Source organism: Fundulus heteroclitus, chromosome 20 (genome assembly GCF_011125445.2).
Source record: "Fundulus heteroclitus isolate FHET01 chromosome 20, MU-UCD_Fhet_4.1, whole genome shotgun sequence".
NCBI lineage: Eukaryota > Metazoa > Chordata > Actinopteri > Cyprinodontiformes > Fundulidae > Fundulus > Fundulus heteroclitus.
The window spans coordinates 47,412,189-47,484,277 of NC_046380.1; the positions used below are offsets into that span (position 1 = coordinate 47,412,189).

Sequence of the window (72,089 nt, forward strand, 5' to 3'; positions counted from 1 at the left end):
TCATCACTCTTCGCTGGATCATTATCTATAATGGTATTCCCAGCCAGTTCTCGAGCATTAGTGGGTTTTTGTGTGAATTTTCTGACCTTATGATCTTTGTCTAAGGATTATTTTATTCCTTGTTTTAGACCTTTTTATTGATTGCAAGTTTCCTTCAGATTGGTTGCAAAGGAAGTTTTGCGTGCTACAGCTTTGTGATGTCCTCAGTCTCCTTTACCCGCCTGCCTGCTCTCCAGCGTGCTGCTCACTCCAAGGAAACAACCTTACTGGAAGTCACCCTCGTTCTCTCGGACCCTGGACAATTACATTTCCACCAATACTGAATCCTAACTCCCTCCCTCCTCATGCCCCCCCCCTCCCCCGCTCTTGCTGCACCAGCTCCCATGCAGACTTGTTAACTCATCTCTCTCCTCTGTAGACGTACCCAAAAGCGGATTCCGTAAATGCCAAGCTGACCTTGGTGGATTCCACTGCTTTACCGAATCCTTTCATATGTTGTAAATAAACCTTCACTTTGCCCCTCGCTTTTCAAGGGATGAGAGTTTAACTGTCACATGCAAATTTAGGTCTCAGTTTGGCCAAAGTTTAAAAACAGGCTTACATTATATAGCAAAAAATATTCGCTCACTCATACAAGTAATGGAAATCAGGTGTCCTAATCACTTTCATGGCCACATGTGTATAAAATTAAGCACCAGGTAAGCAGACTGTTTCTACAAATATTTGTGAAAGAACAGGTTGGATGGTTATATGATAGGATGCCATCTGTATACCCCCACCCCCCACTCTCCTTTTAATATACAATGTACTTCATTATACAATAATTAAACTGCACCAATCTACACATAAAAGCTACCTAGCTAGTGATTTGTGTAAGACAATGTTGAATTTTAGTATTGTACACTAAATTCTTTAAAACTTCATCTCATGGATTTCTGTTTTTTAAGGGTCAAAAGGAGTTAGGAGTGTAAATAAACCTCAGACAGTTAGTTATGTGATATTTACAGTTTTCTTGTCCAATGTATGTTTCAAGATATATTTAGGAGTTTAAATTTTATTAAATTAATATTTCACATGAATTTTATCTGTTTACATATAAATGTCTTTCACATACTTAATTTATTAAGGTAAGTTTATTTATATGGCACTTTTCAGTAACAAGACAATTCAAGAAGCCATGTGTCACGTAGGCCCTGTCTGACCCCAGATAACACACACATATCTGATATATGGACAAAAATGCACACACAGGGACTGACAGGGTCTCAGCAGGGACATCCCTGTCAGTCTGTCAACTCTTGGGGTTTCCAAACAAGTCAAGGAAGACTTTCTGTGAGATAAACACACGACAACTCATCACTTTTGGCTATTTGTCTTTTGGGATGTCAGTCTTTCGCTGAAATGTCATGTTCCTAAAAATAAAAAATAAAAACCAAGACTGTATCCTCGTAATGCTATGGGAATAATATTTGTTTTTAAAATAAACCTTATTACCATTGATTTTAGGAAAGCAATGATTTTTAGAAAACAGTTTTAAGAAAACAATGTGTACTGAATTGTTAGACTATATCTGAAGATTACAGGCACAATAGTAATTAGGATTAAGCAGTACAGAAAAGAACAACACTGCACACTTTGGAACCCACCACTCACCCCTATGTTCACACACCCTCTCTTTAAGTGATATACTTTCACATACATATAGACAGGTTTAAATCCAGCGGCCTATCTACTCACTAACAAAAGGAAGCACAAATAAACACTGCAATCTCATTACTGATGCTGTTCTTGGTTAAGAACCTTTCACGGTTCATGCTCCTTCTTGCACTTTTAGGAAAAAAATCTGATAAATTCACACAAGTTCAATGACTGGCCATTTATTTTAATTAACTCAACACCATGTTCTTGTTTTTTTTTTAAGGAGATCAGCAATTCATTAGATTTTTTTCTTTTGATGCCAAACAGCAGAGACATGAATTTTACATGGAGGGAAGAATAATTACAGGTAATAATTATATTTTAAAAGGGGCATGATGATGCTTAAAGCTCATGAAAGGATACACAATATGGCATTCACTATATATATATATATATATATATATATATATATATATATATATATATATATATATATATATATAAAACTATATATAAAACTTATTTTTTATTAATTTTTAACAACATTTAGTGACAGTTTTCCATAGTTACGTTTTCTATTTCGTACAGGTAAATATTGTCCCTATAATAAATTGACAAAAGCCATTAGCTTTTGTCAATTTATAGCAATATTATAGCAATAATACTCTCGAGTTATGACAAAATATTCAGTGCAATAGTAAAAACAAGGTAAAGACAAAAAACATAAAAAGAAGTTGTTTTTTTTATCAAGGCCTGAGTAGCCAGAGTAAAATCCATATTGTGAGAAAAGCTCTTTTAGGTAGAGGATTATTGATGAAGGTTCTGTTAATACAATAATGCAGCATCGGCATTCAATGAGATTTTTTGTACTTCATTGTTTTTTACTGTGCTTTTAATATTAGCATCATATCTAATGAGTTGGGCTAATGGTTCAATATTGGCGAACAGGAGGGGTGAGAGGGAGCACCCCTCCTACATGTCTACACCCTGTTCTAATGGAAATCTGTAGCCCATTTGAGCTAACTTTAAAGCTGCCCTTTCCATCAGTTGGCTCAATTTTATGTTTTTTTTTTAATCTGCCAGATCTTGGTTATCACTGCAATATTGGTGTTCTTATATAATAATTTGTAACATTTTGTGAAGGACTCTGCTATTTTGTCATGTTTTGTCACAATAGTCTCTTGAAATTTTATTTTATAAACCACAGTAGAGGACTGCGTTTTCTCAGTCTAAATGTTAATCCAAAAAAGGGTAAAAAATAAAACAGCTGGACTTCTATTCTAAAACTGAAGAAGCTTTCTCATTAGAGCTTAGATTTGCATGTAGATTCACCTGGAAATGATCTCACCTCATAATGGAGAGTCGTTAGGCTCATTGTTTGCTGTTTTGCTGGGAGATGCTAACAAACGTTAGCCAGTTCCTCGTGTTAACCCCTGATGTGCATGCACAGTATATACTTCCGTTAATATTGTAAATAAACAAAACATGCTTTATTTACTAACAAACTGAGCAAAAACAAAGCATAAAACACCAGAATAACAACTAATACAACAGCAGGACGTTATAATCTCTCATAAGGCATTTTATGTAACCAGAGTGAGCTACTGACGTATAAATGAAAAGAAAAGTCAAATAACGTGGCTTAACACCTTTAAAGTAAACTTCAAAATGTACTGTTCAAGCTCCTGCAATCCCTAAGAAAAAATTAATATCTAAAATAAAACAGCATATTTGCTCCTATAGTTCCAGGCTATACATTCATCGTCACACAATAGTGAAAATAGTTCCTAATATTATTGTCTTAATATATAACTATTTGTTACCAGGTCAAAAAAAATACAAATAAGTTGAGTAACCTACTTACTGTGTTTTTGTCAGGTATCTGGGGTTGTGCCATCTGTCCCTTTCCCTGCTCTCAGGTTCATTTGGTGGGCAGAGGTGAGCTGCTACTACAGTCCACATTTGAAAATCATCAGGCTTGTTTTGAGGAGCTTAAGAAGAGCTGGCTGCTGGTCATTAATCGTCTGAATGTCAACCTTATTGGTACCTCTAACCATCCAAGTTCTTGTGTTTCCCTGGCTTTTTCAAGTTCTAATCCTGGCTGTTTTTTCCTTGATAAAGTTAATCTTCCCTTGCCTGACTTCCCTGGTTCAATTTCTCATTTGATTAACTCCTGGATCTTCACCCCACAGCTGGCAGCATTTATCCTCCTCAGTCTTCCTCTTTTCAAAGAGCCTGTCCACCCTCCAAAGAACCACACTACAACACACCAGCTCAAACAGCGACCACTGGTCCTACTAACCTCCTCTGGATTCAGAATGCTTCTTTCTCACAGTAAGCCACCAATCGCACTATCTCACCTTCTCTGGAAACCATAACTTGCAACTCACCTTTCTTTCCTCCTTCCAGTAACCATTACCCGGATCCGTGGTTACCATCGGACCACCTTCCAGAATTCTACATTTTCAATAAAACTATTTATTTCATATCAGTTTCTTAGGTTTTCACCATGTGGGTCAAGAAAATATTTCAGACTATGGCTACGTTCACACTGCAGGGAAATGCAACCCAAATTCGATCTTTTTGCACAAATGCAAAGACACAAAAAAGCCCCGATTTGTGTCACTTTCATATGTGTTGTGCAATTATACACTGTTTTAAAGTTATTTAATGTTTGTTAAATAACCCTCTGTCTGTTAAGCATTGTCTGGTGATGATCAGCTCTTAAGCTGATATCAAGACAATGGTTGAAAGGGATGAATTCGAGCACTAGCGATCTTTTAACAGCAAAACCTGCACACACATAGAATAAAGGAGTGACAGCTTCTTTTCAAGTTCAAGAATTTAATAACGGAAATAAAATAAACATCCAGAGAACATCACTATAGAATGCTGTTTATCTGAAATAACACAATATTTCAATCAGTAAACCCTCTCTACTAGGCTAGTGAAACTTAAACTATTAAAGGGGAAGTCCGGTCAACAAGGAAAAATCAGGGTATCATTAGCTATAACTAAAACTAATACGTTTGTGGTTATTTAATGAACTTATCTTTAATCAATAAGAAAATAAAAACATAAATTGTCGTCTGAATCACTGTGTATGGGGGCTGACATTACTGCCCATATTTGGGCAGTAAGGGGCGTTTGACATCACATCCGGGGGCGTGGAAAAGCGGAAGCGGCGACAGTATTTCTCTCCGCTTTCCATGCAAAGTCAATAGGAGCCGTTCTATATAGCTGCGATCATCAATCATTTTTTCGGATTTCCAGAGGACTTCACCGCTGACATTCCCAAGAGCTTTTGCTGAAGCAACAATGCCCACGTGCATGGCCATCGGATGTTCCAACACAACTGGTAAAAGTGGAAAAAACATTGCTTATTTCAACTTCCCGATTCATGAGCCACCGGGCTCGGTGCTGGATTGCCAACTTGAAGAGAGCGGATTTGCCATCTAACTTCTGGCCAGAGAGAAAACACGTCATATGCAGTGACCATTTTGAAGAAGAATGTTTTGAACATGACATGAGAGCGAGGATTTTCGGTAAGTTATTTTTTATTTTAGAATTTTTATTTAGAATTTGCGGGGATGGTCACCGAGCAGAGGGGCGGAGGGATACCACATGTGATGTGGTATCCCTCCGCCCCAGCATGTGCTGGAACGCTCTTATATTTTAATATTTATACAATAATGACCACCTGCCCTTTTTACTAGAGGGCAAATATATAACTTAAGTCACTTCAGTGATCTCTCCTCCGCTGTGTGTGTGTGCGCTCCGCTGCAGCGCCGGCAAAGCTGCGGCGGAGCGCGCGCACACACACACACGCACACACACACACACGCGTGTATACATATATACTGTAGGACCCGACTGAGTTTGCACTGGAATTAGGTACGCTGGATTCCGTCAAAAGTCCGGTTTCTGTCAAGAAACTCTTCTAAAAAAATCCATATTGCTATCAGATGATGATAGCTCCACGGAACTCTCATCACTGTCATTAAGTACTTCATCACTCTCTGCTTCGTACAGAGCACCAGTCGTCACCATGTTGGAAAATAGTGCGCCGTGACAAACAGAGCGTTGAAACTTGCTCAACTGCGGGTCCGCCGAGTGACGTCAAAAAATGGGAGGTGACAGTAATATTCTTGACCAAGATGGATTCCTCCACATAAACATGATTAAATGAAAATTATTCATAATTAAAAAAACGTATAATTGTTTGCACAGTATGTAGTAGTTTTATATTTAAAGTACTTTCAGCAGTTTGAATTCTGATTTTGACCGGACTTCTCCTTTAAGCAAAATGAAGATAGAGAAGCTAAGCTAAGGAACTATTTACATGCAAAGGTAAGCAAAAAACAAAACAAAAGTGGTTGATCATAATCAGAATGAGTCAGTGACTCCTTGTTCACTGGAGATCTGATTCAAAAAGCATGGAATGGAGTTAAAAACATTTGGCACTTGTTTCAATCCATTCACAGTGTGAATCCTGAGTTAAACAAAACATTATTTGATGAAATAATATTTTGTTTAATTAAAGACCCAAATTTCAACTTAAAGAATGTGAATTGATGTTAAATTAGCTTAACTAATGTAAACAACATTTGATATGTTTTAATCCATTCACAATGCAAAGCCCAAGTCAACCAGTACATTATTTTGAGTAAATAACATTCTGAGGACCGGTTTGTCCTGTAAAGTAATTTAATTCAGAATCGCTCTCCTTTGTTTATGCAATTCTACCTCCGGACGCTAGGGGTCACTGTGGCGATCAGTCGCTAACCTGGTTAAAGTCTGAAGTTATCAAAATTGCCTTTAAAACCGACATTAATATTCGATATTAATGCAGGAATAAGGCTCATAGATCATAAACCGGATGTTAGCAAAAGCTAATAGCATTTTGGCTAGCGGGCATTCGGCGCTAACAAATAAAGGCTTTAGCTTTATTTTTAGTCATGAGTGGACTGGATAACATAAACATTAATGTCCCATCAATGTCTGAAACCCTTTTGGAGATAACCTTGTTATAACCCTAAAACACACTCAAATGATATTAGCAATACCATGAACGGAAGGGTAGCGTGAGCTACCTCCGTTAGCCCTTTGTTCTAAAGGCACCATTTGCACAACGATTTACAAAACATTTCAAATAAACCCTCTTAACTTCTCTCTCAGCTGTCTGCCCAAACCTGTAAGTCCATGTGAGTTGGTCCACTTTGGTCATACAAAGGAAGGCAGTAAAACCAGGAAAGTTGCTGATTGTTCTTGGCGGGCTAGCGTTTAGCTCTCCAGCTATGAGCAAACCAACAGCCTGTTGGGGCAGCTTGGCGAAGCGTGGTGGGGATAGCTTGGAGGCCTCGACTGGTGTCCATTTAATAGTCTGATCACTCAGTTTGTCTGGTGAGGGAAGGCATCCATCGTCTCGCGTCTGCTTTCCTGCAACAGCTGACAAAAATGAACAAAGCTGTTTTGGCATCCCTTACTTTGCGGCTGGTTTGCGCAGAAGTCAGAGTGAAACTTAGCTCTGTCCCAGCAGTTCCTCCGATACCAGGGAGGTCCTCCATTGAAGCACGCAGAGGAGTTTAGCAGACCCTGGGTCAAGCATGGCTGGTCCAAGCACCTTCCTTTAGATGCTGGCTTGTGTATCGGTCAGGCCCGTGCAGGGCCCATGGCCCGAAGTGGTTTTCTGGTCTGCTCCAGGACGAGGTGGTCTGAGCAGCTTGGAGTCTGAAGAAGTCAGAAGAGTCTGGGAGAAGAGAGGTGGGAGCTGCAGGAGAGGGTCTGAAGAGGGGGTGGTCAGAAGCACCGTGCTGAGAGAGGAGGTCCTTTGTGCCTGTGAGGGTCTCATGTTTGCAGCAGGAGTGGAATTATTTTTGTTACCTCCTCCATACTACATGGCCAGAATTCAGTCTGACATCAAATATTATTATCATGGCGTTATTATGGCACAACAATATGTGATATTAATTTGAATACCTTATGGATATTTTTCAAAGTGTCGGCAGTCTGAACGTTCATGTCACATTTTATCCATCTTTTACTTCACTGTCCTGGCTCCCACTACACAACCACACAGAGTAGAAGCAGTTAGTTCTCCACAAAAGCAGAAAGACCTCTCCAAACCAGCCTCTCGGACTGAATTTCAACCCTAGCCCTTGAGTGATGATTGAAAAGAGCCGCCTATTAATATGCTAAACCTGGTGACAAGCGAGAGAGAAACAACCTGAAGAGTTATACTGACACTCTTCACACACTGTGAATTAGGGATGTAGTTTTTACCAAACAAGAAATGAGGATTCTTAGAAGAGGGGAAAGATGTAATGTTCTGTTTTGGTTTAGATTTATTATTTGGTTAAGTTAAGTTTTATTAAATTAAGTGTTGTTTTCCTGCCTCTTGGTTTATTTGTGTTCTAGGTTCTTGAGTCCTGTTTAGCCTGTTCATTATTTTGTTATCTGTTTTCTGTATTAGTTCTGCGATTTGTTTTAATTATTGTCCTTGGACTTTGTTTTTTTCCCCTGCTCCTGTCAGTTCTGCCTTGCTTCCACCTTTGGTTAATTAGTTTTCATTCCGCTCACCTGTTTATCTGTTTATTTAAGCCTCACTCCCTCCTCAGCTAGTTGTCGGGTCGTCACATTCACATGCCCATGCTCTGTTCCTCCTCGTCCTCACTCTGCCTCGGTAAGAGCCCCGTCACCTTGATTCTGTTTTTGGTTAACCTGTTTCTGTTTATCCTGCCCAGTTTGTTCGCCTGTTCCCGTCAGTTGTTTTTGGATGTCTGCCTTTTTTCGGATCCTTTTTCTGTTCATCGTTCCCTCAATAAATCCCGTTAAATGAATTACTGTTTCGGCTGAATATCGGGTTCTGCCCCACACCAATCATTACAGAACGACCCGACCGGTTTTCATGAACCCGTCTCCGACTCAGTTTTTCTTTTTGGAGCAACTGTGCCCTACTCACCGACTCACGGCATGCACTCACCGGATTTCTTCCTGGAGGCGGAGGAGGAATCCATGCCAGGATTCTCTTTCGAGGGAAACAGGTTGGTGATCTGTTGGGACCGACCCCGGTGTCGGTCCCAGACGTCACCTCCCTGGCAGCGACACTCCCCCGCAGCGGTGCCATCCAGACCTGGATTTTTTTGGAGGTCATCGCGGAGGTGGACCCGCCTCTTCTCAAGTCCCATGAGGGGGTCCAGGAGGACCTGCCTCCGCTCAAGCCCCCGGAGGCGACCCAGGAGGATCCGTCGTCGACTTGCGATGCGGAGATCCAAGAGGGTCCGTCGCCGTGTTGCGACGCGGGAACCCAGGAGGGTCCGTCGCCTTCTTGCGACGCGGAGACCCAGGAGGGTCCGTCGCCGTCTTGCGACGCGGAGACCCAGGAGGGTCCGTCGCCAACAGGGCGACGCAGAAACCCAGGAGGGTCCGTCGCCGACTTGCGACGCAGAGACCCAGGAGGGTCCGTCACTGACTTGCGACACGGAGACCCAGGAGGGTCCGTCTCTGAGCCCTAATCCGATGGGATTAGTTTTACCTAAAGACCACATGCGATTTGTAATAATTGCAAAGATTGTTTGTGTTGTTAATCCCATGCGAATCGGCCATGTCAGTAATTTGTAAGGTAAAACTTATCTACTATGTTTTGCTGAACTTTGAGGTCCTGCGTGATATTACTAATTCAATGTGAAAAGGATCTCAGTGATTAGGACTAAAATGGGCATGATCCGACAGTTTTGGTTTCCTGGGCACATTTTTATTTGCTTTTGTTGAGTAATTGGAGTGTTTAGAAAACGTTTTGTGTCTCGGGCCACCAAAACCATATTGGCCCCTAATGCACAGCATCAAAAAGAACAGGCTGAAGAGACAGAGTAATATCAGATCCATGATGGATTCAACATTGTAATGCCAATTCAGACGTGACGAAACTGCATTAATTCAGGACATGATGGACTGCGTTTCCCATGATGCAATGTGGTCAAAAAGGCCACCAACTACCATCATGCAACATGGCCCAATAAATGGCCGCTGCCCTATTAGGGAACTTACTAGGGAAAATGTATTTATTGCGGTCACGCACGACAATCACCCTTCTTCTTGGCATTCAGCCAGTCAGAGAAGTCATGCAGCTGCTACTCCAAACTTCCCCCCACGCCACGTGCTCGAGTTTCTTGCTGGACTGAGATTTTTCAAAGCAATCCTTATCCCCTGCTTTGTGGACACAGGAGGTCGACTTAAAAGGTACTTTTTAAATTCTCTCTGATCAAAGACTGGTAGCCGCCTTATCTCCCAGTGATCGACAGAGGACTACGCTTTTGCTGGGCCGAGCAAAGCGACTGTAAGCCCGGAGGAAGAGATAAAGGAGCTCCTTCATCCCGTCCCCGCTGCTGCCCGCTCCTGCCTACAACCGTGCACCTGCGGTCGTCGAGAGCTCCAGGACACTCACGGACTCCGGAGTCAGGATTTCACTCCTGAATCACCTCAAAGTAACGGGGTTCTCCCCTTTTTTTTTCACCCACAGGGTGTTTCAGAAGTTCCTGGGCATGTGTAGGAACTTTAGGTTAATGCTTGTTACTCCAAGGCGGAGTTTGTTTTTAACTGTTGAATATTTTTCTTTGTATCTGCATGCATTTGTGAAAGCGACTTAGGCTGTGTTTGATTTTGTGGCCCGCTGCGGGTCCTGCTGTAACTCTTTTTCAAATTCTTCCATCTTTCCCCCCTCTCTCTCTTCTCCTTATCAGTTGAGGCGATCGCTTTGTGTGAGACTTAGTTTGCGTTTTTTCTTTAAACTCATCGGTTAGCTGCGCCCTCTCGAAGCGAGATATTACCCCATCAGCGTAAGCGTGGTTACGTCATTAGGACCTCCCCTCACGCATCACGCAAATTTGTAGATCATACATCATCATAGTCGCCATCTTGGGAGGGTGTCGGGTGACTGAACTGTAGGTAGCTTAGCTGAACTAGCTTTTTTAAGACATCAAAGCGTCCAGTGGGACTCTCAAAGCTGTTCTGTCTGCCAATGCTGCTACGTCAAATGCCGATGTTTTGAAGGTGGTGTTAAACAACCGTGAGCTGGACTTAGATTTGCTAACCGCTCATTTTAATCCATTGTTTATTTTTGTTTTGTTCTTTTATTTCCACATACATATTTTGCATGTTTAGTTTTAGTAGTGAGTAAGATTTCCAAGGTTGTTGAATCAGAGAATTACTGTAACAGGGAATTGCTTTTGGTTCAATAAAAACAACAACTGCGGAATAGAAATTGTTTTGTGTTCAATTCAATTCACAGTTGCATGGTTATTCAGAATTCAGAGCTACCTCCTTTTGGAGTCAACATCTGATATTAATACAGAGACATCATCATTGGATTGGTGATAAGGAATAAAGATTTAAACTGTGATTGCAGTTATATTGGGGTTCTCACAGTCTGCCGGATAAACCTCGTCGGTTAAAATCTGACCAGATCATTTATTCCAGCATAAATGAGTTCATAACAGCTAATTAATTAATGCATTAGTAGTATAAATCATTACAAGCTTCTGGCTAACATCACCACCATTTAAACTATATTTTGTTATAGCGGAATTTTGAGTTGAATGACTTATTACTTAAATTATAATACCAAATTATAATTATTATTAATAATAATAATAATAAGCATATTCAAACAGCTACTGGCATAACAATAAATTGGCGTCCTTGGGTGGTCGGTGTCTTATTGGCGTTCTTTTAGACTAAATTGAATAACCAGCAACTTATGAATTTAATGAACACAATCCATATTCCAACATTTTGACGGCTCACCTTGCCAAAAGGGCTATTCAGTCATATTTGATTAAGGAAGTATTCCTACTAAAAATATACGTGTTTGTGGTGGTTTGAGGTTGTTAACCTGAGGTTTGAATATTGATTCCTGAACTGGAAGTCAGCTATTTTGAAATAGACAGCACAATCCAGCGTCTGCTACTGATCAATCATTGTCTGGGTCGTGTTCTGCTTTGAAAAGAGAGACCTTGCCTCCATTTGGTGGACGTTGTGTGTAATTGCAGCATAATTGTTTTGATGAGGGACACAATTCCCCATCTGCTGGACATTGTGTGTAATCACAGCTCGGTCTTCCCAAGGTGAAGTGCACCCTGCCTCCATCTGGTGGCCAGGATAGGTAGTTGCAGTCACGGTTTAAAAGACAGCTGAGATCCCTCAGTGTCCCGGAGGGACCATTTTGAAAGCCAGTTTCTTAAAAACTTGCCTTACAGTTACGCCCTTTTGATACTTGTAATTTAATTTAATTTATTTTTCTTTTGAACTTATCATCATATCTTATTTTTATTCCTTTTGGGATTTTTTTGTATTTTTTTTCTTTTCTTTTCCTCCCTCTTCCCCCTTCTGCTCATCATAAGTGGTCAAAATTAAGCTGTGATTTTGAAACTAAGGTTGCAATTTAGCGGTTTTTACTGTCATTCTTTGCCACCTCTGAAGCTCCAAAACACTTTGCTATTTTCCACACATGTGTAGAGCACCTGTTCTTAAATAACTTACATCACAAACAAAGCCACAGCTTATCACTCAATTACAGGCCAAAAGGTTAGTGGTCCATGTCACTCACAGTTAATATTCTAAAAGTTAAACAAGCATATTAACCGTTCCTAAACATAAGTTGTAAGTTGCAGGGTTGATTTTTTCCCCTGTGCAGCCTAATTAAACGCACGTATTTGAACACACTTCCTGCAGTAAAGTGTCAGTCATAGTGCGTGTTGCTGTTAACAGTTAAAGTGAAACCACTTAACAGTTGTTGTTAGCAGTTGTTGTTTAGCGCTGAGCTAAACTAAAGTGTTGTGTTGTTGTTGTTTAGTGCTAAGCTAAAATACAGTGTTGTTATTTGTTGTTGTTGTTGTGTAGTGCTGAGCTACAGCTGTTGTGTTGCTATCCATAGCTGACAAAGAATGGATAGTAAAGGTTCTTCAGTCAAAGGAGCTGAAGGCCCAGAACCCTCCATGGGAATGGAGGCCCAGGGTGTCATTAGCTCACTGCTTAAAATGACACCGGAGGACCAAGACCGCTTGAATCGGTTTGGTATAGAGGACTGTGAAAGGAAAATTCAGGAATTGGTGGAGGAGGTCCAAAGTAAGCCAAAGGGTAGATTGGTGGCAGATGCCCTATGTGAATTATCTGCGTTATACCACTGAAGGTTAATGCTAGAAACTGATCTGCGTAACAGAGAGACTGAAAGCCGTGTTTTAGCTGAGAAAAGAGTCAGGGAGCTAGAACAGAGAAGTGTTCAGGGCAGCTGTCATCTCAAGGAGGAGCGAGAGGAGGATCTCACTAGCTTGCAGACAGAAGGATCTGAATGTGAGAACCCCAAAGGAAAACATGGGGACCACACCTGGAGGACATTGGATGAACTGGGCCCTCAGGCTTCTTCTGAACAAAGGGTAAGCAAAGGTCAGGGCAGGTATAGCTGTGTGGTTCGGGAAAAAGTGCCTATACAACTTAAGGCGGGAAACAGGACTGATCCACATGATGTAAATCATGGAACAACACCTGCTTCCCACCTGACCCCTGACACTGTCCGCTATGATCTTTTTCCCCCACCAGGGCGACGGGAGCACAGTTCCTGGGACACAGGTGAACCCCACTCCTCTGAACTGCGTCCACGGACAAGAGTTTATGACAGGGAGGGTCCCCTGGCGTCCCATGAACGGCAGCCGACGCCAGGTAGGTGGTCAGAACTGGAGCCCCCTTTCCATCATGGTTATCGCAGGCAGGAGTCCTCAAGAGAGGACTCAGATGGACCAGCCATGATCCCTGAACAGGGACTGCAGATGCGTCAACTTGAGTCCCTGGCCCGAGATATAGAGCGCTTTGATCCTAGCAATACAGAATCCACCATTGATGACTATCTCAGAGAGGTAGAGCGCAGTCTGCTAGACTTATATAACCCCTCTGCTCGAGAAAAGTTGAGGCTTATCTGGAAAACCACGTCCAGAAGTGTCCATGTTTTCATAGAAAGCCTCCCTCCAGCTACACGTGACCGTTATTCAGCTCTTTGTCAGGCTTTAAGAGAAGAATATTCTGTGTTCACAGACCCAGCTTCTGCGACTCTTGAAGCTTTTGCAATTCAGCAAAAGAGAACTGAAGCACCCAAGGAGTACTACCGCCGTTTGCGGGCTGCTTACTTTCAGGGACAAAATGCTCCCGGCTTAGAGGAAGACCACACTTTCAAATCTTTGTTCCTCCACAACCTTCATGAACGCGTGCGTTATGAGGTTACCATGCATTGTAGAACCAAGAGACTTACCATGCAGGAAATTAGGAAATACGCGCAGGTTGCATGGGAAACACGTGTCCGGTCCAACAAAGGAGCCGACAGTGATAACAGGGTTCCGCAGATTCAGACCGAACCAGAAAAGAGTTTAGGTCTGGAGGGACATGAGATGCCTCCCGTCAAACCTAAAACTAGGTTTGGGTCCAAGAAGCAACATGGTTTTGAGCTGCAGCAGAAGAGAGCTTCTCAGGATAGGAGAGGTCAGCATGACAGCATGGAAGGTGAGAGGTTTCAAAAGCGGCACAGGCCGGATCCAGCCCGATACGGTAAGCAAACCGACAGGTCGGAAAAGCCGAAAAGCACACATGACAACAAAGGCTGGAAACTGGGCATAGAGGAGTCAATGAGAAAGGAGATGGAAGAGAATTTTCGCAGGTTGCTAGCCGAAACAGTGCGTTAGATCACGCCGCAGCCGTCCCAGCCACCATCCAATCCTGCCGACCCTCCTGGGAAACCAGGCCCAAAACCCCTGTCAGCATGACCAAGCGTGGACCAGGCTTCCCCTTCTAACATTGTTTATCTGATTAAGTGGGGGAACCAACCGAAAAATCACCAACAACCTTCTAAAATCCCATCATCAGGTGATCAGAAAAACCCTTTTCTAAGGTTTTTAGGTGAGCTAAACCACCGTGAAAATGCGCACCACTTATACTGCTCGACAGTTATCAGAGGATGTGTAACGGCAAATGCTCTTTTAGACACAGGTTCCGAGATCAGTCTGATGTGCTCAGATTTATTTGATGAGGTGACCAGAGCTATGGTGTCTCTTGGGAAACCGTTCCAGGTGGAGACCTGTAACGTGGGCATTACCAGCTACACTCAGAATCAGTCATGCATCACCAAACGGGCATGGTTTGACATCACTTTCCGTGACATGACCCTGGTGCACCCCATCTACATCTGTACTTTGGACACAGAACCTTTTCTTGTGGGTCAGGATCTGTTGAACAGGTTAGCTCCACTCATCGACTGCCATCATGGTCATCTTTGGGCCCAAGTGGGGACTCCAAAGCCCCTCACTTCTGGAAGTGGACTGGCCGTCCCTATCAATCAGGTGACATGCTCCGAGGAGCCCAAAGAACTTTTAGCACCATTTCTGCCTTCAACAGAGCCGATTTCCAAATCCTCTGACACACCACCGCTTCTCAGCGATCAGAGAACTTCTCTCTGCAGCCATACATCTTTCCGCTGCTCACTAAAACACTCTGGAGTTGAACCCTATAACCCCAGAGTGGCCGAAGGTGTGCACCTGGAAAGCACATTCATGCCAGACGTGCCGCTGGCTCTTTGGTCAGAGAAATCTGTGATCAGCAGAGATCTGTACAGCTCTCTGTGCCATGAAAAGCCCCATTTGGCTGAAACAAAACACAGCCACTACTTGCTCTCAGCAGACTGGCCTCGCCGGCTTCTGAAAGCAACGGGGGTGTGCATACTTTATGCACAGATTGGCACAAGACAGCTCTCTCATCCTTTCAGCATTGTGGAGAATTTACATTCTCCAGTGTTGGTGCGGATCTTCTGGTACGGCTAGGTGCACAGCTGGACACTTGTAACCAGGTCCTGTGGGCTCAGGCTCACGCAACCCCAAGTTCCTTCCTGGGCACCCCTGAAGCCATGCGATCAGGGCAGACCATCCCACAGGCTTGCCAGGTGTCTAGCGAAACAAACATGCTAATGCCACCACAGACTGCAGGTGTACCTATCAGATTAGTCATCCTGAAAGAACAACAAATACAGAGCATTTTTTCTTTCAACCACTTTCTTACTTCCAGGAATCCAACCTGGTCATCCGGGGCACACCCCTGCTTGAGCTGAACAACCGCTCAGCTTACCTCTTGGTGGAGAATCCAACCCACATGCCGATCCAAGTGGTGGCGAAGAAACCTCTTGGGGTGTTCATTGAAAGCTCTTTCCACGACCTTGAGCTGAGCATTCCCGTCATTGGAGACCTGCCCTTATCCTTGACCGGCAGACAGGACTCTCCAGACACCGTGTTTAATTTTCCTTCCAACATGATCCAAATCAGGCGACATGAAGCTCTGCCTGCTGGATCCATTTGTAGTGCAACACTTGAAGCTGAAGGAAACCTATTGTTGTATGCGATAGCAACCAACCCAACAGAACCAGCACCAAATCAACCAGAGAACCGGGACTCACCCACTGAGCAATAACCTGGTTTGAAAACAGAAATTATGCAGCAGCTGGGAAAAGCTGATGCACTGACCACTGAAACGCAGGAAACAGCACTTAAAGAGTTGCTCCATGAGTTTCAGCCCATTCAGCCCAAAGATTCAAATGAACTTGGGATCACATTGACACACATCCATGACTCACCAGTAGGAGGACACAGAAGCTGCAAAGCTAATCTGAAAACTGTCCAACAGGTGGCGTCCCGGCCTTCAACGGCCCAAGACACCCAGGAGTATGTACAAGGCTGCTTAACCTGCTGCCAGTTACAACCCACATGACCACTAGACCGAGCCCTGATTCAGCAAAGGGGGGTTACATTTCCGTGGTCACATTTGCAGACTGACCGGAACGGTCCAGTCCCCAAATCGTGAAGAGGTAACAGATATCTTTTGACAATAACAGGCAGTTTCACAGAATGGGTCAAATGTTTGCCGGCACCGAATGACACCGCTGTCACCACAGCAGTCCTGTTGCTAAATCACGTTTTCAGCCGGTGGGGCCTTCCCTTCCCTTCCATCGACTCGGACAAAGGAACGCATTACACATCAAACATTATGACTGCGCTTTTCGACATGTTGGGCGTGGAAGTTAAATTCCACATCCCCTATTACCCACAGTCATCGGGACAGGTGGAGCGAAAGTACCGCACCGTGGTCAGCATGTTGAAAGGACATGCCAGCAGCCATGGCAAGGGCTGGGGCATAAAGCTTCCCCTGGTCCTAATGTTAATCCGCTCTACCTCACCATGCTCCACAGGGGTGACACTTTTTCAGATGACGACAGGGAGACAAATGACACTTCCCCTGTATCTCATCTACCAGCCTGAAGACGTCAGTGTGACAACCGTCTACACGGCACACCAGTGCGTCGCTGATTTAAAAGACCGTCTCCGAACGACTTTCACCTGGCCTCGAAAGAACCTAGAAGCCAGCGTGCAAAGTCCAGAGTACAAATGGGTTCATGCGAACCAAATTAAACTGTCCACCAAACTCTTCTCACAGGGAACAGAGCCTAACTCCGCCCCCGTCGAAGAGAACGATGCATAGCATTAAATAGGACAGGTGCATATTCAACCAGGACATGTAAACATGCACTAATAAAACAAATGTCCATACATAACTTCACGTTTATAATTCCACACTCAGCAATAACACCATGCATTGCTTTGGAAACGCTCACAGAAGTGGTAAAGAATGACATGATGTATACTCAGGTGGTTAGAGACTTAATGCAGGACCTCACTCGAGAGGTTAGTTCATCCATAAATAGCCTTGCTGAAGGATGGATTCGTCCGTACCTGGTTCCAGTACATTTGGTTGAAAAGGTTCTCAAATCTGCCTCTAGTGAAACACTGCAACCACCACAAACACACCTGGCTTATAGCCTAGTGCAATTCCAATATTTGTAAATCCTGACAACTTGGAGATATGATTTATGCTAAACTTTCCCATCATTGAAAGAGCTAACGTGTATAGGCTTAAATGAGTATTGAATGTCGGTTTTTGGCAAGGTGAGACCCACGTACACCTACAAACCCCCTCAGCTTTTACTTGCAGGCACCCAGCTGATTAAATTCAGTCTCAATCCATCAGAGTTGAGCTCGGTCCCTCTGCTTTGCTTCCCCAGAGCTCCAGAGTCGACCGACACTCACATTATGACCATTATTGTGGTTCTCCTTGTATTTGGATGGGCCATCACTACTGCGATGGTGTATGCAGCATACAAGCAGATCAAACAGTTGCAAACCAGGATTGACACCCTCACCTTCGTCGCCCCCAGGTTCGTAACATCGCTCCTCAAAGGCCACAAGCTGATTAGACTACGGACCGCTGTCTCTTTCCTTTCCCTTTTCCCTCTCTCCTTTCCTTGGTTCAAAGTTCAAACCTGATGACCAATGAATGTATCGACACTGGTGATTGTGAAGTTTGTATTTCTTTTTTTTATTTTATTGTTTGCCTTAATAGCCAATAGAAATTACTATCTATAGCTTAGTCCTGCCCAGGCAGGACTAAGCTACTCCTAAACTGCGTGCGTGTGCATTCGCGCACAGCATCTGGATTCAGCGCGCACAGCAAAGCTATGCTGCACAGTAAATAAAATCCAAGCTGAACTGTAAACAAAATAATAAACCAAGTTTTTTTTAACCATTTTGCAACTCTGGTGAGATGGTGTACCACGGCCCGGCTCAGTGAGCGCCAGGTGCTGATCGGAGCGCACCACTGATGGATGGGTTGGGCAGACGCCTTTATGGTTGGGCGGGTTGCGCTGTGCGTCTTTGTTCTGAGCGTCGTTTCAGAAAAAAACGGCTGATCTACCTTTAGTAGAAAGCTGCTACTCTGAGTAGTTTTTCCTCCCTTTGTCATACTCAGCATGTCCGTTTTCAGAACAGATGATATCAGTCAGGTCACTAAACACAGCGCCCGACCGACCATTGAACGTGAGCATGAAAAAAATCACGATCACTGGAACGCAAATAACGTGATTCACCATGGCAATGACAGGAAATAAGCTTGGAAGTATGCATGTCCTGCAAGTAGAATTAGAAATCTTTAAAGAAGGCATATGGACAATATTAAACCATAAGAAACAATGCCGTTGCTGCTGAAAACCGCAAGAGAGAATTGTTGAAAAAGTCAATGCATGCGCGATATCAAAGTTATGTGATGGAGAATTAATGCTGTTTTCACCACACTTCACTGTTCAACACAAAAGGGGGAGTGTGTGTGTGTGTGTGTGGGGGGGAGGGTGCATTAAAAGGACATGGCAGCAAAAAATTTAAAAATAAATAAATAAAAAAGCCAGTCCACAAGCATCCTCATTCACAACATGTTTACTTAGGTTATCATGTTATGATACGGGTTCACATTATTTATTGACTTTATCTAAAAATATATATATATTTTAAATTCAAATGAAAATATAAAATAATACAATGCAACAATGACTTAAATTGTATTATTGTGTATACTTAGTCATCAAATCAGTGTCAGTTAACTCTGTCAACTAGGTTGCCTGTAGTGATTTTTAAGGTCCAGTAGGTGTCAGTATTCAGTGACACAGTATCGGCACAGTATCAATACAGTTTGACGTGACAAAACGCTTCATGACGCCTCATCAACCCATCACTACTCAGACTGGTTGGGGTCCGACAGGGGGCAAAACTGTCCAGGGAGAACAGGGCAGAGATCCAGAGTCCAACGGTTCAGGTCTTCGATCAGGCAGACAGAATCAGACATGGGGCAGGCAGGCTCGGTAACAAGGTAGAAACAGGTCAGGCAAAAACAGGCTTGGCAAACAGAGAAGCTAGAAAGTTCTCACCAACTGGTTAGAGACGATCTGGCACTGGAGGCTGATTTGGATGGGGTATATATGGAGGCGAACCAGGTGGAACCAGTGAAGGTTAATTGCAGCGAGAGAGGAGTAGAGCAGGTGTGCTGAATTGTGGATCAGCTCCAGTGCCAAGATCGTTACAGTTTTCTCATGTCACTGATGCTTAGGTTAAGTACTAAGCATTTCTAGCTGTTAAAAAAAGTGATGGAGTTGATGGATACATCTAGCTTTAGCATTAGCTTGCATGCAAATCCCATAATTTAGTCTCTAATGGCTTTTGTTGTTTATTAGAGTGTAAGTTTAGCCCTATTTCACATTGTTAATGTTAAAGCCAGCTCTTTCTCTGCTCTTTGGTTATTTTTTCTTTGTTCTGTTTTAAGATTGAACACAATTCAAACTTTAATCAGGTTCCTGTAAGAGTGATTGCTGTTGTTGTTTTCAACTGTGTTTGGTTGGCAAAAAGTTGATGGATTCAGATGTGTGCAGTTTAAGTCACAGATCTATTACAGTGACAGGGAAACATTATGAACAACAACAAGCTCATGAACAATGTTTTTTTTCTTATCCCATTATTATTTCTCACTTAATGCACAATAACACTTATGATCTGTACTAAAACACTACTTCCTGTGTAGCTGTGCCAGCATCTTTACATTAAATCTCTGAAAGACATAACTAAAACATGGTTTTGAATTGCAAATCTAAACCCAGAGTACAAGTCAATATACAATTAAGTAAAAAAAACAGCCAATACTCTGAAATCCTTTTATTTGGCTGCACCCATATTTTCACTGCTACATGAAAATGACAAAATAATGCCGGGCATTCACTGCACAATATTTTCAATTGTGGTACTCATGTACAGCTCAAACTGTACGACAAAACCGCAGGGTTTAAAAGTTCACTGCTCACGATATCTGTTCTTACGCTCTGATGACCTGACTGCTCACACAGTGCGATCAAAAACCACACGTCGGACTCAGCCCCGTAGAGAGATGGCGCTACTCGGACTTGTCCACCCGGAAGGCAAATGTCAACAGTAGAAGATTAAAAGACCGAAGTGTCGATGCTCACTGTTAAATATGAGGCTTACTAGAACAAAACGCTCTGCCTTCGAGTTGCTCCTCCGTAGTTTGACTCCATGTCACACATACGGCCATCATGCTTCTCTCTGCGCCTATGTTTTTGTTTGAGAAGACGAAGAAGAATCTTCTTGTTTGCTGTGATGATCCTGGCACTGCGGTTGGGTTTTCCTTCACTCAGTACACCTACCTCAGCTCCACCTCACCTGCAATCAACCTTCACCAGCTTCACCTGGTTCCACCTCCTTATAAACCACCGCCAAACAAACCACCAGCGCCAGATCGTCTCCTGCCAACAAACCTGAGTACCTTCCAGCATTGCCTGATTGCCTGTTTCCGTTTCCCGACCTTGACCAGTTTTTGGATGACCTGTTTTTCGCCTGTACCTGGATTACCGAGCCCGTCTGACCCCTTTGTACCTACGAGCCCGGACGTTAACGAACCCTGGATTGGACCTGGACCTGCCTTTGGATTTCCCCTTTTTTGAAACGCTGTGTGGACCAGGTGTGTACTAGTGATTATCCTGGACCTTCTCTGGATCACACCAGGAGAGTTCCAGCGGCCCATCAGCCCGGCTGCCGCCCCACGGCTTACGCCCCGCAGACCCAGTCGGCAGCCGGCCTCCAGCTCTCAACAGGTTAGTGATTCAGCTTCACTCCCTGTCGACCATTCTCCTCTTTATGTAATGATTCTAGCTCAGTCTTTCGCCTGATCACCTCCTCCCCACTGATCACCGTCACCTGCAACTAATTCCCTGCTCTAATTACTCCTGTCAGGCCATCCCTATTTAAGCACTCCTCTTTCAGTCTGTCTTTGCCAGTTCGTTCTGATCTCCAAGACCATCCACTCCCTCGATTACCAGACGTCCAGCTTCCCTCACGCTCTCCAGCCTTTGTACTCCTCGCCAGCCAGCCTGCTACCTCACGCCATCCCAGCTTAGTGGATCTTGCCACCCACTCACCTCTCAACTTTGTGTTCCAGTCTTCCCTCCTGTCTCGATCCACCAGCACGTCCTGGCTTTCACCCTGACGCACCACAGCCACAGTCCTTCTTCACGTCCTGGTCCCTGCTCCGACGCATCACCTGTCCCACTTCGTCAAGCACACCATGGACCCAGCTCCGGAGCTCATCAGGCCCGGTCTGTCAGCGCTCCAGCGTTTCGTTCTGCCCGCTTCAGCTCCACCATCTCAAGTCAGCTCCGGCCCGGTCCTGTCACTGTTCCATCCAACCTTCTTTGTGGCAATAAAACCTCCTTAATCCACGGCTCTGTGTACAGTTGAATTCGGGCTCTTGACCCCAGGCATTACACTTTATGCTGATCACTAACCCGTTGTCTCTATCACAGGAGGTTACCAGCTTGTGAGTGAGCTGCGCGTCACCAGCAGCACACTCAGCTGCTAAATATAGAGCCTGTTAAACTTTCCACTGACCTGTTCTGAGTTGATTCTTGGGTCCGTTTCCCGTTCCTTACAGTTTGCGCAGTATAAGAAATTCACTTTTTTTTTTAGAAACGTTAGTAATATTAATTCATGATTTGAAGGCTATGTTATATCCAAGGAAAATGTTATATATTTCATATTGATTAAATTAAAAATATAAATCCTTATATGTCTGTGCAAATACTCAGTCATCCATCTCATGGCAACCACAAAACAGGCATAAATTGGAGGCAACCAAACTTTCACTCACATTTTATAAAAATGTCTTTGTCAATTATTTCAGCCTGTTTTGTGATAAATTTTTATATACTACATTTAGATATTTCATGCCTCTTCTCCAAAATATGTGGTGTCACTGATGATTTTTTTCATGGTGGCAAGCCTTTTCATTGTTTTACAGGGTGTGAAACCAGGCCACATATGCGACATAGCTTTTGTCTCCTCAAGACCAAAACAGCACAGGGTACGAAATAGAGTAAGGTAGTTGATGTACTTAATTACAGTGGCTTGCAAAAGTATTAATTCCTCCTTGAACTTATCCACATTATATCACATTACAACCACAAACATAAATATATTTTATTGGAATTTTAGGTGAAAGACCAACACAAAGTGGTATATACAACTGTAAAGTAAAAAGAAAATGATACATTTTTTATTTTATTTTTTACAAATAAACTGGAAAATGCCGCATGTCTTTTAGGGCATGTCTCTTCCAGCTTTGCACATCTAGTGACTGAAATTTTTGCCCATTCTTCTTTGCAAAACAGCTCAAGCTAAATCAGATTAGAAGGAGAGGGTTTGTGAACAGCGGTTTTCAGATATTGCCACAGATTCATGATCTCATGGTTTAGGTCTGGACACATGAATATGTTTTGTTTAAACCATTCCATTGTAGTCCTGGGTTTATGCTTAGGGTTGTTGTCCTGCTTCAAGGTGAACCTCCGTCCCAGTCTCAAGTCTTTTGTAGACTCCAACAGGTTTTTTTCCCAGATTACCCTGTATTTGGCTCCATCCATCTTCCCATCAAATCCATCTTCCCTGTCCCTGCCGAGAAGCAACATGATGAAGTGACGATAATTTAATGATAAAATGAACACAAAGTCCAAAATAGTACAGAGCAGGAAAGCCAAAACTGGGGAACACAATGAAGGAACAAGGATTGGTCACAATGGAAGATCTGACAATTGGTGAATGGAGACAGGTGGCTTTAAATACAGGAGGACAAAGGAGAAATCAAAAGCACAGGTGAAGACAATAAATCAATAATTAAAGTGACAGGTGCCAGCAAAGAAAGTGACGGAGGAAAGACGGCAGGGCAGACAGGGAGGTAAACAGAAATCTAGTGATGGTGAGATGAAGCCTCATGAGGCATTGAACCACTTGAGCCAACTGGTTCGAGAAAGGGTTCATTTCTTGGAGCTTCATGTGCACACGACACCACCAACTGGCGAGGTGTATAATCACAGCCAGCTGTATCTTAACATGTGTGATGCATTGATTTTTTGTCTATTATGGCTCTTGGGAATGACTTCACAAAAGGTGTAGGACGAAATCATTTGTCTACATAAATTATGTATACACATATGTGTATAATAAAATATTGTTTGAATGTATTCTCTGTGTGTAATTATTCCCAAAATAGTAGTGTCATGTGTTGTGGCCATTTATGATATATTTTTTGGATTGTATTTTCTAACAATTTAGTTTTCTTCTTTTGGGTAGTTGGAATATATTTAAGTTAGTTTAGAACCAAAATTTGTAATTAATTTTTAGATTTGAAATGTTTAGATTACGTTGTTAATTGTTAGACCCTCCCATTAATTTAAGTAATTAAGAACACACCGGGTGCTTGGTGGAGATGTATCGTTTGGTAAATGTCTGGTGTGGACGGGAGGTTTTGTAAATGATTTTTTGACCACTTTTAGAACTTCAAACGGCAAATTTAGATTATTTTTCGTTTTCAACAAGTTGTAAGACATTTTTTAGTCTTTATTTTGTCTATATTTTTTTAAAGAAATAAATCCCATATTTTTGCAAACCAATGAAGTAAGAAGTGCGTACAAATCAAACCACCTGTTACCACCCACGGCCTATATTGGAATTTTGGTTTTTTGGAACATGGAAGGCCGCGACATTTAAGTCAAAAAATCATTTTTTGGACAAGCTTGGAAGATTGGATGATCGCACTTATGAGGCTGAAACTTCACGGAATGGACTTGGAGAAGACGCACAAAGTTCGTGAGTAAATGCGATACTTTGATGGAAAGAGCAGAGACGCTAAACTGTAAAGAAAAAAGTTTGTTTTGGACAATTTTCTTTTGGATTTGGAGTAACGAAATTTGTGTTGAAAATGGATGAACAAGATGAAGGATTTCAAAAGGAAATAGAACTCTTTAATTTAATTAAAAGGCGCAGAGCCAAACTCGGCATGCTGACAAGAAAAAGAAATGACATTCATGCTTTAATTGATGCTGGAGAATCAAAATCCTCCATAGACGAGCATATGAAAACTTTTAATAATTATTTAGCGGAGTTTATGGACTTGCAATCTTCAGTTCAAAGACTGCTGAGCGATGAGGAAAAAGAAACCGATCATGGTGATTGGTACGAACCAAAGCTGATCAGTTTTAAAGAGTTCTTGGATGACATTGAAACTTGGATGGATGGAGATCCTGATGCACAGAAGAGCCAAGTGTGTTCAGCGTTTGATGTTGAAACCAAGGCGGCATCTCATGACCATAACGTTGATCCAGATGACAGCGTCTCACAGATTGCGCAACAAATCGACAAAGATTCTGAAAGGCTATCTGGGTCCGCAGCTAAACCAGTCAGCAAAGCGCCCAGTATAGTGAGTAAAGCTTCAAGTGCGCGCAGTAAGAGTTCCCATGCAGCTTCAATGGCGCTGATGGAAGCCGAGGTGGAAAGAGCCGCTCTGAAAGCGGAGGTGGATGCGCTGCAAGAAAAACATGCGCTCGAGTTGGAAGAACTTCAGTTAAAAGCAAGAAAAGAAGCATTGGCTTTGAGAACCAAACTGGCGAAGGCGGATGCAAAGAGGAAAATCTACAACTCTACGCAAGATCAGAAAAGTCATGTTTCCAGCGCTGGTGTCGCAAACCAGGATGCATCAGTTTCTGCCACATCTACGGAGTTCATACCCGCTGCTACAGCTCAAAAGGCTCCAAGAACACAGAAACGATTGTCTACTCTTGCCCCTTTGCCAATGCCCCAAGAGACACCTAATAATAAAACATTAAAAGTGAAATCAGAAAGGGGAAGCCTAAGACAAATATCTTCTCAGGTTGATGTTCATAGTAGTGCTTTAACAGAGATTATGAAGAAGCAGAATGAAATCACTGAGATGCTTGTGAAACAGCAAAGAATGTCACTCCTGCCATCTGTAGAAATCCCTGTTTTTAGTGGAGATCCTTTGCATTTTAGGTCCTTTCTTAAGGCATTTGAGCAAGGAATAGAAGCTAAGACGGATAACATGCAGGACAGGCTTTATTACTTAGAACAGTTTACCACTGGTCAGCCTAAAGCTTTAGTGAGAAGTTGTATGCATATGAGTCCACAAACTGCTTATTTGGAAGCAAAAGGACAGCTTGAGTGGAACTTTGGTAACAGAGCAAAAATAACATCTGCATTTATAGACAAAGCTGTAAGTTGGTCAGTTTTAAAGTCTGATGATGCTGCAGCTTTAAGAGCTTATACATTCTTTTTAAGAAGTTGTTTCAACACCATGGATGAAGCTGGGTTTATCGATGAGCTTGAAAACTCAACCAACATGAGAATTCTTGTTTCAAAGTTGCCTTTTAGACTTCGTGACAATTGGCGACTGATTGTGGTTGACATAGCAGAAAAGTATAACCGTAGAGCAACGTTTAAAGATCTTCTTGATTTTCTGGAAAAACAAACAAAAGCTGCATTAGATCCTGTTTTTGGAGAAGGTCAAACTGCAAAAGAAAAGATGGCTTTAAAACCATCAAAGGTTTCTTTTAAAACTAAAAGTAGCAGTTTTGCCACTTCTGTTGCTGTAGTTTCTAAACAGAACAATGACAAACAGGTCCAGTGTAACCATGAGGTTACAAAGGTAGTTCAAGCTCGGTGCTTATTTTGTGATAGAAATCATTGCATAGAAAAATGTGACTCATTTAAGCAGAAAGCCAACAAAGAAAAGGTGACATTCCTTAAAAATAAAGGTTTATGCTTTGGTTGCTTACAGAAGGGGCATATGAGTAAGAACTGTCCACAACGTCTAACATGCCTCACCTGTAATAAAAGTGACCCTACTGTTCTGCATATTGAAATAACAAAGCAGCAGTACCAAGCAGTTAAGGCTGTGGATAAAGAGTCACTAGTCTCAAATGCTCTTGTATCTTTAAATGTTGGTAGTTACACTGGGGCCGGGTCTAATGAGTGTGTTCTGTCAGTCGTCCCAGTAAAAGTAAAGTTGGAAAAGGGGACAAAGATTGTGGAGACTTATGCCTTTCTAGATCCAGGCAGCTCTGCAACATTTTGTACAGAGGCTTTGATGATGCAGTTAAATGCATCTGGAAAAAAAGTGGAAATCATGCTAAAAACCATGGGTCAGGAAAAGCCTGTAAGTAGCTATAGAATATCTGGTTTGGAAGTAGCTGCTTTAAAAGAAAATGAATACTTGAAGTTGCCTGATGTTTATACTCAACAATCCATTCCTGTCACTAAAGAAAACATCCCTAAAGAGGAAGACTTAAGAAAATGGTCTTACCTAAAAGTTGTTGAGTTGACACCAATAGATGCTGGTATTGGGCTGCTCATTGGTGTAAATTCTCCCAAAGCATTGGAACCTTGGAAAATAGTTAACAGTGAAGGTAGTGGGCCTTATGCTGTGCTAACACGCCTTGGTTGGGTTGTTAATGGTCCACTCAGTCAGGGTAGTGAAGAAAATGGACATGTTGTTGGTTCTATGCAGGTGAACCGTATCTCTATAAGAAGTTTGGAAGAAATGCTGGTCAGTCAGTATAACCAGGATTTTGTAGAGCACAAGTGCAATGAGCATACTGAAATGTCTGTAGAAGACAAACAGTTCATGGACATCATGTCAAAGTCAGCGGTGCTTAAAGATGGTCATTATTACCTGAAGTTACCCTTTCGTAATCCTGAAGTAAAAATGCCCAACAACAAACAGGTTGCCCAGCAGAGGGCGCAATATCTGTTAAAACGATTTCAGAAAGATAAGCTATTCTTTGAAGAGTACAAAGAATTTATGCATAATGTTGATGTGGAAGGGCATTCAGAAATCATACCACAAGATCAAATGGAACATGAAGAAGGAAAGGTGTGGTACATACCTCATCATGGGGTCTACCACCCCCGTAAGAAAACACTGCGTGTTGTCTATGATTGTGCTGCAATGTATGCTGGAACATCATTGAACAAAGAGCTGTTACAGGGACCAGACTTGACTAGCACCTTATTAGGAGTGCTCCTTCGTTTTCGGCAAGGTCCAATTGCCCTTATGGCAGACATTAAAGGCATGTTCCACCAAGTCAGAGTTGCTCAGGAACATGTAAATTACCTACGTTTTCTCTGGTGGCCCCATGGTGACATCACAAAAGAGCTTGTTGAGCATAGAATGTTGGTCCATATTTTTGGTGCAGTCTCTTCCCCTAGTTGTGCCACATATGCACTTTTAAAGACTGCTGATGACAACCAACATCTGTACCCAGAAGTGGTTATTAATACAATCAGACACAGCTTCTATGTAGATGACTGTCTCAGGTCTGTCCAGACTGTTGATCAGGCCATTTCTCTTTATCAACAACTCACTGAGGTGTGTGCCAAGGGGGGATTTAGGCTCAATAAATGGGTGTGTAGTGAGCGCTCTGTCCTCTCTCAGATCCCTGAGGAAAACAGAGCAACAGGTGTAAGGATGCTAGATCTTAGCCAGGAACAGCTTCCCACTGAAAGAGCCTTGGGGGTGCAATGGGACGTTGAACAGGATGTTTTCACCTTTAGCATTGTAAACAAGCACAAACCACTAACAAGACGTGGTATTTTGTCCATCGTCAGCTCTATTTACGACCCTTTGGGTTTCTTAGCTCCAGTTATTCTCACTGCTAAACAGATTCTTCAACATTTATGTAAACTGAAGTTTGGCTGGGATGAGACAATTCCACTAGAAATAGCACAAGTTTGGGACAAGTGGGTCAAAGATTTAGTTCTTCTTGACAACTTAAGTATCAGAAGATGCATCACACCCAAAGGATTTGGGGAAATAAGAAGTGCACAACTGCATCACTTTAGTGATGCCAGTGAAACTGGGTTTGGTGCTGTGTCTTATCTTAGGCTATCTAATAGTAAACAGGAAGTGTGTGTTTCCTTTGTTATTGGTAAAGCAAGGGTAGCACCAGTAAAACAAATTACTATACCACGACTTGAACTTGCTGCTGCAGTTTTAGCTGTGCGACTGGACAAGATGCTGTCAGTTCAACTTGGACTCAATATGAGTGAATCAGTCTTTTGGTCTGACAGTACAACCATCCTGCAGTACATTGCAAACACAACGACACGGTTCAAAACATATGTAGCTAATAGAGTGTCCATTATTCGTGATCTTACAAAGGTCACTCAGTGGAGATACATCAGCTCAAAGTTGAATCCAGCTGACCCAGCCTCTCGAGGCATGAAGATTGGTTCTTTTTTAAAGTCTTCCACCTGGATCAGTGGGCCGGAATTTCTCACAAAACCTGAGATCCAATGGCCAGCAGTGGTTAAACAAATACCTGTTCATTTGGAAGCTGATCCAGAGGTTAAAGAGCAGGTCTTGACATGTGCAGCTGTGCTGGAAGAAGTGTGTCCCACCACCAAGCTGCTAATGTACTTTTCCAGTTGGACAAAGCTAAAAAGATGTGTAGCATGGATCCTGAAACTAAAAGAAATGCTACGAACAAAGAAATTGCTAACTGCACACTGTGGAAATCAAATGTGTGACAAACAGGACAATAAAACGGATGCTCAGCTCACAACTGATGATCTGTTCAAGGCTGAGGAAGCCATAGTGAGCTTTGTGCAGAGAAAACATTTTGGTACTGAAATGGCTGCCCTGAGCTCTGGTGCAGTGAAGAAGTCAAGTCATCTGTACAAGCTTGATCCTGTTGTTACTGATGGTGTGTTGAGAGTGGGCGGCAGACTGAGCAAAGCAGCATTACCTGAAAAAACAAAACATCCTGCAATATTGCCCAAAGAAAGCCATGTTTCAAAGCTCATTCTTCAACACATCCATGAAAAAGTTGGACACAGAGGAAGAAATCACATGCTTTCTACCCTTCGGCGACAGTACTGGATCCCTCATGCTAATTCAGCAGCCAGAAAGATCATCAGAAACTGTATGGTGTGTCAAAAACAACGACAAAAGCCAGGTGAGCAAAAAATGTCAGATCTTCCTATTGACAGAATCTCAACTGATCTTCCACCATTTACGTATGTTGGTGCTGATTACTTTGGACCAATAGAAGTGAAGAGAGGGAGAACTATTGTTAAAAGATATGGAGTTCTCTTCACATGCCTAACCTGTCGTGCAGTTCACCTTGAGGTGGCACATTCTCTCAACACAGATTCCTGCATAAACGCCATCAGGAGATTCATCTGCCGCAGAGGACAAGTCAAGGAAATCCGGTCGGACAACGGAACCAACTTTGTCAGCTCAAATCGTGAGTTGAAGCAAGCCATGTTGGAGCTAAAGCAAAGCAACATCCAAAAATGCTTAGCACAAGATGGCATAAAGTGGACTTTCAACCCTCCTTATGGAGCCCATCATGGTGGTGTATGGGAGCGCCTGGTGCTGGAAATAAAGAGAGTACTGTGCTCCATCACAAACCAGCAAGTACTAGACGATGAAGGCTTGCACACAGTTTTATGTGAGGTGGAGGCAATATTAAATGATCGCCCGATTACACCTTCTTCTGAAGATCCCAATGATTTAGAGGCTCTTACTCCAAATCATTTGCTCCAGTTAAAAGGTAAGCCTGTGCTGCCGCCAGGTTTGTTCAAAAAGGAGGACCTGTACATACGGAGACGTTGGAAACAAGCCCAATACATTGTGGATCTGTTCTGGAAACGGTGGGTGAAAGAATATCTCCCCATGTTGCAAGAACGACGGAAATGGAACAAGACTCGCAGGAACTTTGCCATTGATGATGTGGTGCTAATTGTTGACGAGGCTGCTCCAAGAAATTCTTGGCCTATTGGACGCATCACAGAAACCATGGCCGATGCATGTGGATTGGTATGACGTGTTCGGGTCAAGACGAGAACAAATGAGCTGGAAAAGCCGATTAACAAGATATGTCTCCTGCTGGAGGCTGTGTAGAGACAACAGCAAACGTTTGTCTCCAACTGAGCTAAGTTCTAGAACCTCTGGCTCTACATTTACACTGATACTCATTTACTGACATGCTGAACATCTCATTCTGCTACATACACTTTTTTATACACACACAGATCATACACATGGACAAGAGAAGAACATGGAAGTCATGGAACACTGACTGTTTTTGCTTTATTTATTTATTTTTTCACTAAGAAGACATATGGACTGCAAAAATTGCTTTATTTTTTTATTGAGAAGACATATGGACTGCAAAAAAAAAAAAAATAATGTGTATCATGGACTGTTGCATAAGTTTGTTTAAATAATTTTTGTAAATAGAAAGATATTGAAGAGCTAATTCTGCTAATGTTGATATAAATTTTGCATTGGTTATTGGCCACTTATGTAGATATTAGACATAATTCTTGTACATGAATTAGGGGCCGGGATGTTGTGGCCATTTATGATATATTTTTTGGATTGTATTTTCTAACAATTTAGTTTTCTTCTTTTGGGTAGTTGGAATATATTTAAGTTAGTTTAGAACCAAAATTTGTAATTAATTTTTAGATTTGAAATGTTTAGATTACGTTGTTAATTGTTAGACCCTCCCATTAATTTAAGTAATTAAGAACACACCGGGTGCTTGGTGGAGATGTATCGTTTGGTAAATGTCTGGTGTGGACGGGAGGTTTTGTAAATGATTTTTTGACCACTTTTAGAACTTCAAACGGCAAATTTAGATTATTTTTCGTTTTCAACAAGTTGTAAGACATTTTTTAGTCTTTATTTTGTCTATATTTTTTTTAAGAAATAAATCCCATATTTTTGCAAACCAATGAAGTAAGAAGTGCGTACAAATCAAACCACCTGTTACCACCCACGGCCTATATTGGAATTTTGGTTTTTTGGAACATGGAAGGCCGCGACATCATGTGATATGGCATGTTGTGTAATAATGTTTTTCCGTGACTCTAGAAAAATGGCATGGGCTTAATCAGGCAGAGGACAATGAAACTGCTTGTGGAACTGAGGAGGGGGTAGTGAAAAGGCTAATGCTTGTGTAACTTGGATGATTTCATGCATTTTTATTAAGAAACAACAATTTCTCCACAGTTTTTGGTTTCAAACCATTTCTCTTTTCTGACACTACTTCTCCAGCCTTTGAAAAGACACGCTCACATGGCACAGATGATGCCGGGGTGCATAAATAAATAAGAGCAAGTTTGTACTGATTGGGGTACAGTGACCGATGATTAGCCCAGTACTGCAGGGGGTTCTCCAGCCTGCTTATGTTTGCCTCTGTCCTGAATCCAACGTCATCCACAATAGTGAAAGGCTGGGTATCCTTCACTATCATGGAGACCAGAGCTTCATCCAGCTCTTGTTTTCTGGTGGCTGGTTAAAGGGCAATAAATACAGTGTCTGTTACCTGTCTTTATTTGCACAACAAGCAAACATCAGCATGCAAAAATTGTGATAGTGTGTTTGTATTATAGTAATTTGCCAGTCATCCGCGCGGTTTTATGCGGATGACTGGCGGAGCGGGGGGGAGGGGGGAGTGGCGACGGTGAAGTCGCTTCTCTCTTCAAAGTATCCATGTATTTTTGCCTGTTTTTCCCTGTCATTCCCTATATGTACGCGAGAAAGCAACAATAAAAAACCGCGTGTTAACGTCAAATAAACATGCGTAGCATATCAAGTTGTTTATTTTTTTTATTTTTTTTGGAATGTTGGCGAGGCGGTAGCGTGAGTTTGGCGAGGCGGCCGCCTCGCCAACATAGTGCTGCAGGAAACACTGCTGTGGGGTTTCTAAAGCTGTCAAACCCACTGAGCTATATCTCAGTGGTCAAACCCCGCAGCGAAATCTGAACCACTTCCCGAAGCAGTCACGTGGTACAGCCGGGCAGCGAGGCTTCAGACGTCATCGTTTTCGGCTCCTCCCCTAAATGAAGCAAGCCTCGATACGCGCTTTACGGAAACGCCCCCTCCATTACTCGACACACGCCTCGAAGCATCGGCACATAACGTAACATCACTACAGAAATCTAACAGAAGCAGGATACAAGGAACTAGTAAATAGATAGAACACTAGAAATAATAACTGAGGGAATGAACCAAATAGGCAAAGTCCAACACAAAACTGAGGATCGTGACGGTATTTTTTTATTTATTTTATTTAGTGTCTTATCTTCCAACTAAGTCAAATATTTGTTTTCTTTTTACTTTTCTGTCTTTAATTTATCTTCCATATAAATGCCAGGTAAATTTTTCACCTGGATTGCCTGACGTTGGTCACTTGACTCACATACATGAATGGTGACATCTTCCTTGCTTGCTTCACTCAACATGGCAGACTAGGATTTTATCGAACAAGTCACAGGGCTTTATTTACCATGAAAATCAGAATGATGGCATCGGCTCTCCTGGGTCCACCAGATCCTCCAGAGATGCACCCGTTTGGTGAAAACCGCTTGAAAACCTGTAGCTTTTTCTTGATCACAATCACATTGTTTAAGCTATATCTGGATGGGGTCGTAGAGCTGAGTGGAAAGTGCAGCTGGTAGGCTTGACTGTATATTTCTTTGACACCGACAAACATGGGGTAGCGGTTCAGATGTAGATTATGTGTGATTATATGAGTAAGATACGAAACTAGCTCTCGACTGAGGAGATTGCCAAGTCTATTTAGTAAATAAACTTACCACTTAGCAGCGGCAGCAATAACTCACCAGCGTCCACTCAGCTGGAGATGCATGACAGCAAAGCTAAAATGTAGTTGCTATAGCATTCCAGTCAAAGTTCAGACCTTAACCTGATCAAACTGCTGTGGTGTGACCATGAGAATGCAAATTAATGTCTGTACGCCTCAAAGAAATTAATCAATGTTGAAAAAGGAAACATGGTCTCAAATGTCTTTATAAAATGAAGTATGAACAAATTAACAGATTCCAATGTTGGTTCTGGGGCACCTACTGTACATAGCACATATGTTGAGATAAGTAGGTTTGAGTGGTTCAATTGCACCTCCTTGGTACTCAAAAACAAAATCCATCTAGGCTACCCTGATAGCTGAATTATCTCCAAACCCAGTGGTGTGCTCAACGTATGGCTGAGAGTTTTTTGTAGTCATACGGTATACAAATAAAGCCATTTAATAAACAACTGTAAAACACAAAGAGTTATACATGAAGCATATTAGTCATACTTAGCAGTTACTCCCATTCTTGTATAATCTTTTGGAAACTTTTAATTCCTCCATTTGTAGATGAAAATAGCTTTTAGATGTTTTTTCCCTCTGGCATTCCATGCTGTGCTGCTGGAGGGATTAATGCTCATACTTTTTAACTTTTGGACATTTGTTGAGATGCATAATGCTTTCTAGAACTGCACTGCTCATAGTGGTAGCACGTTGGCGTAGCTCTGTACTTTTCATTTAGTTTTTTTTTAAAAAACCTTTCATTCCAACCTTTTTGGAGGAAAAATAGCTTTTTATGGACAACTGTTGCTTCTTGTTCTGAATACATTTGATTTGGATGGATTTTTGGCACCATATTTTATATTTACCTATTTTCTATGATGCATAACCATAGCAACAGAGTGGTTTACAACATAGAGCAGCTGATTGTCATTGGAAAAGCTGAAATAATACCACAACTGAAGCCAGAAATCCCAGAATATTTGAAAATGAGGTGCCATGGATGTAGAGCAGGAGCAAAGAGGACAGAGAAGGAGGACATTCAAACCATCTCTTCCATCCATCATACTGGGCAACATGAGATTATTAGCTAAAAAAATGGACGAACATCAAGTCCTGACAAGGAGTCAGAAGGAGTATATGTAATGAAGTGTAATGTGTTTTACAGAGACACGGCTGCATGATTATATCCCCAACTCCAGCGTTTCTTTGCCCGGCTTCCTGACAATAGGAAGCATACAGGGATTTAAAGAGCAGCGGGGAAAGGAAAGGAGGTGGATTAGCAGTTGCTTGTGAATGGCAGATGGTGTCATGGATATTTTGCTGTGAAGTGTTGTTTCTGCAGTCCAGGCATTGAACTCTTGGCAGTAAGTTTCCGTCCACATTATTTACCAAGAGAGTTCACCAGTGTTATTTTGGCAGCTGTTTACATTCCACCCTCAGCTGTTGCTGATAATGTATGTGAGGTAATCGGTTCAGTTGTTGCCAGGATACAGACACAATCCTAATCCCAATGCATTTGTGTGCAATATCTGATGGTTTTAATAATGTCCCGCTCTCTTAAACACTGCTGTTTCATCAGTTTGTCAGGTGATTCACCTGGAAAAACAAGACATTAAATTTGTTTAATACCAATGTCAAGAATACATACATCTCCCAACCAAGACCTCTTCTGGGGAAATCCAATCCCAATCTTGTTTTTATCTGCTCTCAATATAAATCTCTTGTTAAGAGACTACCTATTAGGAAGATGACTGTTAGAAAGTGGTGACAGAAAGCCGAAGAAGCCCTACAGGGTTGTTTTGAAGCAACTGATTGGACTTCTCTTTTCCAGCCAAATGGAGTTTATGTGACTGACTACATAAACTTCAGTGTGGACAACACCATCCCCACCAGAACAGTGAGATGGTTCCCTAATAATAAACCCTGGATCAATGGTGAGCTAAAGGAAATGGTAATACTAGAAAAAAAGAGCAATTAGGGAGTGAAAAAGGGAGTCATTGTGGAGTATACAGAAGCAGTTCAAAGTCAAGATTAAATATAGCAAGGAGAAACACAGGAATAAGCTGGACAATAAACTACAGAGGAACAATATCAGAGATGTGTGTTCAGGGATGAAGAAGATCACAGGCTTCAAGCAAAAGGAGGATTGTATAGATGGAAGTCTGGACAGAGCCAATGAGCTAAAGACATTCTTCAATAGGTTCTGTTCAGGAACAAGCTCATCATCATCATCCTCTCCTGTCCCCAGCCAAACAGACATCCCACCCTCATCTGACCCAAAACTTTCCTGTCAAACCTCAGATGTTCCACCTCAGTCATGGATTATTCTGCTTTAGCAAGTTTGCTTTTAACCAGATCAGGAGATGCTGTTGCTCCTTTGCCTCCCCTTCCCACTTTTCTGTATCTAGAAGTCAGGTGAAAAGGCAGCTGGAAAGACTGAACCGGAACAAGGCTGCAGGTCCAGATGATATCAGCCCCAGAGTCCTGAAGGTCTGTTGTGAGGAGCTCTGTGGGATTCTGCAACATCTCTTCAAACTTGGCCTGACCCAAGAGAAGGTTCCATTGTTGAGGAAGAGATCCTGCCTTGTTCTGGTACCGAAGAAAACTCATCCTCCAGTCATTAATGACTAAAGACCTGTTGCCTAGACATCCCACATCATGAAGGTCTGGGAGAGACTTCTGTTGGTCCACCTGTAAGCAGGTAAGCACATATCAGGACCCCCTGCAGTTTGCTTATTGCCATTGAGTTGGAGTTGAAGATACCATCATACACCTGCTTCAACAAACCCATTGTCATCTGGACAAAGCAGGCAGCACTGTGAGGATCATGTTTTTTGATTTATCGTATGCATTTACAGTTTTTTTGGATTGCTTAAGCACGATTGTCAAAACAGGGCCCGTGTTTTCAAAACACTACACACAATTAGCACAACCACACACCCAATTAGCAAAACACTACAGATCATTTGCATAATTAAACACTCTTGTAAAAACTATACACTTCTGTTTAAAAACCACACTTTGTTACCATATGAAACACACGTTTCACATTACTATACTCTGTTTGCACGAGTTACACTCTGCTGTGATAAACCTAAAACACTTTTAGCACTTCTACTTCCCTATGATTAGAGTTGGCTACCATCAACAAAGTACAAATATAATGTAAATTCACCAAACACTACACAAGACCAATGTTGCAGACTGAAGAAACTCATTTATTTCTCAACACGCCCAAAATGTTGACATGGAGATTCATAATACTGTAACAAAATGTCACTTTACGTATTGTACTGTAAGTTTACTGTAAAAAACAAAACAAAACAAAAACTAGACATTGTCTCTTCGCCTAGCTGGATCTGGCCAGAGAATTTCATCAACATCGCAGGCAATGTTGTCATTAGCAAGACACCTTGGAAAGAAACGTCTTGAATGACGAATCCATCCTTGCATTGCTGCTACCTCCATCTGGTCACAGGCCTCCTTCATGGCTTGGATGAGGGGTACCTCAGCCTGAAGACGAAGATCATATACCTTCCACCGCCATGCCGAGAAAAACTCTTCTATAGGGTTGAAAAATGGAGAGTATGGTGGAAGATATAGGACGGTGAAATGCGGATGTTGCTGAAACCAGTTCTGAACCAGAGCAGAGCGGTGGAAAGACACATTGTCCCAGACAACAATGTATTGCATATGATTGGTTTGATTTGCTGCTGTTATGTTGTGCAATTGGTCCAAGAATGTAAGTATGAGTGCTGTGTTGTAAGGGCACATATGGGCATGGCGGTGGAGGACCCCATTCTGTGTAATGGCTGCACAGAGTGTTATAAGATAAGATAAGATAAGATAGTCTTTATATTACCCCCACGTTGCCCTGGGACATTGACTATAGCCCTGTGGCCAATGATGTTTCTTCCCCTCCTTCGTGTTCTCGTCAGGTTGAACCCAGCCTCATCTACGTAAATGAACTCATGCTGGATCTCCTCTCCATCCATTTGTAAAACTCTCTGAAGAACAGTGTCAGGCAAAATTGTGTTCAGTGTAGCTCTAGTATACATATTACAGTACAGTAAAAGATTATGAGACAGTATGCAAGATCACAATGCTTAGGTGAATACATACCTCTGCATAATCATGCCGCAGTCGTTTCACCCTTTCGGAATTGCGCTCGAAAGGCACTCGATACATTTTCTTCATTTGAATATGGTTTTTTAAACCGACGTGGTTATTGACAATGTTAGCTTGGAGCTGATTGAGGGTTATAGCATTGTTGGCCAAAACCATGTTTACTACCTTCCTCTCTTGCTGTTCTGTGAACATAGGAGGCCTTCCCCCTCGTCGTTCCTGACCCTCAATCCTATGTAGAAAAAAAACAGTAAACAATAGTACAGTAATTTCACAGGAAAAGGTAACAGAAGTGCTGATAGTGCATAGAATACAGTACTGTAAGCAGTTGCTGAAACCGTGCAGATGTTTTTGATATGAGGATATTTTTACAATACCTATTTTCCAGTCGAAATGTTCTTATCACACTTGTCACTGTGTATCGGCTTAGATTTGGATGTACTCACAGTCCAGCCTCCCTCAGCGTCAGGCCGTGGTTGACAACGTGGTCAACCAGTGTTGCGCGGATCTCATTTGTCAGATTCGGTCCTCTTTGAGCACGTTCTTGTCTTCCTCTTCCTCCAGCATGGCCTCCATCTCTTCCTCTTCCGTTGATTCCTCCTCTGTTGATTCCTCTTCCTCCCCTTCCTCCTTGTCCTTCTCCTCCTCCTTGTCCTTCTCCTCCTCCTTGTCCATGTCCTCCTCCACCTCGTCCTCAACCTCGTCCTCCACCTCGTCTTTCCATTGTGCTTGAAGACCGATGAACTCACCTGCTGCTTTTTATAGTGCTTATACACCTGATTGGTGTGTCTACAATTAAGCAAACAAGTGTTTGCACACCTGATGACTGTGTTGAATCAGTTGGTTGGAAGGTGCGGTAATTTGACAGTCAGTGCTTTGGTATTGCAAGGAAGTGACTTCATAATAGAATTTTGTGTGTAATGTATGTTAAGTGTGTTTAGTGTTTTGCAAATCACTGTGTGTAGAGTTTTGCAACAAGTGTGAGGTTGACAATGTGCTTATAGTTGTGCAAATATGGGCTGATGTTTTGCTTCTTAAGTGTAAGGTTTTGCTAATAGTGTACTACTTTTAACTTTAATGTGTAAGCAATCCAAAAAAACTGTAACACCCTTCAGCCTGGTTTGCTTTGTGGGAAACTCCAGAAAACTCAAGTCAACAATCACCTGGATCTATGACTACTTAACAAACAGACCATATTTTGTGAGACTGAAGCAGTGTGTGTCTAACCAGGTAGTCAGCAACACAGGAGTACCACAGGGGACTGTACTCTCACCATTCCTTTTCACTCTGTACACTTCAGACTTCCAGTACAAGTCCGACTTCTGTCATCTACAGAGATACTCAGATAATTCTGCTGTGTCGGATGAATCAGAGATGGACAAGAAGCTGAGTACAGAGAGCTGGTGGACCACTTTGTAGGATGGTATGGAAACAATTATCTCATCTTCAATATGACTGTCGAGGGACCAAGCAGTACATAGTGGAGGACACAGGTGTTGGATTCAAAAAGGGGGTTTTATTTACCCAAAGCACAAAAATATTTAACAAAGTCAGGAATTAAACTGGCATGCCATTAAAAGAGGTCAACTGAAAATACTGAACACAGACAGACACAAACAAAACTGACCTAATGAAATGACAAACAAGTTCCCTTAAATAATAGTTTAGCTAAACCATAGACACATACAATAGGGGAAAACAAAATGGCTGCCACATAACTACTAACTCAAATGAAATAAACCTAAACACCCCCTAAGACTCCCCCACTTGGCAAAAGGCACTTGGTTCAGTCCAATGAGGCCATCAGCTCCACTTCAGTGATCAGCCACGCCTTAGACACGCCTTCTCCCACCCGGAAGGGGAAGCCAAACACCAAAGTAACTCAAACAAAGAAAAGAGTATTAGTACAACATAATAATCTGAATTGACCTTGCAGTGTTAATATGTGTGCACTCCATATAAACATTGTAAGGTAAAAAAGGAATAAACTAAGAGATACAATGAAGGAATATTTAAAGTAATAACTAAAGTGAATTAAAGAGAAAGCAAATTGTTGTAGGGTGTGTTCTTACCCTGTGTGGCTTGCCATCACAATGACCGAAACAGGGCATACATCAGACAATGTTTCTGTCATGGGAAAACAAGTGGAGGTGGTGGAGTATAAATATTTTTGTGTTCACCTCAACAGCAGACTGGACTAGAAACTGTGAAGCAGTTTATAAGAAGGGACAGAGCAGACTGTACTTCCTGAAGAAGCTTAGGTCCTTCAGGGTTTGTAGCACGATGCTGCAGATGTTCTATAAGTCTGTTGTGGAGAGAGATTTGTTATGTCATCATCTCTATGGATAGCAGCATCAGAACCAGTGACTTAAAATGCTCAACAAGCTTATAAAGAAGGCTGGCTCTGTATTCTATCAGAGGTTTCTTCAGATCCACTGTAAGACAGATCTCTACAGAAGATCCTTTCTGCCCACAGCCATCCTCCTCCACAACACCTGCAAAATATGAATATGAAGTATTTTTAAATTACACTGAATAGAATTCAAATGCTAAAACAATTGTAATATTATATAGAAGTTGAACCATATTTTACAATTTTTTTTTATTTTTAGTCTTCAAGCTCTGCTTGAAAGTTGCTGGATAATAGGAAAATGCTACACAGCTTTCTATCTACATCTATCTTTGTATCAATACAACCTGTCTACACAACTTCAAACATCATAAAAACCATTGGTAAAAAAAAACAAAAGGACAAAGAATGTCGAAAATCTTCTATAAATGCTCGTGAGTACCTCCGAGCTTCTGAGCTCTCTTTTTTATGTGGGCAGTCCTTTGCTAAGCTTGATATTTAAAACATAATCAGATAAAAGCAGCAAGCCTTTCAAGGATATGTCACTTCATATCAGGGCTGTTGAAGGCAGGTATTCCCAGCTGTGTGTCTCACACATTGTCCTTCCCAAGCATGGCTCATTACAATGCCTTACAAAAGTATTTACAAAAGCACCTTGAACGTTTTTCACGTTTTGTCAGGTTGTTACCATAAACTTTAATGATAAAAAAGTATATTGAAGTTTTGCCACAAAAACAAACTATGCAGATGAAAAAAGCTAAGGTGCTCAGGTCAACTGAGACTTGGAAAAAACTTTTGAAGTCTTTTTTTCAAAAAAGTTTGTTCTTTAAAGTATTCACTCAAGGGTGGGTCGAATATAAATGTACTTTGCTGATTTATTTATTTATTGGCAAAAGTTGTAACTAAATACATAACACAATAAAATGTAGGACAGTTGAAGAAGTTTGAATACTGTTGCAAGGCTCAATTACTCAATCTGATGTACAATACAAAGGAAATTGAAAAGGAATTCTAGGCTGTTTTCATTTTAAACAAAATCTATCTTCATGTGTTCATCTGCCAAATCTACTCTTTTTTTCTGTCTAAACAGATTTTCAGATATCCCTGGACAAGAGATGTAATGATCAGTGTCTCCGTGCAATTGTGGAAATTAATGATGAAGAAGCGCAACAAGCCCCCCACCCCACTGTCAGCCCCCCAGTAACAACATGATCTAGTTATGTTGCTGAAAATTTTGTTTCCATAACAAAGTTCCTGCTACACTCTGTGTTGGAACACATTGCTTTCTGCCTTTTTTAGCTAGCTGTTCCCCGGAAATATATTACAATCCACAATAAAAACAATAACAAACACTGCATGACAATATATTTCTGTGATTAAAGGGTGGCATTTGTTACTTAGGGAACAGCTGTCATTTTAGATGCATACATTTAGCAAAGGGACTCTTTAAAATTCACTGATCTGACTGGTGGTACCTCCTCCTGTCATCTCCAAATGCATCTCCTCGCACATTTCCACTTCTGAAGGAATCCTACCTGCCTCATGGAAGCAATCTTTTTGTGTAAGGTGAGGATGGGTTGCATGTCTGAGCATAATTGGAGGAAGTTATCGGTCTTTGCACCCCAGGGTTTATTTTTACAAGCTTGAAACAATGGTGTCAATTCATTCTAGTCTTTCATGACTCTCCCTGCATCTATTTTCTTTGCACAAGGATCAATATGGGACACCATCTTGCAGCTGGTAAACTGACTGCATCGTTATGTTTGTGTGCATGTGTGTGTCCCCATTCAATCCCAATTTGTGTCTGAAGAGTTTTGTATCTACAAGAGGCTCTCTCAGAGGAACAGTTTATTTGTAGAGGAACAGTTTATTTGTAGAAGAACGTGAGAAAAGAGAGGAAAAGGGGTGAGGAATGATGGAAAGTAAATGGCAACTGTCACCAGACATCCCATAATTCCTTGAAAAAGTACTCTTTCTTATTCAACTTTTTCACATTTTGCTTTGTTCTAACCACAATCTTTTAAAGTATTTTATTTGGATCTTATGTTATGGAAAAGTACACATGATATAAAAAAGCGGATATGTAAAAAAAATTTTAAACACAAATCGGAAAAAGTGCAGAGAGCATTTGTATATAGCGCCCCTGAGTCAAAACTTTGCAGGACCATTTCTCATGTCATGCATATCTGCCCACTTAGCACATGTGGACACTAAAAATCTGTGTCCATACTTTTTTGGAAACAAAAGCTCAGTTTCTGTCAGATTGAATGCAGAGTGTCTTTGAAAGTTAGTTTTCAAGTCTTGCCAAAAATTCTCAATTGGATTTAGATCTGGACTGCGCCATTCTAGCTCATGTGTAGGCTTTGTTGTGCAATTATACACTGTTTAAAGTTATTTAATGTTTGTGACAGATAGGCACAGAGCTGTTTCGCATGCAGGATCTTTGTCCCTGCATCTGATTGTGAAGTTAGGACTGCAATTTAGCTCTGTATTTGCCTGGACATGTTGTTTGTCCGGATTCAGTCAGGTCCTCTGCTGAAGCAGGCAGTCGGGTCTAGCAGACCCTGGATCAAGTGTTGTTGGTCCAGGCAATCTTTCAGATGTTCCAGCAGATGAGGCCATATGGCCCCATGGTTCAGGCCCTCTCCCTTGTCCTGGAGAGGTGATCTGTGCAGCTGCTGAAGAGGTCTGGAGAAGTGGGGGTCTTTTTCTGTGGGAGGAAAGTTTTTATCACCAGCAGGGGACCCCCTGGTGAGAGAAGGAAGGGGCTGTCCCCACTGGCTCTCTCTCCTCTGTGGCTGTGTCATTAGAATGGCATACCGTGCACGTGACGTCACCGACTCAAGAGCAACGCCCCTTTTGCCGCTTAGGTAGGGCATACAGGTAGAGAACATCCGTAGCAACCAGCTATTACACGCGCAACAGAACCAGCGATATGACCGACTTTGCAGCCGTTAAACTTTCCCAAGACGATGTCCCAGGCGCACGGATTACTGGTCGCACTGTCGAAGAACACACCAACCTTCAGCTCAAACGATGGCTTGAGTGTCGAGGGCTTAAAAAGAGCGGGAAACGGGCCGAGTTGATCGAACGGAAAGCTTTGGGTTTTTTTTCCTGCGCGGCGGTCATGGCGTCATCGGCCGTTTTTTTTGTTTGTAATCACCGTCCAGGGATCGGTATATGTTTAATGTTTGTCTCATTTGAAATGTTTTTGAGTAAGCTATCCTGGTAGCAGGGTATCAAGTTAGCGCCTGCTACCATGATAGCCTATATGCTATCATGGTAGCAGGCGCTTCATTATTAACATGTCGGCCACCAAAATACTCTTACCTTGACTTGATGTCGCTGGAATTGGGTCAGGATGTTCTTCGATTGTGCCCTTTCCTCCGACAAAATGCTTGCTACATATGTACGTGAATTTGGTAACTTTTTCCGGGTTGAACTATTGTGTAGGCTGACCGCCCCGGTGTACCAGCGCACACATTTCTCCTTGGCAGTCTTAAAGAAAACATCCTTCATATGCGGCCGATCAGCGTACCTCGAGTTGCTGTTGCACGTTCCATAGCAACAATGTTTAAAAACCATGGTCTTAGATTTGAAAAAGCAGTCGTTTTAACGAGTAAAACCTAGGCTAATGCACGTCTCTTTTACAGCGAAACAGCGGCGGACTATGCAAGCTTGTCCTACTGCGTACCACGTGATGTGACGTCATCGTGACGTTATGTTTCTAAAAATAGCTCGCTTGCGGTACGCCATTCAACCATTTTGATGATGCTGGCGGTACTATCACAACAGCTTTGATCTAAATTATTCCATTGTAGATCTAGTCGTACATTTAAGTTTTGTGGCCCTGCAAAAACACATGTTCAATTAAATTCAGTCACACAGATTCAAATACTAATTATAAAACACTCCTTTAAAGCACAGGTTATATTACTAAAAAGCTTTCTATCTGTAGAAACACTGCCGATTTACAGCAATCACACCTGAATGAAGACATGAACTTTAGTTTGCCATCCTCTTTCTATTTTCAGATAATGGATTAAGCAGTATTCAACCCTATATATGTAACGTCTGCCTTCATGAAGCAACAGGTGGAATTTGTTTACCTGTTGGATGGCTTCTAAACTTACTGCACTGGAGTTTATTTAGGAGTGTCAAAGTAAAAGGGGCTGAAAAAACATCCACCCAAAACTTTCAAAATTTTATCTGAATATTTTGTATCCTCTGTCATGTTTGCCTTATCGGGCCCACATGCAGAACACACTCGGTGACAACAGGTAAGTTTAAAGGTTTTATTTGACTCTGGAGTATACCAGGCTGCAGAGCTAATCTGCGAGAGCAGGAGACGGCTCGAACGGGAGCCCAGAACCATGGAACCGGATCAATCTGGGAGGTAAGGGAAATGATTAATTCTCGGAAAGTAATTTTGTAAAATAACTGAGGGACGTAAGCTTACCACGAGGTGCAGTGTGGACTCAGCTTGGATGTTGGCAGCAGGTGTACTGGCAGCTGGAGAGCGGAGTGAGGGGGTCCGAGCAGCACCGGGGGAATCCAGAACAGCGGGAGGAACCAGGGAAACGTCGGAAGGAGCCTTACGTCCAGGGAGCAGGGGTCGACTCGAGAGGAACATGGGGAACACAGGAGGAGTCACCTCGAGGAAGACAGCAGAGCACGAGGAAGGACGAAGGAACACAAGAAGGTACCTGGGAGACACAAAGGGCGATTATGAGCACGGGAGGTAGGTTAAGTGGCGAGAGGTCATGGCTAGTAGGCATACCACAACGGTAACACTCTGGCATCCTCCTGCTGTTCGAGCGCAGTTCTTATAGTGCAGCTCCGGTGCTGCTGAACGAGCTGCAGGTGCGCGCACTCCGCCCACCAGCCAACCACGAACACCTGTGGAGAAAGCAGAGACGGCAGCAGGCTGCATGGCCCTGCCGGCTGAGTCCTGACACCAGGGGTGGACTGGGACAAAAAATCGGCCCTGGCATTTTGGATTAGACTGGCCCACCACATGGTTCCTAAACAAGCGCGCTTGGCCTCCCCTGTGATTGCGCAATCCCATGTTAACTGCGCTGGCTTCCATTCTGTGAATGCATCTTCCTGTCTCTAGATCATAAATTTAATTGTTCAAACAGTTATGAGCTGATTTTCCATTTAATATATGTGGATTACGAATTGTGATTTGGTCATCAAACTGTGTGCAGGTAACATGTTTTCGTGCTGCTGGCCGATCATAACCAGCAGAGAGCTGGTTGTAGGTGAGGCCGGCAGTTCCTTGGCCTCTAGGCAGGGGGCGCTCAAGGAGCACCGCTCCTGATCCTAAAACTGTAGAGTGACAGCAAGTTATGGATGTTTTATTAGTGAGTTTTGCTAAACAAGTAAAGCATTAAAAAGACTCTAAGCATCCAGCTGGAACAGGACTGATGAAGGAAGGCTTTCCTCCCTGGCAGTGAGCTCCACTGAGACTGAGAGACTTTTAAAACTGAAGAAGATAAAGAGAACTTTCACCGGAAAATGAAGATATTTTTGTGCAGAAAGAGCTGCGCATGGACTTAATTTATAAGTAGAGGTAAGACAGTGATAATTATTCATGTTTTGTTTCTGTAATGAAATGTGCTTAATGTGGGTTATAGTTTTAGAATGTGTTACAAATGCAGAAATCCATCATAACTCATAAACTGTTACAGTCAAATGACAAATAATTTATTTTTATTTGTTCATCAAATAATCAATATTTTTTCCATGTATCTTGGTGAATTTATTTGGCTCAATCAGTCTCCTTCAGCACTTTGCAATGAGTCTACTCTGTAGAGTGTATATATTTCTAAATGTGACTGATGACGTCAGTGCTTCACCAGCTATGAACCCTACCGCACGTCGCTGACTACAACCACCACCACCACCATATTTTACATCAGACACCGGAGCAGATGAAGGGCCTGCTGTTGGGAACATGTCAGTCAGTTTGACACATTTCGCAGCGTCCGTTTGAAGAACTTGTTTCTTTTTTTCGCGCAGTTCTCCGCGCCTCCCTTGCGTTTCTTATCCATTACTGTCAACACCGCTGCACAAAGTTCCACATGGAGCGTGAAGGTGTTTTTCTCCTTTATGATTGGCCTAGCCCTTTAGACTGTCAGGGATGATAACCAATGGGCTGCAGTAGCCTGTGGTAAGGGCCGGATGATCGGAACAGACTCTTGCGCTGCTGATTTTATTTTTCTTCATGCATTATGCAAATATAACGAGGCAGATATATATAATAATAATAATAATCCATCCATCCATCCATTTTCCAAACCGCTTTATCCCTCATGGGGTCGCGGGGGTTGCAGGTGCCTATCTCCAGCATTCACCGGGCGAGAGGCGGGGTACACCCTGGACAGGCCGCCAGTCCGTTGCAGGGCAACACAGAGAGACAAACAGGACAAACAACCATTCACACACACACTCACACCTAAGGACAATTTGGAGAAGCCAATTAACCTAACAGTCATGTTTTTGGACTGTGGGAGGAAGCCAGAGTACCCGGAGAGAACCCACGCATGCACAGGGAGAACATGCAAACTCCATGCAGAAAGACCCAGGGTGTACTCGAACCCAGGACCTTCTTGCTGCAAGGCAACAGCGCTACCCACTGCGCCACTGTACAGCCAATAATAATAATAATAACATTAATAATAATACATATTATTAATATACATGTCGGGTCTGCCGGCCCAAACAGCACGTCAGCCCACCGGGCAAATGCACGGTACGCCCGATTACCAGTCCATGCCTGCCTGACACTATCACTTTTTTTCCACTGCACAATAATATGGTATTTGATGTTGGTCTATCGCGAGACAAAATGTGAAAAAGTTAACTGGGTTTTGATTGTTCCTGTGTGGGACATTTTTTTGCTTTAACATGAGAGATGAGATGAAATGAGCAAACACGGAGATGGAGAACAGGTATCTTGTCAGCATTTCTGCCTGTAGTATGCCTACACACATGTTTGCGAGATCAAAAAGTCTCAATTTGTCTTTGTGCCAGAAATTGAAAAGGATGGTTGGGGTTATCAGAAACTATGGGAGGTTCTGCAAAGCTTTGCATTATTAGATGTGGGGTCAAATAAAGTTCAACACTGCAGTTTGACCCAGAACCATTGTCAGGATACATGCACGCTAACAAGTGCGTCCAAAATTCAGCTTCATGGGAGAAAGCTGCTCACAGCTCCTCAAAGCACCATATAGACACCAACACTCACACACACATACAGCTGATGAGCTTATCTCGACTGAATGCAGCCTATTTATTTGTTTGCCGAGACTGGAGATATAGCATAGGGAGCAAAAAGCCCAAGACACTGTAAATCCATTTATGTGTGACAGAAAGTGCCAGTTCCTATCTAGCCATGTTTGTACACATCTGCACGGTCTAGTTATCATCAGACTGAACTGAAGCTGACTCAAAAGAAGCCCCTTTGTGTCAGTCCTTTAGCAGCACGCCACCTATAAGGAGAGAGGACATTTGTATTCAGCAAGCCTCCTGCATGTTGGTGAGCTGCTTCACTTAATCAGCCTTTAAAAGCCAAAGCAAATCACTCTCTTGTTCTGATTAGTAAAAGCCAAGCATATCAAGAAGAAAATTAATCTTATAACATTGATTTAGATCTTAGTTGTCGTCATAGAATCATATTCTGTACAAGGTCAATTTCATCACTTTTTAAAAATAGAATATCTGCTGGGTTTAACATGTTTCAGTGAAGATCGAAGTCCAAGCGCCAGATAATCAGTGAGATCCTACAAATCATTAGAATTCCACAACATTCTCAGATAATGCTCTGGAGTTCTTTAAAGGCAGTTAAAAATAGCACATAGAAAGTGATTGCATCAAATGGAAGACAAAATGAATGCACTTTTGTTTTAAGGGGAATTGTGCCGCAAAAAAAGCCCTGTATTCAAGAATTTTGAATTGGCCCCTTCTTTTTATAGATTCCACATCCTGAGAGCCAGCTTCTGCAGCCGAGGATCAGACCGCCAAGGTCCACGCCATCAGCTGCCACCCATCGCACAATGGACCTGACCCCTTTGGCCCCTCTGACAGTTGGTGAGCCCATTGGAAGGTGGACCCATGTTTCCTCCTCAGGCTGTGCTCGCCAGCGTGCCCCACCTCTTGACCTGGCTTCAGAGCTGCGCCCCGGCGACCCACATCTGGGCATAGGAACATTGTTTCCAAATATTAATTTCTTGTCATCAGGGGTATGTGGGCTGCACTCCGTCTGGTCCCTCACCTAGGACCTGTCCGCCTTGGGTGTCCCTACTAGGGGCATGAAGCCCCTGATAGCATAGCTGCTTGGGTCATTGGAACACTCAAACCCCTCCACCACGATAAGATGGCAGCCCAAGAGAGGGGTCGAGGAGGATGTCCTGCCCAAAGTGGAGGAGTTTAAGTATTCACAAATGAGGGAAAGATGGAATGAGGGATCAACAGGCGGATTGGTGCTGCGTCTGCTGTGAAGCGGGCGCTTTACCAGTCTGTTGTGGTGAAAAGAGAGCTGAATCAAAAGGCGAAGCTCTCGATTTACTGGTTATCTAAGTTTCCACCCTCATCTATGGTCATGAGATTTGGGTCGGGACCGAAAGAACGAGATCAAGAATACAAGCGGCTGAAATGAGTTTTCTCCGTAGGGTGTCTGGGCTCTACCTTAGAGATAGGGTGAGGAGCTTGATCTTCCGGAGGGGACTCAGAGTAGAGCCGCTGCTCCTCCACGTTGCAGGAGAGACTATGTTTCTTGACTGGCCTGGTAAGGCTTTGGGATTTCCCCGGAGGAGCTGGCTCATGCGGCTGGGGAGAGGGAAGTCTTGGCCTCCCTACTAAGGCTGGTACCCCTGTGACCCGACCCCGAATAATTGAAAGAAGATGGATGGATGGATGGATGGATGGATGGATGGATGGATGGATGGATGGATGGATGTAGATTCTATATTTCTTATGTGTGCATGGATTTTTCTCTCAGCATTCCACTTTCTTCTACTGTCCATATTATGTTTATGGCTGCTCTGTATTGGGAACATGTGCAATGTCTGTGCATTGCTGCCTGTCTCCATGTTGATCCAGTTAAACAGATGACACAACACAGTTATGTGTAGAGGCTTTATTTTATCTGCTGGTTACTTTACACAAGGGTTTTCTTATTAATACTCATCTGATGCAGTTATTTTGACAATGCTGAATGAATATATCTTACATTACATTTATATCCACTACTGTTTGTTGATGGTCATTCACTGATTTTAAAATGGAACGCAGAGATGAAAATTACAGTTCCACAGCTTTAAGCAACTTTAACGATAATAATGTACAAAGGGCATGTTCATAAAAAATATTTTTGAATAAGCCTTGTTCCACATAAAACTAAATATCTGGGAACAATTAACTGACCATGAAAATGTGGGCAGTCCCATGCCAACTTTACAAGGAGAATATGCACATTTTTAGAGTTATTGGTCTATTGGCGATACATAATTAGAGCAGCAAAACTGTTAATCATATGAAAACAATTGTACACACCAGGGATGCATGATAAACAATCTATTTTCCATATGTCTGCAGTTACAGAGTATGTGTGCCAGACCACAGAACTTATCCTCTTTAGGACAGACCAGGAAAGGAGGGGCCACATAGAATTAACAATAACTTTTTAATCCATCTAAGTAGCATATACAATTTACAGATGAAATTTACTTAAAATACACAAAAATATAACTACCTGCAAAGTCTTTCTGTCATGGAGATATGCCCCATTTCGGAACCTCTCGAGCTTGAATTACATTTAGGTGGGCTCCAGTTACGTTATTTCTGGAAACTTATAAATGGACTCATAATTTGCTTTCATGACAGATCTTTTAAAACATAACATTCCATTTATCAGTGAAACAAAATCAAAGTGCAATGGGTCTTATTTACTGAAGCTGTATAATGATACAGGTATGCAAAGGCAGAATACTATACAGAAGATGTGTTTCAGTTTTCAATGCATGTCCTTTGATATGGTTATACATAAACTAAGGTAGGTAAGATTAGTCAACCTTGTTCTGGAGTTTTAGATCTAGTTATATATCCTTCTCAAGTAATCTCTGGAGTCTCTTCACTTTTGTTTTACAACACAAGATCGTGCTTTTCAGCTTTTACTTACAGCTGTTGTATTCCGTAAAAAATATTACAGTATAGAATTCTGACTGGTTGCCGCACAACAAAGAGTAAAGCTTAGCAGCTCTCCAGCTTGGTGGCTGATTAGTGGGGATACGAAAAACTCCCATTCCATTTAGACTTTACATATTTTCTGTTGACTTTAATGAGAAACACTTTTCTTGTTTTAAGTAAATGGTGTCATTTTTGTAATAACTTTGCCACCCAGTGGAGCTCTTTGTTTCAAACAGTTCTCCTCTTATTGTGAAATAATGAGCCCCAAAGTGAATATATGTATAGCACACATCAGCATCTTAAAGGTTACATGCTCAACTTTAATATTGTAAAGTACTGCATGGTGTTTGTTAGGTTTAACTAAGTCATCTTGGAAACCCAATGTAGAGCAATAAAGCATCCTGTTTAGCTACAGCCTCCAATTAATTTAAACATACATTGTTCTCCAGTTGAGACATTTTTAAAGCACAAACCGCATATAATCTGTTTTTCATCCATTTAAAATAGTTGGTGTGCTTTAAAACTATTACTGGTTCACTAGTCTCCTCAACAGCATTCCTGATGAGACAAATGCCTGATTTTCAAAGATTACAAATAATGACCAGTAAACTACATTGAACTGTGAGAGCAAAAAGTGGGTGTGTTGCACTTGATCATCAAAGGTTACGTCCCTAGAGGAAAACACAGATTTGGTCCGCCCCCTTTAAATGAGTAAACTGTGTCTACTTCTGGCTGTTTGGGAGCTGCTGTCAAACAAAGAGGAAGCTCAAATCCTTCACATAATCACTCCAAACACCCAGGATGCACAAAAAGGTTTTTAATGAATGGAGAATTGCCTCTGTTAAACATTGTCTTAGAGACTATAATAAATATTCTTTAAAATAAAGAAAAAAGGTTTTGTCAGCAGACGTTCTGCAAAACTGAAGAAAAACTTGTATTTTATGTCTCACTTTAATAAGAAATATTACAGTGGACAAATCAGATTTATCCCTGTTTATCATTATTCTATGAGTTTGTGTATCAGTGACGGTGGTGGTGTCAAATGCGACAGCTGAGCAGAGCTTCTCCAGCACTGTTTTCCTCCAGTTGTTGGAGGTAATATTGATAATAACTATTTAAAGAAAAATAATAATCTAAATAGGTCTGTTTACCCAGCCTCTCCCCCATTGACCAGCTTCCCCGCGACCCTGCAGGGATAAACGGGTAGAGAAAATGGATGGAAGTTACAGAGACCGTAAGGGAGGGAGGTATGGATAACCTGTTGACCCGCTGCTCTAGAATAACCACACACACACACACACACACACACACACACACACACACACACACACATGCTGGTGAAGATTCTCAGTCATCCAGGTCATGATCATTTCAAAAAAAGTAAAAAAACGAAGCAACTGGACTTGTTTTCTGTAGTTGAAGACGTTTCGCTTCCTCTCCGGGAAGCTTTCTCAATTCAAAAAGTCTGGAGTAATGTGGAGTACCAAGCTTTATACTATACGGAATCGGCCATCAGGAACAACAATCTGGATGAAACAGAGGCAGAACAAGTCAGGATGAAAATAACAGCTACCCTATCCAGCGCCAAACCCCCTCCCTCCAATCTCACACTACAGGAAAGGAAAGCCATAAGATCGCTTAGCCAGGACCAAAGCATCACCATATTACCAGCAGACAAAGGAAGATGCACCGTGGTCCTCAACACTTCAGATTACCATGACAAAATTCACACTCTACTGAATGACACCACCACATGAGTCTTTGAAAAGAGATCCAACCAACTCCTACAAAAAGAAAATCACTGACTACCTCCAACAACTAGAAAAAGATCATATTATTATAGATTATATCCAGGGGAGGACATTCCATGCTTATATGGACTCCCAAAAATTCACAAGGAAGGACCATCACTCAGACCCATTGTCAGCAGCATTAACTCAGTAACATATAACATTGCTAAACAGCTTGCTAGTATTTTAGCCCCCCTGGTGGGGAACACACCACATCACATAGAAAACTCCAAGGACTTTGCAAACAAAGTCAAACATTTAAAGATTGCACCAGGGGAAACTCTGGTGTCTTTTGATGTCACTTCACTTTTCACTTGCATACCTACATCAGAGGCAGTAGAAACAGTCAGGAAACGTTTTCAACACGACAGTGACCTAAATAACAGAACTAATTTCACTCCGGACCAGATCTGTACCCTACTGGACCTTTTGTCTTTCACCTACTTATTTCAAGTTCAGCGACCATTTTTACAGGCAGAAGCATGGTTGTGCCATGGGATCTCCAGTGTCACCAATTGTAGCCAATCTTTACATGGAAGAAATGGAAAAGAGAGCTTTGGGAACCTTCAGAGGAACACCACCAAGCCACTGGTTTAGATATGTGGATGACACCTTTGTCAAAATCCAGCTAAAAGAAGTGGAAGCGTTCACAAGACACATCAACTCGGTGGACAACAACATCAAATTTACCAGAGAGGATGCCAACGACAACAAGCTACCTTTTCTCGACTGTTTGGTGAACATGGAAGGAGATGGAAACCTCAACATTGAAGTGTATAGGAAACCCACACACACAGACCAATATCTTCTTTTTGACTCACACCACCCACTGGAGCACAAACCTTCACTTTTGAGAACCTTACCACACCGGGCCCAGCATGTCCTGACTAAAACAGAAGGGAAGTACAAGGAACAGAAACACATCGGAGATGCTCTCCAAACCTGTGGGTACCCTAACTGGGCTTTTGTCAAATCAGCAAGAAAATCCAAAAGACCCGCTGCAGAATATAATGGTGAGAAGAATAAACGCAAAAACATCGTCATCCCATATGTTGCTGGAGTCTCTGAAAAACTCAAGAGGATTTTCTCCAAACACAAAATCCCAGTACATTTCAAAGCAAACAGGAGCCTCAGACAGAGGCTGGTGCATCCCAAGGACAAAACGCCCAAAGCTAAGATGAGTAGAGTGGTGTCTGCAGTTCAGTCAGTGAGGAATGTTCTGGTCTTTATATTGGAGAAACCAAACAACCTCTCCACAGTCGCATGGCTCAACACAGGAGAGCTACCTCCTCAGGTCAAGACTCTGCTGTCCACTTACATCTTAAGGACAAAGGACACTCTCTGAGGACCAAAATGTTCACATTTTGGACAAAGAAGACAGATGGTTTGAAAGGGGTGTGAAGGAAGCCATCTACATTAAGAGAGAAAAACCAACCTTAAACACAGGAGGAGGCCTTAGGTTCCAACTCTCAAAAACCTACAATGCAGCAATAGGATTAATTCCGGCCAATCATCACCTCAGTTCTCACCCTCATTCGAGTGATCAAAACATCGTTTCTTTAAGCCAGGCCAATAACGACCCTAACGACTCCTCGTTACAGAGGAGTGGACCAGTTTCTGTTCAATCTTCTGGCTTAATGGCTTTAACAATCGCCCATTACTAAGGGGTGGACCTGTTTCTGTTGTATTTGCATGTTATCTAATCCATTACAGGCCTTTGTTGGGCAGTAGTATAAAGCTTGGTACTCATCATTACTCCAGACTTTTTGAATTGAGAAAGCTTCCTGGAGAGGAAGCGAAACGTCTTCAACTACGAAAACAAGTCCAGTTGCTCTGATTTTTACTTTTTTGGAACACACACACACACACACACAGTGCGCAGCGCCCTCCCCTCCTCTCAGCGACTCCAAGTAAAATAGTTTTGTTCCCTGGTAACGTCTTTACAGCCTCCATACTGCTCTTAGGAGGTGGTTAATATTCAGCTTTGTTTATTTACAAGCAAGTCACAATGTTTAGGATCAGTTTCGGTATTTTCACCTTGGTTTAAGTGCACCAAGATTAATACCACGTCCTGCCCCACATCCTCATGCGCGTGATCCTGCGGACGCTGCATCTAACAGCTGTCCTTTTGTCCACTAAAACTGTTCTCTGTTATTATGACATCTCGAATATCTTCAGTTGCAGAGAGACTTTTTGTCCTTCCATACATTTGTGTGGTTTGAAAATTAGTATGTGATGTCCATATTCATAAAGGCGGTTACACAAAAAATTCTCACTGTTCTGATCATTTTAGAGACATGATTTGCTTTGCTCCTGGTTTGAAGATCAACTTTGTACAAATTAATCCCTTTGTGCCTGTTTTAATACATACAAACCTTTTGAAAATCAGACCTAAAGGGTCTTATCAGGACAGTGTCTATGTGTGAGTACCATCACAGGTCCTAAAAAAGGATGGTTCGTTGGAAGCAGAAGTGACTCAAAGCAGACAAAGTGTTTTTGAGGAAGATCAGAGGAGGCAGTGTGTGGGTGTTCTCTGGAAGTCCACCATCATTTCCTCAGTCTTGAGTGGGTTAAGCTGTATTTGACTGCACCACTGGACCAGGCGTTTAACCTCTTGTCTGTATGCAGACTTGTCACCATCGTGGACAGTGGTGTCGTCAGCAAACTTCAGGAGTTTTGGCAAAATCTTGATAGTTTACCCACAAATAACACTTTTCTACAATTAAACGTTTCAACGTTTTATCATAGAAAACATTAAATCTGGAATCCATTCATCCATTTTCCAAAACGCTTATCCCTATTTGGATCATGAGTGGTGCTGCTGTCTATCTCCAGCTGTCAATGGGCAAGAGGCGGGGTAAACCCTGGACAGGTCACCAGTCCATTACAGGGCAACACAGAGACAAACAGGACAAACAACCATTCACACCTAAGGAGAATTTAGAGAGACCAACAAACCTAACAGTCATGTTTTTGGACTGTGGGAGGAAGCCGGAGTACCCGGAGAGAACCCACGCATGCACAGGGCAAGGGTAAGACTTGAACCCAGGACCTTCTTGCTGCAAGGCAACAGTGCTAACTACTGCGCCACTGTTAAACATTTTTTAAGTCACATTACGCCATTATAACATGACAAACTACAGCTCCCAGCATGCCTGCTGCTCCACATACTAGGTGTAAAAGCTGCAGTGGAAACTAGTTGCTTCTCCGGGATGCAGGAAAAGACGAGGTTGTCTGTCATACTTCGTGACTGCATGTTCAGGATGGATTCCTTCATCTTCTTATTTCCCCCGGACAGCTGAAACATCCCCTCAGTGAGCTTCCTGACTTCCTCCCTAAGCGATTCGTTCTCGGCTGTTACGGAGGCTAGCTGCTCCTGACTGTTGACCAGTGACTCTTTCAGGGCTTGAAATTCCTTGTGTAGAACTTCTACCAAGGTGAGACGGGCATCCATAGCTTCTTATCGATGGATTCCAGGACTACGCTTTGGCTCCTATCTGGAGATAATGTGGAAGCAGCGCTGGTTGAGCTCTCACAGGAGCGTTTTGTTGATGGTGTGTTCGTGGATGTGGTACTTTTTGGCTTCCCCATTACAATGCTGTCGAAACACTTGTCCAGGTAGCACTCAAGGCTATTTAAGCTCACCTCGTCCAGTTTCTTTTATCGTGAAATATGAGACTGTTGTTAATGTTAAAACCTTACTTTGTTTAATTTTCAATTATTGGCTTGTTCTTACATGGATGGACCTAATTGAAACTCCATGTATACCGCCATTTTAGCACAGCTCTCGTGAGATCTCAGCTGCTCATCTCCCTCAGGTTTTGGATCATCTCCCTCGGTTAGAAGTAGGTTCAATGTCAATGTTTTTACTCGAGAAGGAGTTAGTTGAACTGTCTCTTGAATGCTTCATGTGATAAGCTCTTTATTGATAAGGAGCCAACACTTGAATATCCATACATTTGTGCAGGTAGGCTATGTTTATTTATTCTCAGCAGAATAAAAACATCATACAATCCATTAGGGGTGTTCATGTGAGCTTCAGTGTTGCCTATTCTGTTCATTGTAAGTGACTCTGTGCTTGTTTTTCTCCAAAGTCCCTCTCAACTTTTGGTGGTTGGTCATTGTGGTCTCTTTAGTTTGGTTTTGAACACAAAGTGGCTCTTTTGGACTCTGCTTTTTTTCGACAGAACAGCCTTTTTCTGGTTATCACACCAGACAAGAGCTACCAGAACCCCCTCTCCCCCCCCGACTATCTTGCGAGCAGGCAAAGTCCCGTTATCTATAAATACAGGATAAATACATGCATTTGTGATGACTAGAAGTGCCGACTGTATTACAGTGTGGTGGTTTGCTTGGTGGGTTTCGGCTAGTTTTCATGGATAAAGTGGATTGTTTCTCTCACAGTGATCGTGTGTGTGTGTCTGTCTGTCTGTCTGTCTGTCTGTTTACAGCGGGATAATTTACATTGACTTAACAACTTTAGAAAAGAAGCTGTTATTATGTCTATTTTTTGCCGTAAGCCCTATAACATTTTACAACATAGGCCTGTAACAGTGTATATTTCTTAATATCAGCTCTAATTCTATGCAAATTCAGCGGGTTTTACTCGCTTTTCAGCCGTTGTGAAAGAGGAGAGGACAACCTATCCCACTTTCTACTAGCTCTGCTTTCTTTCAGCCAAGGTTTCTTTGCAGGGTTTCATGCTCAAAGCATGTTGAAATTAAGCTCCTGGGTAGTTGTCATCTTTCAAAATGAATGGAATTGTTTATTTTTTTGTTTTTTATGTGTCTTGTCTGGCAGTGTAGCATATTCTTTTGATCCATTGTATATATGAAGATTCACTGTATATAACTGAATGCACCTTTCCAACTCTGCACCTTCTTGTATGAGCAGATGTGGCAAGTGAATTTCTCCATTGTGAAATCAATAAAGCCTATGTTATCTTATCTTAAGAATTGGTGTCTTAATGCCAAAGAGATCCCAACAGATTTACTTTCACGAGTGGAGCATTACTGCTTTAGTGCTCCAACGTTTGTAAATTCAAAGCCATTCTAAACAGAAAAATAGTCGTCTTTTATAAGACAGAATCCGGAAAGTCTCAATCTAAATTTGAAACAGACCTTTCAGACTTTTATTCAGTGAGCATTATTATGGGATTAAATCATTGAAAGTTTCCTGGGAGTTAAAATTTTCTGCAATTATTGCTAAACTGCTTTTAATAATTAACACTCACATTTCTGCCAAGGCCATTGTGCTGTGTGTAAGGATCCTCTTGTATGCAGATCTGCTGACCAGATGGAGCCAGCAGAGCACGGCCCGGACGTGGCAAGTGGCGGAGCAGCAGAGTCCTCGGTGATGGTTGTCGCGGAGGGTGACCTCGGCGAGGCAGAGTCAGCCGGTGGCAGAGCAACAGGAACTCAGGCAGCGAGCGTCGTAGTGGGCGACCCCAGCAAGGCAACAAAGTCTAGCACAGGAGTCGCAGTTGGCGACCTCGGTCGAGCGGCACAGTCTAGCATGGGCGTCGCAATCGGCGACCAGGGCGAAGAAATGGTAACTCAGCTGGCTGGCGAAAACTTGGTGGCTGGCGGCGGGACCTAAGGGACTTCTCTGAGGTGCAGTGGAGAGCACTGGAGGTCCCCGAACTACAGGGTACAGCAGGCGTCAAACTATTGGGTTCAGATGGGGCTAAACTACTGAATCCAGGCGGCGCCAAACTACAGGCTACGGGCGGCGCCCGACTAGGCAAGGCAAGGAAAATTTATTGATATAGCACAATTCAGTACAGAGACAATGCAAAGTGCTTTATATGATTAAAAACAGAATAAAAGCAAGTAGGAATAAAATGTAGAAACAAAAAAGAACATTAAAAACAGTAAAACCGTTTAACTAGAACAGTCAAAAGCAATCCTAAACAGATGTGTTTTTAATATTGATTTAAAAGAACTCAGGCTTTCCGCACTTTTACAGTTTTCTGGCAGTTTGTTCCTGATAATGGAGCATAGGAACTAAATGCTGCTTCTCCATGTTTGGTTCTGGTTCTAGGTATGCAGAGCAGGCTGGAGTCAGAAGACCTGAGTGGTCTGAATGGTTGATACACTGATAACAAGTCTGTGATGTATTTAGGTGCTAATTCAGGGATTTATAGACTAACAGAAGTATTTTAAAGTCTATTCTCTGAGATACAGGGAGCCAGTGTAAGGACTTTAGAACTGGGGTTATGTGCTCTACTTTCTTAGTCTTAGTGAGGACGCGGGCAGCAGCGTTCTGGATCAGCTGCAGCTGTCTGATCCACTTTTTAGGCAGACCTGTGAAAACACCGTTGCAGTAATCAATTCTACTAAATATAAACGCATGGATTAGTTTTTCCAGATCCTTCTGAGACATTAGTCCTTTAATCCTGGAAATTTTCTTCAGGTGATAGAAAGCCGACCTTGTAATTGTCTTTAGATGCTTTTGGAGGTTCAGGTCTGAGTCCATCACTACTCCCAGGTTTCGGGCCTGATCAGTGGTTTCTAGCTGAAGCGACTGAAGCTGTGTGCTAACTTTTGATCTCTCCTCTATTGGTCCAAATATTATTACTTCAGTTTTGTTTTTATTCAATTGAAGAAAGTTTTGACACATCCAGGCATTGATTTCTTTTAGGCATTTACTCAGTGCTTGAACTGGTTCATAGTCACCTGGTGACATGGTGATGTAAAGCTGTGTGTCGTCTGCATAGTTATGGTAGCTGATGTTATTTTTTATTATCTGGGCTAGAGGGAGCATGTAGATATTGAACATGAGGGGACCCAGGATGGACCCTTGGGGAACGTGATTATTGTCATCTCTGATGTAAAGTTACCTACTGATACAAAAAAGTCCTTTAAGTATGATTTAAACCAGTGGAGAGCTGTACCAGAGAGGCCGACCCAGTTCTCCAGGCGTTCTAACAGAATGGAGTGATCGACAGTATCAATGCTGCCCTAAGGTCCAATAGTACCAGCACGGTGGTTCTTCCACAGTCTGTATTTATATGGATGTCATTAAACACCTTGATAAGGGCCGTCTCTGTACTGTGGTGAGAAGCCAGACTGGAAAACGTCAAAGCGGCTGGTCGTTGTTAAGAAGGTGATTAATTGTTGAAACACAGCTTTTTCAATAATCTTACTGATAAAGGGGAGATTTGAGATGGGCCTGTAGTTTTGGAGTAGAAGTTTGTCTAAATTGTTTTTATTCAGCAGTGGTTTGATATTTGCTGTTTTTAGGGACTGGGGGAAAACACCTGACAGAAGGGAGGTGTTTATTATCTGAGTCAACTCAGACGCTATGACAGGCAGAACGTTCTTAAAGAACGCTGTGGGGAGAACATCAAGGCAGCTTGAGGAGGAACTTAGCTGCTGAATGATCTGCTCTAAGCTTTTGGAGTTTATTTGGCTGAATTGAGACATTTTGTCAGGATAAGTTCCAGCTGAATACGGCTTTGGTTCTGGAGCTGGTGTGGATGTACAAACTGATCCTCTAATTTTTAGGATTTTTTCAGTAAAGCAGTTAGCAAATTCATTGCAGGCCCTGGTGGAGTGGAGTTCAGAAGCCACTGATACAGGAGGATTTGTTAGCCTGTCGACTGTGGCAAATAAGACACGAGCATTAATAATGTTTTTCTTGATGATCTCAGAGAAGAAAGATTCTCTTGCATTTTTCAGTTGTAAGTTATATCTGTAAAGTCTCTCTTTATAGATGTCGTAGTGAACCTGGAGTCTGTTCTTTCTCCACCTGCGTTCAGCTTTCCGACACTCCCTTTTTTCACTTCTAACTGCTGGAGCATTTCTCCAAGGAGATTTTTTCTTCCCGGAAACAACTTTCACTTTAACTGGAGCAATGCAGTTAATGATGTCTGAGACTTTAGACTGATAGTCATCTACTAGCTCATCTACTGAGTTGCAGCCCAAGGTTAAAGTAGCAAAGTAAGCTTGAATAAAAGTTTCTGTGGCATTGTCCTTAAAGGTGCGTTTTCTTACGATGTCCCTTTGGCTAAATGAGTCACTGGAAATTATGCTTTCAAAGGTAACAGAAATGTGATCAGATAGGGCAACATCAGTTACATTGACCTGTGAAATGTTTAGACCTTTAGTGATGATCAAGTCTAAAATATGTCCCTGTTTGTGTGTTGGCTGTTTAACATGTTGAGTTAAACCAAGGTTTCTAAGTGTGTCACACAGTTCTTTTGCATTTCCGTCTTCAGGGTTGTCAACGTGAAAGTTGAAGTCTCCCACAATAATTAAACAGTCATAATCAACACATATCACAGACAAGAGGTCACTAAAATCCTTTAAAAAGTTTGATGTGGACTTAGGAGGCCTGTAAACATTCAGAAACATAGTTCGTACCGGGCTCTTTACCTGGAGAGCCAAATGTTCAAGAGTAAAACTTTCCCAAAAACACCTTTTTACATTTTAGTGAATCATTAAACAATGTTTCTACTCCTCCACCTTTCCTTTGCTGTCTGGGTTAGGGTTCACAAATTGTAGTTTGGAGGAGTCGACTCCAGCAGAATGGCTGCTTCATTAGATTCATGTAACCATGTTTCTGTTAAAAACATTACATCAAGATTATTGTCAATATTGAAGTCATTAATTAAAACGGATTTTCCTGACAGAGATCTAATGTTTAATAAACCCAGTTTATATGACTTAGTGGTTGATGATGTCTCTGTGGCAGGTTGCATCTGACACTTTATGATTTTTAAGTATTTGTTCCTGTTTATCCTTTTGTTTTTCTTATTTCTGCCATGTATCATCACAGATATTCCATAATCTTCGGCAAAAGGCCCAAGCTGATTCTGGAAACTGACATGTCTGATAAACATGTGGCCAGGGCCCGATCTGTCTCACAGCGAAGTAATCTGGAGGTCCTAAGCACCAGAATGTTCTGTGATACGTAGAGGAGGAGGATCTGAGGCTCTGAGGCCTTTGGAGAATCCTGGTTTAGTCACAGCAGAATGGCTATGTGGAGAGGATGTCATCTGTAGGCCAATCTTAAATACTTTGTTCATGTTGTGAAAAAATTCCAGAAAAGGAATTTCTGGGCTTTGTGGAGAAGAAGGGGAGGCGGGTCCAGTCTGGACCGGTGTTCATGACGATGGAGGTTCTTGGTCCTCTCTTTGTCCTGCTGAGATCTGGGATGAATCCTCCTGTAGCTCTGACGCAGCCTCTTTCTGTGTCATCTTTCTCATCTTCATCTTGGCTTGTTCGGGCTGTACTGGGCTTATCATTTGTTTTGGCACTGGTTGAGCTTTGTTTTGAGAAACACCTTGACATTAAGGCCATCACCTAAATTCAACAGATGAATGTAATCCTCTTTCAATACTTCTGATTTTCTTATCCGGTTGATGTCATCCAGGGCAGCTTGTATTATGAGTCTTTCCAGGGTCGGGCGTTCTTTCAAGATCCTTGGAAGGATGTCTGATACATTAGACACCAGGCCACAGTTCCTATGGTTAGAAATCAACACCTCTGTTTTTTTCTTGTTACAGAAATGTTTAATCACACTTACAGATCCATTGCATAAAATCAGGGTCCTTGGCCCTGTGGCGTGTTTCTTCTCTGGTAGCTTAGAGTGAAGATTGTTGACATACCTCTAATTGTTGTCATCATCCTCCTGGGTCACATTTTGGAGCGGAGCGAATCTGTTTAGTAACGGAATTCCAACATTTCCAGCAGGTTTACTCCAATCATTTGTTGTGAGAACAGCCCGCTGTTGTTTCCCTTGTCCTGGGACAGTTCTCTGTAGTCTCGGCCAGTTTTCTTTGTCTAGGCGTGGGGTTCATTGATCCTTTGGTCTTGCACCCAGAGTGGTCCAGGGATTCTCATTTTCCTCAGGGAACTGTTTGCTGAGTCGCTGGGCTGGTGGTCACCGTTCGGAATCACAGGCAGGGTTGTTTCATTTCCATGCGTGGCGTTTACATCATAATGCACTTCGAGTCAACAGATTTTCAGTTCCATAACAGCTATCTTCTGTAAAAGCTTGTCAAAGTCCATTGTGGTGAAGGTAGGCATCTTTTCAAAATCAAAAATAAAAAAAATAAAATAACTAAATCCAACTTTCTGTGGTTTTGGTTAAGCGATAAAAAGGAGATAAAAAGTAAAAGTTAGGAAAATGCAAGCAAGCAGGGAGCAGAGAAAAAAGCGTCCGAGCAAGCTGAGAGACGGAGAGTCTAACAGGCATGGAATGGGCAAACAGAAGAATCCGGCGTTGAGCAATGACAGCCAGTGTGTTTAAATATCTAGGCAGGGTTGAAGAATGATAAATGAAGCAGAGGACCTAATCAGAGGAACCCGGCACCTACAGAGACTACAGGTCTCTGTAGGTGCCGGGTTGCAGATTTCAGGAGGCGGGTCCCCCTGGAGCCCCTTGCAGGACTTGGGAGCGAGGATGGGAGACAGTTCCACCTGGACCCCCTCACTGGACTCGGGAGTGGTGGAGAGAGGCAGGTCCTCCTGCACCCCCTCCTCAGGAAACTCGGGAGGCAGGACCCCCTGATGAGGCCAGTGGCGGCAAAGCAGCAGCCGGCCAGCAGGGGAGAAAGTCATCCCGGTCACCATAAAAGAAGTCCCACAGCTGGGTCTCCTCGATGTGCGGGGCCCGAACCGATGGGATTGTAACCCTCCAATCCTTAGCCTTTAGCCCGCACCCTAGGGACCAGCTGCATTTCTAGGAGGTGGTGACCGAGACGACGGCTAACCGAGAAACCTCCACCCCGACCCGCCGGAGCAGCTGCGACTCTGGCAGGGAGATGGAGGTGACGTTAGCCCCAGTTGGCGGAAACGCTGGTTCCATACGATCTGCGCCACTTTCAGTCAAGCCCACGGCGGATCAAAGGCTGCACAACTGTCCAGCACTCACACATAGGGACACACACACAGAGTCTTGTTAAGAGGCAGTTTATTGAAAGCTTTGCATTGTGGATGAGAGAACGAGAGTCTTTACCGGGGTGGAGAAGATGGATGAGGAACACTGAAGCCGGCTGACAGGAGGGAGCTGGAGAACTGGAGAGCCCTCGGAGAACTGTGGGTGCTGCGCTGCAGAGACTGGAATCCCTTTGAGCAGGTGAGAGAGTGCTTGGAGTGCTGGGGCATTAGTTGGACTGGCAGCATGGCAGAGGAAGAATTCTTAGGACACAGGGGCTGCAGTAGAACCAGCAGTACAGCAGAGAGAGTTCTTGGGACTTAATGCTCTTTTAAAGGTATACTATGCAACCGGGGTTGATTTTCCAGCGAGGCTCCCTCCAGAGGGTGAAAGTAAAAGTGCACTGTCATAAAGATGCTCAGCTGTTCTGGTTTCTCCGTCAAGCCAGGCGCTGTTGTTTTGAGCTTAGCAGACAGGCGAACGCAACGAAAAGTCAAAAAAACGGCAGTACAAACAATGACTAACACAGTGAAGGTATGAACATCAGGGTTTCCCGCAGCGCTATCTTGGCGAGGCGGCCGCCACGGCCGCCTCGCCGCGGCCGCCACGGTAGTGTCTCGCCAACATTCAAAAAAAAAAAAAATAATAAAAAATAATAATAATGCTTGCATGTTTATTTGAGGTTAACACGCGGTTCTTTGTTGTTGCTTTCGCGCGTGCATATACTGAATGGCAGGGCAAAAACACGTGGAGTTCTCGCCGTAAAGCAAGACCGACTCTCGTGATGCACCAGACTTCTGAGCCTGTTGGTGCGGGCCGAGGGCTCCTGCAATTGCAAGTGCGGTATTTCCCCCACAGACCACCAGGGCAGCCGAGAAAACCTTAGTTTGACCTGAAATGACTCATTTAATCATCCAAAACGGTATGGAACACATTAATTAACTGAAAAATGTTGCATAGTATGCCTGATCCAGAACGCTGCTGCCCACGTCCTCACTAAGACTAAGAAAGTAGAGAACATAACCCCAGTTCTAAAGTCCTTCCATGGCTCCCTGTATCTCAGAGAATAGACTTTAAAATACTTCTGTTAGTCTATAAATCCCTGAATGGCCTAACACCTAAATACATCACAGACTTGTTATCAGTGTATCAACCCTCCAGACCACTAAGGTCTTCTGGCTCCAGTCTACTCCACATACCTAGAACCAGAACTAAACATGGAGAAGCAGCATTTAGTTCCTATGCTCCGTTTATCTGGAACAAACTTCCAGAAAACTGTAAAGGTGTGGAAAGCCTGAGTTCTTTTAAATCAAGATTAAAAACACATCTGTTTAAAATTGCCTTTGACTGTTCTAGTTAAACAGTTTTACTGTTTTTAATGTTCTTTTTTGTTACTACATTCTATCCCTAATTGCTTTTATTCTATTTTCTATCTACATTTTATTATTTTGGTATATCTTAATCATGTAAAGCACTTTGTATTGTCTTGTACTGAATTGTGCTATATAAATAAATTTGCCTTGCCTTGCCTTGCCTTTAATGCTCGTAGAAATAATTTTAATGCCATCAACAAGCAAGTACCCCTATATATATATATATATATATATATATATATATATATATATATATATATATATATATATATATATATATATAGAGAGAGAGAGAGAGAGAGAGAGAGAGAGAGAGAGAGAGAGAACTTGTTGATGGCTGTGTTCAGACAACAGAGCTCCTCCGCATGCAATATGGCATTGGATCCAAATGTTGTTCGAAGACGGTCTGATTTCCCTACGTTAGTGGCGGTATAGCTTGCTCCAGCTGCTGCTGTGCTGTTTATGCTGCTTGCTAGCTAATGCGGACGTGACTTCGTTGGTTACAGAAAAGTAACTTGACATTGTTAGCCGTTGTCTGTCCCTTGCAGCTGATCTGTGGCTGTCTGCAGTAGTGTAGTGGTCCCTGGAGAAGTGGCTATACTCTCAGTGTTTGCCCTTTTAGACGCAGCTCTAAAAGGGCATTGTTTTAGAAACAATGACACGTAACACTGCTCTATTTAGTTTACCCAAAAATCCATCACTAGGGTTTACTGATTTTAGCCTAAAATATTTAGCCAAAAACATTTAGATAAAAATATTTCCTTGAGCTACTATGTGAGGTGTGAAAATACTGTTGTCTTTTTTTTTTAAGATTTAATCTAGCTTCTGGCAGGTAATGTAAAAATTTATTTGGTTTATATTGAAGGAATTCCTACCCTACATCCAGAATCAACTTTTCATTACTTTACTGTGGGTTTTTTAATATAGACCTAGATGATAAGGCATATGGAAAGTCCTAAATTTAATGAGAAAGAGATAAAGTTAATAACGAGGAGAACATCAAAACTCAAATCTCTTTGTCTTTGCAAATTATGAATTGTCAAATATACCAGTTGAAACACCCAAAGAACTGTTGATTCTGTTGATTTAGACACCTGACAATGAATGTTTATACCCTCGATTTTAAAATGGATGGTGATTTTAAACTTGACAGTCAAAAATGACTTCAGTTAAGTCATTTTTATCATGTAAGGAACAAAGAAAAGGTAAAACCTATTCTTTCAAGGCAAAAATATTGAAGCACTACTCTAAGCCTTCATTTCTTCATGGCTGGATTAGTTTATTTCTCTTTATCTCTGAATCGGTCAGTCCTCCCTCAGATGTCTGCAGTTGGTTCAAATGCTGCTGCACACCTTTTAATGGAAAAATATAAAATAAAGCATATTACCCCATCCTGGCCTCCCTTCACTGGTTGCCTGTTTATCTTAGAGTTCAGTTTACCTCGTGTTAAAGTGCTCTTTAAATAATGATGACAATGATGATGATTATGATCACAAGAAACTTTTGCATCGTCACCCAGAAGCTGAAAAGAAAAGAGACAAAAAAAACATTTTCACACCTCACTTAGTAACTCAAGGATTTTTTTTACACTAAATATTTAGAATAAAATATTAAACTGTTTATTGGTTGTTGTTTTTTTCTTCAATCCCACCATTATGTTTAGTAATTTCTGCCAAAAGCTGCAGCATTTTCATTTAATCCATCTGAATGCAGTATTTGCAAGCCCTGCTCTGATTGGATGGAAAGAACCCTGTCTGTGATAGGCTGGTGAGGAGGACAGTTTTTGAAGTCACAAGCGCACAGACAGAAGCTCAAACAAAAGACAGACGCTCCAGAAGTGGGTATACGTAGTTCTGACTGAAAAATAAGTGGCTATGCGCCGTATACCCGCATACACCATGGACTACACTGTCCAACTTCATGTGGGATCGTGAAGCAATGACACCCATTGTGCAAAGCTTAATTTTTTTTTTACAAACACGGCAAAATCCTTCATAATCTTTACCGTCGACAGGCTGCAGCCATGTCCCGAATTCCTCGTTTTCCACCCACTTTTGTTGAAATTAGCATTTTCCCCCCATTCTCTAGCTCTTTTTCCGTCTTGAGCTCCTTTTCCGAACATTGTAAAAACATACGGCTTTACGATCAACCGGAAACAGTTCCGCGCAAACACGCGGAATCAGTTATATCTGATATAATATATCTGACGAGACAGTTTTTATGACCGTATTTTTTTAAGAAAAAAAAAAAGGCATTTTTAATGCCACAGATAATCACATTTAATGATTTTAATGCCAATTAAGGCCTTAATTTTAGAAATTTTTATTTACAGTTTTTTTGGATTGCTTACACACTGAAGTTAAAAGTAGTACACTATTAGCAAAACCTTACACTTAAGAAGCAAAACATCAGCCCATATTTGCACAACTATAAGCACATTGTCAACCTCACACTTGTTGCAAAACTCTACACACAGTGATTTGCAAAACACTAAACACACTTAACATACATTACACACAAAATTATATTATGAAGTCACTTCCTTGCAATACCAAAGCACTGACTGTCAAATTACCGCACCTTCCAACCAATTGATTCAACACAGTCATCAGGTGTGCAAACACTTGTTTGCTTAATTGTAGACACACCAATCAGGTGTATAAGCACTATAAAAAGCAGCAGGAGTTCATCGGTCTTCAAGCACAATGGAAAGACGAGGTGGAGGACGAGGTTGAGGACGAGGTGGAGGAGGAGGAGGACATGGACAAGGAGGAGGAGAAGGACAAGGAGGAGGAGAAGGACAAGGAGGAAGGGGAGGAAGAGGAATCAACAGAGGAGGAATCAACGGAAGAGGAAGAGATGGAGGCCATGCTGGAGGAAGAGGAAGACAAGAACGTGCTCAAAGAGGACCGAATCTGACAAATGAGATCCGCGCAACACTGGTTGACCACGTTGTCAACCACGGCCTGACGCTGAGGGAGGCTGGACTGTGAGTACATCCAAATCTAAGCCGATACACAGTGACAAGTGTGATAAGAACATTTTGACTGGAAAATAGGTATTGTAAAAATATCCTCATATCAAAAACATCTGCACGGTTTCAGCAACTGTTTACAGTACTGTATTCTATGCACTATCAGCACTTCTGTTACCTTTTCCTGTGAAATTACTGTACTATTGTTTACTGTTTTTTTTCTACATAGGATTGAGGGTCAGGAACGACGAGGGGGAAGGCCTCCTATGTTCACAGAACAGCAAGAGAGGGAGATAGTAAACATGGTTTTGGCCAACAATGCTATAACCCTCAATCAGCTCCAAGCTAACATTGTCAATAACCACGTCGGTTTCAACATCAACACTGGCACGCATCCTAATAAAAAACCATATTCAAATGAAGAAAATGTATCGAGTGCCTTTCGAGCGCAATTCCGAAAGGGTGAAACGACTGCGGCATGATTATGCAGAGGTATGTATTCACCTAAGCATTGTGATCTTGCATACTGTCTCATAATCTTTTACTGTACTGTAATATGTATACTAGAGCTACACTGAACACAATTTTGCCTGACACTGTTCTTCAGAGAGTTTTACAAATGGATGGAGAGGAGATCCAGCATGAGTTCATTTACGTAGATGAGGCTGGGTTCAACCTGACGAGAACACGAAGGAGGGGAAGAAACATCATTGGCCACAGGGCTATAGTCAATGTCCCAGGGCAACGTGGGGGTAATATAACACTCTGTGCAGCCATTACACAGAATGGGGTCCTCCACCGCCATGCCCATATGGGCCCTTACAACACAGCACTCATACTTACATTCTTGGACCAATTGCACAACATAACAGCAGCAAATCAAATCGATCACATGCAATACATTGTTGTCTGGGACAATGTCTCTTTCCACCGCTCTGCTCTGGTTCAGAACTGGTTTCAGCAACATCCGCATTTCACCGTCCTATATCTTCCACCATACTCTCCATTTCTCAACCCTATAGAAGAGTTTTTCTCGGCATGGCGGTGGAAGGTATATGATCTTCGTCTCCAGGCTGAGGTACCCCTCATCCAAGCCATGAAGGAGGCCTGTGACCAGATGGAGGTAGCAGCAATGCAAGGATGGATTCGTCATTCAAGACGTTTCTTTCCAAGGTGTCTTGCTAATGACAACATTGCCTGCGATGTTGATGAAATTCTCTGGCCAGATCCAGCTAGGCGAAGAGACAATGTCTAGTTTTTGTTTTGTTTTGTTTTTTACAGTAAACTTACAGTACAATACGTAAAGTGACATTTTGTTACAGTATTATGAATCTCCATGTCAACATTTTGGGCGTGTTGAGAAATAAATGAGTTTCTTCAGTCTGCAACATTGGTCTTGTGTAGTGTTTGGTGAATTTACATTATATTTGTACTTTGTTGATGGTAGCCAACTCTAATCATAGGGAAGTAGAAGTGCTAAAAGTGTTTTAGGTTTATCACAGCAGAGTGTAACTCGTGCAAACAGAGTATAGTAATGTGAAACGTGTGTTTCATATGGTAACAAAGTGTGGTTTTTAAACAGAAGTGTATAGTTTTTACAAGAGTGTTTAATTATGCAAATAATCTGTAGTGTTTTGCTAATTGGGTGTGTGGTTGTGCTAATTGTGTGTAGTGTTTTGAAAACACGGGCCCTGTTTTGACAATCGTGCTTAAGCAATCCAAAAAAACTGTAAATGACTTTCTTTTTTTGGGGGGGATTTTTTGCGGCTCTAGTGGCTCACTTTTTTTTCGAAAGTAGGCCGACAGGAAGGGGGTAGAAGAGGGGGAGAGACATTTGGCAAAGGACCACGGGTCAGATTCGAACCCGGGTCGACCGCGTCAAGGACTAAGGCCTCTGTATATGGGTCGCGCTACCCGCTGCGCCACATGCGCGCCCGACTTTTAATGATTTTTTAATGCCCCATGGAAACCCTATTCTTTGGGTCAAGCAAACTACCTTTAACATGTATTTATTCAATTTGGCACCACATTTACTTTTTTCTATGTTTTTCTTCAACTTCAGCTTAGTTGTTCTTCCTCTTCAGCCAGGTGATCTCGTAAATGTATTTATGTTCAGAGCTGCAATTCTCTTGACAGAGTCAACATTTTGCTGTTGGGTTCTGGGAGTTTCTCCCTCTGTTTTTCGCTGCTGCTTCCTCTAGTCTCCACAGGTGGTTTCTGAGAGCAGGGTGGTCGAAGGTTGATAGGTGTGACTCATTACCCCATCAGGCAGGAGGCTTAAAAGGAGCTTGCTGCCAGCACGTCAGTGCCAGAGTGTTAACCTATGTGGTATGCCTCTAGCTAGTCTTTGTCTCCAGCATTTCTCCCAAGAGAATGTTCTCACTGTGTTTGTGTACTCCTCCTCAGGTAGCCTCCGTGTTCCTGGATTTCATCTCCAGAAGTTCCTTGGTTTTTGAACGACCAGACTAAAGCCTACAGATACTCACCTCGCCGTTTCTCCTGCTGGCAGCTTCCTGGCATTCTCCTCCTCCGAGTTCCACTCTTCAATCGAACCCTGCTCACCCTCCAACAGCTCCACCACGATAATTTATCTCTTTATATATATTTTTTTTACTACTTTATACTTTTTCTTTTAGTTTCATACCATTGTATACTGGCCAGTTTCTTGTCTTTTTTTTTTTTTTTTTTTCACATTTAATCGAGTTAAGCCTCTTTAGGAAGGGCTTATTGGAGCCATCTAAACCAAAGAACTTGACCATGGTTGACACTTTTTTGACCGCTTAGGGTGGTCGACGGACCTTAAACCATAACAGAGTCTAAAACGACTCTCTGTTGCAGAATGGTTGGACATGGCTAAGATTTGGTGCTGAGTCCTTGACCACTGTCCTTACCCTGCTATGTCCACGTGTTACTCTTCCTTATTATTATATATTCTGAACAATTCCTCTGCCCTCAAAATTACAAAGAAATATGCTCACAGAAGATCGGACATCATAGCCTCTAGAGATTTCAAAAAGGAAATGTCACCTTATTTTCTTTGCAGTTGCCGCTGTGATGTCATCTCCCTCTGTGGCACCTCACCAAAAAAATAAAGATTAAAAACACCGACTCATGTCAAGAAGAATTGACCACATCCAATTGTGGTCACCCCTGGTTCTTTTTCCTGAAAATATGTTTTCTTCAAATTGTAGACTTTAGTGACTTCTTTAGAAATAAAAGGACTCTTGAAACAGAACCTGTACTTTAACATATTTAATTTAAATGGGCAGAAGGATGTTTACAGCTTCAGTAAAGGACTCTCAACACAAACAATGTGAGATAGGTAGATTTCCAGATGTGAGGAAGAGTGTCCCACTCTCAGTTACATCAGCTTATATGGATGAGCAAAGCCTGCCACAGAATTAGTAAATTCTTGCCGTGTGGCCTTTGGGATATGTGGCATTGTGAGAATGAAAGACTTCAGGGACTCCAGGGTCCAGGGATATCCACGTGTCTATTCTGCCCCAAGATAACTGTCCATTTGTTTCTGCATGCCACACGTCCTTGGCTTTGTGAGATATCTGCTGTTTCTCTGGTAACTGTTTTTCGCAGCCCCCAGCCTCTGTGATCTCCTAATCCATAACAATTATTAATTGATTGTTCCTTTATTTAAAGTTATGGTTTCTTCTGTCTGGATGGATGTAGGTAGAGGTTGAAGGTTAGCATTCTCTTATAACGTAACAACTGACATCATATCATATTGTTCGCTTATTGAGGCCTATTGGTGGCTGAATAGAGGCAGTTTTTTTACACTTCTGACACTGTGAGTCAGATTCAGCTGGCCCTTAGAGTGATGGCTTGGTAGAAGAAACTGTTACCTAGACTGAAAAGTCTAGGTTTTTTAATTCGGTAAACGGCGAATAGTCTTGTCGTTTAGGCTGTTTGGCCACGTGAATGCAGTGTTTTGGGAGACCATAAACAGTCAATTTTGAAACCTGGTCCCAGAATGAATAAATTTCAGAGTGCCGGTTTTACTTTTGCATGTGTATATGTGAGCCACATCTTTTTAAAGTAATGATGTTGTAGCTTTGCCTACTTCTGTAAACCGCATGCACCTCACTCTCACAAATAACAAAGATGGTGTTGTTGGGTGTTGCGGCTTCTGTTATGGCTGTTAGTATCATCCTCTGACTCTTCCTTTTTAAAAACCCTGCCCAACAAAGTCAAACTTGTGGAAATCAAATACAATTTGAAAAAGATATCACCTTTTGAATGTTGGCACTCGGGCGGGGGCCCCGGCGGGGCCCCGGGGGTTCCGGTTACGGGGGTGTGCCGCTTTTGGTGTGGGCCGGCGCGCGCCCGGGTGTCCGCCTCTGCACGGGGCCTCTGGTGCGCTGGGGGGCCTCGGGGCCTGTTGAGCTGGTAGGGGGGCATGGTCATCAACATCTCAGGGCAGATGCTCTTCTCCTTCATTGGATAGGCACTCTGCTAGTGGGGGGAGGGGGACGGAGGGGGAGTAGGGACCTACCCAGCGTGGATGTGCAGGAAGAAGGTCCTGGGTTTGAGTCCCACCCTTGCCCTTGGTCTTTCTGCATGTTCTCTCTGTGCATCCGCACATGACTCTCTAAATTCTCCTTAAGTGTGAGTGTGTGCATGAATGGTTGTGTGTCCTATGTGTCTCTGTGTTGCCCTGTGACAGACTGGCTACCTGTCCAGGGTGTACCCCGCCTCTCGCCCAGTGAATCCTGGAGATAGGCACCAACATCCCTCGTGACCCCACTAGGGATAGGCATGTTAGAGAATATATATATATATATATATATATATATATATATATTTCTGAAGGTGTAATAGCCTGTTTGGGCATTTTAATATGCAATTTTGCAATAAATGACACTAATAAAATAAATGCTTGTACAAAAAATATTTTTATTTTGTTATTTTTCAAACACTTTTCAGAATTGGAATGAAAACATCCTGGTGCCAAATGTTAAACTCTGGACTATAATGGCTATATGACTAATCATGACGCCCTGATGTTTAAACAGTGTGTAAACAAATGTGTAAATAAATACCTGTTTTCATGCCGATATATTTTTTTTGCCTCTTAAACAAAGATAGACATGGTATTATGCATAAACATATAAATTAATAAAAATTGTACATACATCTAATTCTGAGCTTTCACACCAACAACAATAATTTCTTTGAATATTTTTGCTTGCTGTTTGTATCCGTATTCATAGAGTTTAAGCCTGGAAAAAGGTTTTAAATTTCCAGGTCATTCCAGTCTTACACTTTGCTTGTAACTGAGCAGGAGCTTAATACCCTGAAAGAGACTGTTTAGCAACTGTTTAGTAACTCCAGG

General features: G+C 42.3%; 1 protein-coding gene and 1 long non-coding RNA gene across 2 annotated transcripts; one reads left to right on the top strand and one right to left on the bottom strand.

The window, feature by feature from the left end:
• Positions 1 to 28,538: 28,538 nt before the first annotated feature.
• Positions 28,539 to 30,276, top strand: LOC118556647. Its single transcript, XM_036124668.1, has 2 exons — positions 28,539 to 29,404; positions 29,600 to 30,276. The coding sequence occupies exons 1-2, from the start codon at positions 28,669 to 28,671 to the stop codon at positions 30,274 to 30,276; spliced, it is 1,413 nt and encodes a 470-aa protein (XP_035980561.1). The 5' UTR covers positions 28,539 to 28,668.
• Positions 30,277 to 36,583: 6,307 nt separating this feature from the next.
• LOC118556641 lies at positions 36,584 to 37,236 on the bottom strand. Its single transcript, XR_004927266.1, has 3 exons — positions 37,178 to 37,236; positions 36,918 to 37,062; positions 36,584 to 36,618 (listed from the first exon to the last, which is right to left on the bottom strand). It is a non-coding gene; the product is annotated as an uncharacterized LOC118556641 (long non-coding RNA).
• Positions 37,237 to 72,089: the final 34,853 nt, after the last annotated feature.

Excerpts from the sequence above, each read along its gene's own strand:
- LOC118556647 (XM_036124668.1), top strand. The coding sequence starts at position 28,669 with ATGAAGATTGGTTCTTTTTTAAAGTCTTCCACCTGGATCAGTGGGCCG. Across the intron at positions 29,405-29,599 it reads AAAACAACGACAAAAGCCAG|ATTCCTGCATAAACGCCATC; the intron begins GTGAGCAAAAAA and ends CTCTCAACACAG.